At 46.2% G+C, this 72,089-nt stretch overlaps 1 protein-coding gene across 2 annotated transcripts; it reads right to left on the bottom strand.

Moving 5' to 3' along the window:
• Nucleotides 1-19,696: 19,696 nt before the first annotated feature.
• On the bottom strand, nucleotides 19,697-54,452 carry LOC137546728 (gastricsin-like). 2 transcript variants are annotated; one of them, XM_068269504.1, is made up of 9 exons: nucleotides 54,419-54,452; nucleotides 46,961-47,117; nucleotides 46,738-46,855; nucleotides 33,882-34,000; nucleotides 30,682-30,881; nucleotides 25,644-25,751; nucleotides 23,697-23,844; nucleotides 23,037-23,135; nucleotides 19,697-19,941 (listed from the first exon to the last, which is right to left on the bottom strand). In XM_068269504.1, exons 2-9 carry the CDS (start codon nucleotides 47,078-47,080, stop codon nucleotides 19,789-19,791), a joined length of 1,065 nt encoding a protein of 354 aa, XP_068125605.1. In that variant the 5' UTR covers nucleotides 47,081-47,117; nucleotides 54,419-54,452; the 3' UTR covers nucleotides 19,697-19,788. The 2 variants fall into 2 exon arrangements, with proteins under 2 accessions (XP_068125605.1, XP_068125604.1); XM_068269503.1 differs by lacking the exon at nucleotides 54,419-54,452 and adding an exon at nucleotides 50,780-50,847.
• Between the last annotated feature and the right edge of the window lie 17,637 nt (nucleotides 54,453-72,089).

Here is a 72,089-nt window from a genome sequence, read left to right as displayed (position 1 = left end):
AGGCCCGCCACTGCCAAGCGCTGCTGCACTTGGTCAGCCTTGGGAAGACCAAGCTGACGGCAACCCATGTGTTGGCCAAACTCCAGGAGCAGGAGAGGATTTGGCTGACCCCCAGAGGCCTCAGAGTCGGAGAGGTGGTGGCCGACAATGGGGCCAATCTGGTTGCCGCAATAGACAGGGGAAACCTGACCCACATCCCCTGTCTTGCCCACGTGCTGAACCTGGTGGTGCAGAAGTTCTTGCGCACCTACCAGGGGATGGGCGAACTGCTGGAAACGGCAAGGAACGTTGTGCGTCACTTCCGGCGCTCGGCTGCAGCCTGTGCGAGCCTGGAAGACGTGCAAAAGGAGCTGGATCTGCCACGCCATCGGCTGATCCTTGACGTTCCGACTCGCTGGAACTCCACCCTGGCGATGTTGGAGCGTCTGGTTGAACAGAAGCACGCTGTCAACCAGTACCTTGCCCTGGCCACTGTTTCCGCCGCTCAGAGAAGGGACAAGACCAGCAACATCCCGTCCATCGTCCCCGATGATGACTGGAGGCACATGCAGCAGGTGTGCTTAGTGCTGGCTCCCTTTCTGCAGGCCACTAACATGGTGAGCAGGGACCATGCTATGGTCTGCGAGTGGGTGCCCCTGGTTTGTCTGCTGAACAGGGCCCTCGATGCTTTGCTGGAACAGGGAGCGGCAGCCTTGGACCAGCAGGAGCGGCAAGCAGCTGCACAGTCCACCTCTGAGGGGGAGGAGGAGGAGGAGGACTTGGTGGAGGTCCCTGACCTTGCTGGTGATGAGGGGGAGCAGCATAGTGCAGCTGAGTTGGTGCGGGGGTGGAGAGAGGATGAGGCTGACGAGGCAGAGGAGGAGGATGAGGACAGCAGCACTGCCGTCGATGTGCCAGCAGACGTGGCCCGCCTCTTCCCAATGGCAGCGCACATGCTGACGTGCCTGCGCAGAGACCCCAGGGTGATCCAGATGAAGCAGAGGGAGGACATCTGGATCAGCATGATGTTGGACCCACGCCTCAAGGGGAAGTTGAGCCAGTTCCTGCCGCCTGCAGGAGGAGACCCAGCGCAACAAATAAGGAGCTTGCAGCAGGCCCTTGTTGAGCGCTTGGAGGAAGCCTTCCCCCAGCCTTCCACCCCCACTGTCCAGCAGCCAGCACAGAGGCAGCAGCAGGTGCCTGCATCCAGCAGCAAGCGCCCCACAGACCTGCTGTCTCTCAGCCATGAGCTCTACAGGACTGTAGAGGCTCCGGCAGCAGTGACTAGAGAGGAGGTGCATGCAGCAGCATCCTCCACCGGTCACAGCCAGCGCCTGACCCGCATGGTGGCTGACTACATGGGGTCCTACAGCGGGCTTGACAGCGATGCCCCTGTTGATCCCATGGAGTATTGGGTCAAGCGCCTGGAGATCTGGAGCGAGCTGGCGCAGTACGCCCTGGAAGTGCTGTCCTGCCCCCCTTCCAGCGTGCTGTCCGAGCGCTGCTTCAGTGCAGCTGGTGGTGTGGTCACCGAGAAACGCTCACGTCTGTCTCACAAGTCTGTGGACAGACTGACGTTTCTCAAGATGAACCAGGCGTCGGTGGAAGGCGAGTTCCTGGCCCCTGTTGTCGGCGAGAGGGGGACATGAACTGGCTAAGAACCATCGTTAATGTGCCTTACCACCCTTTACCACCTCCTGGCTCCTGCTCACTAAGCCAGCCTGGTTCACTTTGACTATTACGTCGCCTGCAGCCACACATTTTACACCTACAGTGGGCTGCTGTGTACTGCCCTTCTGCTGTCTGTCTGTGTTTCCCACTGCCAGGGTACACAGATTTACCTTCTGCTGCCACTCTGCCACCAGCTATTACGTCAAACAATAGCTATATATCTGTGTAATTTGTTTTACAAACAAAACCAAAAAAACCATTAAAAAAAAAAAGGTTTAATTTTTCTGAGGTGCCCGGGTTGAAAACTGTGTTGTCCCAGTTGTGTATTGGACACAATGTGGGCTGCACGACCGCTGTCTGGGACCTCCTGCCTGCTGTGTTTATTTACAGCCCTGGTATCACCGCTAGGTACCAGGGCTATTATGTCACGCTGCCTGCCTCATTGACTGCCTGCTGCCACACACTCATCCTCCTCCTCCTGCTGCTGAATTTACCTCCTGCTGTCTGTGTGTTTCCACTGCCAGGGAGCACATACAATGGCGCTTCCAACATGCGTGCGCCACCAGCTATTTGTTACGCTCAAAAATAGCTGCATTTCTTTAAAAAAAAAAATTTGAAAAGAGAAATAAGTGAAGAAGAAGACGATATAGAAGAAGATGAAGAAGATGAAGAAGAAGAAGAAGAAGAAGAAGAAGAAGAAGAAGAAGAAGGAGAAGGAGAAGAAGATGAAGAAGAAGATGAAGAAGATGAAGAAGATGAAGAAGATGAAGAAGATGAAGATGAAGAAGATGAAGAAGAAGAAGATGAAGAAGAAGAAGATGAAGATGATGAAGAAGAAGAAGATGAAGAAGATGAAGAAGAAGAAGAAGAAGATGAAGAAGAAGAAGAAGAAGATGAAGATGAAGAAGAAGATGAAGAAGATGAAGAAGATGAAGAAGATGAAGAAGAAGATGAAGAAGATGAAGAAGATGAAGAAAAAGATGAAGAAGATGAAGAAGATGAAGAAGAAGAAGATGAAGAAGAAGAAGAAGATGAAGAAGATGAAGAAGATGAAGAAGATGAAGAAGAAGAAGATGAAGAAGATGAAGAAGAAGATGAAGAAGATGAAGAAGAAGATAATGAAGAAGATGAAGAAGATGAAGAAAAAGAAGATGAAGAAGAAGAAGATGATGATGAAGAAGATGAAGAAGAAGAAGAAGACAATATAAAAGAAGAAGAAGATATAGAAGAAGATATAGAAGAAGAAGATATAGAAGAAGAAGATATAGAAGAAGAAGAAGAAGATATAGAAGATAAAGAAGAAGAAGAAGAAGTATATACAGTACTGAACAAATTTCTGGACACAACTTCTCTTTTCAACTTTTTTTTTTTTAAAGGAACATCCCCACATAATCACTTGCTGTTGTTACTTGGAAAAAAAGAGGTTTCTTGCATCATTCACCCTCAAAACAAGTGTTGGAAGCTATTTAAGGCCATTTCGAATAGTCAGCTCGAATAATGAGCTCGAATACCGACTCGAATAGTGAGCTCGAAGTAGTAAACTAGTAAAAAAATAGTAAAATAGTAAAAATTATTCGACTCGAATATTCGACTGACCTCGAATAATTTACTATTCGAATTCGACCTAACTCGAATTTTGAAAAGGGGTATTTGAGCACCACTGCTCCATAGAGCCAAATTAATCCATGCCATGTACTGATGAGGATCAAACAATCCGAAACAGTCTGTATGCATGTTGGATTATTATGGCTCTGTACAATTTAACAAGCTGAAACATCATTGCAATCCAGCGGTTCTGGAGGTGTGTTTAGCTTCTAAGGGCACAATGGTTAATTTGCATATATTCAGCAGTGGTGCTCTGGGAGACATCTCGAGCTCACTCCAACCTGAATTATCGCAAATTCTTTCTGTTTTAGGAAAGCAAATTTTTGTTTTTCTTAACATCTTAGTAAGGGGGCTTTTAGGACCATTGTAGTCCCTTACACACTCCAATGAGTTCTGGGTCACCATGAGCTTGCTGGTTAGTCTGTACCTCTCGGTTTACAAGCCCTACTCCATAGAGCCAAATTAATCTATGCCATGCACTGATGAGGATCAAACAATCCGAAACAGTCTGTATGCATGTTGGATTATTATGGCTCTGTACAATTTAACAAGCTGACACATCATTGCAATCCAGCGGTTCTGGAGGTGTGTTTAGCTTCTAAGGGCACAATGGTTAATTTGCATATATTCAGCAGTGGTGCTCTGGGAGACATCTCGAGCTCACTCCAACCTGAATTATCGCAAATTCTTTCTGTTTTAGGAAAGCAAATTTTTGTTTTTCTTAACATCTTAGTAAGGGGGCTTTTAGGACCATTGTAGTCCCTTACACACTCCAATGAGTTCTGGGTCACCATGAGCTTGCTGGTTAGTCTGTACCTCTCGGTTTACAAGCCCTACTCCATAGAGCCAAATTAATCCATGCCATGCACTGATGAGGATCAAACAATCCGAAACAGTCTGTATGCATGTTGGATTATTATGGCTCTGTACAATTTAACAAGCTGACACATCATTGCAATCCAGCGGTTCTGGAGGTGTGTTTAGCTTCTAAGGGCACAATGGTTAATTTGCATATATTCAGCAGTGGTGCTCTGGGAGACATCTCGAGCTCACTCCAACCTGAATTATCGCAAATTCTTTCTGTTTTAGGAAAGCAAATTTTTGTTTTTCTTAACATCTTAGTAAGGGGGCTTTTAGGACCATTGTAGTCCCTTACACACTCCAATGAGTTCTGGGTCACCATGAGCTTGCTGGTTAGTCTGTACCTCTCGGTTTACAAGCCCTACTCCATAGAGCCAAATTAATCCATGCCATGCATTGATGAGGATCATACAATCTGAATCAGTCTGTGCATCGCTTCTCGGCCTTTTGGCTAGGACCAAGTGAGTTGGTACTTGCTTGTTTTTGGTCGGAGGGTTTAGGCTGGGGTCTCCTTTTGGGGGCCCCAGGAAAATCAGAGGAGCGAGGGCGGTCTGGTGTGCTGTGAACAATGGCAGACTTTAAGAAGCCGCTGAGGAATTCGATGAGGATTTAGGTCGGGAAGGAACATTTGAAGGTGATCGGAATGAGAGTCGTGGCTGTCGAAGTTTTGAAGGAGATCCTTGGTGTCCAGGTAATGGATATATATGCGATGCAGGATTTTGTGGATATGGGCCAATATGTTGTCTCCTTTTATTCGGAGGAACGCTGTCTGGCTGTCTTTGAAAATTGGAAAATGGTGAAAGCTGAGGGGAGGTATCCTGTTTTGGAGAAGATGGAGGTGGACTTGCTGTTTGATGCGACGGTTAAGTATCTGACAGTACATCTGTTTAACCCTTTCTTAGAGACTCATACTGTTAGATCTTACCTGAAGAGATACTGCTCTGAGATAGGAAACACTGTGAAATTGACTAATTTGTATGGGATGTATCGCAGCAAGTTAAAATTTGAGGTGAAGCTGAAACCAGATCCGGATGGCTATGGTGGCACTGTACACCCCCCGGCAATGTTTACTGTGGCGGGTGAAAAGTGCACCCTAAGCTACCAGGGGCAGCCGAAGTACTGCCGTTACTGTTATATGTATGGGCACATGAGGGAGCATTGTCCTAATAAATTCTACTTGCAGGTTCTGCAGGCAGAAGGGTCATCAGGCTTACGAGTGTTCAGCCCCCCGTGTGTGTGACCTTTGCGGGTTGGCTGAACACTTAGCCAAGGACTGCCCGTTGAATAGGGGGAGGAGTCTCTTCTCCTATGCTGCTGTTGCGAAGGAGGGGAGGAGTTGGTTTGGGAAGTGGGGTGAGCATACTGTAACTGCTGCTGCTGCTACTGTAGTTACTGAGCAGAGGGAGGTGTCTGAACCGGTGGCTGATGAGAGTGTGGGTGTGGATGAGCTGGCTGCGGAGGCTCCTGTGTCGGGTGATAGTGCTGTGGAGAGTGGGGTGACTGCTGGTGCTGTGAGTGATGTGATTGGGGAGGTGAGTGATGTGACTTGTGAAGGGGCGAGTGGCGTTGTGGAGGAAACTGAATTGTTTTCTGCAAGTGGCGAGGATAGGATGGCGCCGGAGGAGACTGGAGATGGCGGGGGGCGTGGCCAAGGGCCGAGTACCTTGCCAAGTGATTCTGTGGCGGTTGTGCGGGAGGAAAAACCTGTGACTGGGGAGGTGATTGGTGCGGATGGGGTGAAGGTTTCCGCTGTGAAGAAGTCTGTACAGGGGAGTATGGAAATCCCTGCAAAGCCGAGCGGAGAAGGTGGGGGGCGTGGTCAAGTGCCAGTGAGTGTCCCGAGTGGAGTGACTGTTGAGAGAACGGAGGAAGTTGTGTCTGCTATGAAGGAGAAGGTGGAGTCTGGTAAGAAGGAGGCTGGGTCTGTGGCTGCAGGAAAGCAGAAGGAAGCGATCGGAGGTGCCGGAGGGCATGGTCAGGGGCCTGCTATGCAGAGCAGTGGGTGTGGCCATGCGCTGGTCCCAAAGATCGCTAAGGAAGGTTCTGCTGTGCGCAAAGAGCCTGTGAAGAGCGGGGTGACTGGTGGTTACAGTGGTGTGACTGTTGTGGAGAAAGGAGGTGCTGTTGCTGGAGGGAAAACACTGGTGAAGGAATCAGAGGGTCGTGATGGGACCAGTAGTTCCTCCAGCAAGGTGGTGACTGGGGGGTTGCAGAGTTCTGGAGAGAAAGTGGCGGAGAGTGACAGCTCTGAGGAGGAGAGTGAGGAGGAAAGTATGGATGAGGTAGATTGGGGGTCGCAAGTGGAGAGATTGGAGGCGCTGCTGGAAAAAGAGAAGGAGGAGGAGATGGACACCAGTGATGCTGGAGGTGGATGGACGCAGGTGGGTAAGAGTCAGCTTACGCCTGCACAGAGGAAGCAGACAGTGGAGAGACAACACAGTGAGTCTGTAAGAGTGGCGAAAAAGTTAAAGCTGGAGGAGGGGAGTGCTCCAGAGGTGCTGCTGTCCCCGAGTCCCTATGAGGTTTTGAGAGGGTTGCCGGATTCAGGAGAAGTTGGGGGGGCCTCTAGTCAGGATGTTACACCACCTTTGAGTCCGTTGGGTCCTCTAAGGAAAGCTGTATCCAGAGAGTATGAGAGGAATGCTAAATGTGAAAACTGCAACAGTGTGGGGCATTTGATGTGTTACTGTCCAGCAGGGCTTAAAAAAGGGATGAAAGTGGAGGGGCGTCCAAATATGAATAGGTGGGGTTCAAACCCAACGGCAAGGGACTTGTATTTTTTTGTGAATCTTGTGGATGAGTGGTATGACTCACTATCAGCTGAGGAATATGCACAAAGGAAGGCTGATGTTTTGCAGATTGTGTTTAAGGTGGACTTCAAGGAAACTGCAAAGTTTAAAACTATGCCAGGTTGGTTATATCAGAGATTGAGAGAGTATTTCATGAAGGATTCTCAGTGGTATGCTAATGCTGAGACAATGCGTATGATCTGTTTTCATATGTTTAATTCATTTTGTTTCTAAAACTCTGTGTTTTTATTAAAAAGTAAAATACCTATGATGCTAACATTCTGGTAAAACATCAGGATTATTCATGATGTAAAATTACTGGTTAAAGTTCAGCTCGCCTTCCCTTTGGGGTTGGAAGGGTTTGGGCTATGCTGAGGTAAAAAAAAAAAAAAAAAAAAATCCGAAACAGTCTGTATGCATGTTGGATTATTATGGCTCTGTACAATTTAACAAGCTGACACATCATTGCAATCCAGCGGTTCTGGAGGTGTGTTTAGCTTCTAAGGGCACAATGGTTAATTTGCATATATTCAGCAGTGGTGCTCTGGGAGACATCGCGAGCTCACTCCAACCTGAATTATCGCAAATTCTTTCTGTTTTAGGAAAGCAAATTTTTGTTTTTCTTAACATCTTAGTAAGGGGGCTTTTAGGACCATTGTAGTCCCTTACACACTCCAATGAGTTCTGGGTCACCATGAGCTTGCTGGTTAGTCTGTACCTCTTGTATGTGTGTAGCCCTTTCACTGCTGGTGCCCTGTTAGCCAATTTAGCTTGTTGCACCAATGGAAGTTTGTTTAAAAGTAAACTTGAAATAAGTAAAAAAAAAAAAGTTTCACTCACCTGGGGCTTCTGCCAGCCCCCTGCAGCCAAGCTGAACGATCCTCCGGTCTAGCACCACAGCTCAGTTTCATAATGGCAACTCAACGGCCACTGCATCTGCGTGGCCCTGCCCGTACGTAACCTTGTTCACCTTCGCCAAACCGGGAGCATCCTGAATGAGAATGTGTGCGACCAGGGCTGCGCAGGTGCAGTGGCTATTGATTTGCAAGTCGGCGAGAAGGAAATGTAGCCACTGCAGGGGACTGGGGGATCGTTCCAGGACAGCGTGGGCACAGGGCGGCAGCAGGGGCCTGGAAGAAGCCCCAGGTAAGTGAAACTCTTGTTTTTTTGTTTTTGTTTTAAGTTATTTTAGTCTTCCTTAAAGTGTACCAGAGACATTTTTAAATAAAAGTTTTATACATACCTGGTGCTTCCTCCATCCTTCTGCAGCTCTGCTACCGTAACTTCCTCCAGTAGTGGCCAGTCTGCGCAAAAGAAGTGCGCCGTCTACGTCTCTCTCCGGCAGCCGCAGACTGGCTGCTACTAGAGGAAGTTACGGGACCTGGTGCCGGCGATAGAGAAGGCTGAGGACGGCGGTGTGGGAGCGATCCGAGCGGATGCGGCTGGAGGAAGCCCCATGTATGTATAAAACTTTAATTTTAAAACGTCTCTGGTTTCCTTTAAGTAAGCTTAACCTTCTACTAGCCCGCTGTAGTACTTCTGGTCTCTCTCTGAAATCCATTCAGCAACTGTTCCCTCCGAAAGCTGCATGTGCCTCCTCAATTGCGCTCCCAAAGCTGGGAGCATTCTGCATTTGCACAGTTTGTAAAAATTGCTACTGCGCATGTGCCAAATATTTCCAACTATGGGAGCGCGATCGGGGAGGCATGTGGCCACGCATGTGTAATAGCGAGTAGCTGACTTAGTCTGGCAGCTTTCAGAGAGGCACAACTGATGAATGGATCAAACTGGAAGCATACATTTGAAATCGGCACTGGTAGACTTGGGCGCAGGATACAGACGGTATATGGCTGATCCTGCTTCTACACAAGTCCCGGCCGCGTTAAAGGGAACCTAAACTGAGAAGGATATGGATTTTTCCTTTTAAAGTAATACCAGTTGCCTGACTCTCCTGCTGATCCTGTGTCTCTAATACTTTTAGCCACTGCCCCTCAACAAGCATGCAGATCAGGTACTCTGACTGAAGTCAGACTGGATTAGCTGCATGCTTGTTTCAGGTGTGTGATTCAGCCACAACGGTAGCCATAGAGATCATCAGGACTGCCGGGCAACTGGCATTGTTTAACAGGAAACATCCATATCCCTCTCAGTTTAGGTTCCCTTTAATTACTGTTCCCCCTCCAGGCCGCCATGGATGGTGGGGAATGATATAATTCGGCTGCCAGAGATTGCTGGAGGCTGAATTATTGTGTTTTAAAGCAACTTGGGCTCCGTCTTCTGACAGCGCCGACGTTACTCACTGAGCGCCACTATAGGACTGATTCCTATAATAGTCTATGGTGGCGCTGGCTGCTCCCAAATCTAGCAGCACTAAAAAAGCACTGCTCTGGACTGGAATGTCAGCAAGGGGCCTGAAGGACTGCAGGGGGCTAGAAGAAGCCCCAGGTAAGTTACACTGGGCACCTTAGATTCACTTACGGTATCCTTTAAAGGGAACCTTAACCGAAGAAAAAAAAAGAGTTTAACTTACCTGGGGCTTCTACCAGCCCCTTGCAGCCACCCTGTGCCTGCCCTGTCACTGAACGATCATCTGGTCCCTAGCAGTGCCCCTCTTCCGGCCACTGCACATGCGCAGCCCTGGCCGCGCTCCCTTCCTTGGAAGTGTTCTGTGGATACATGGTAGAGATAGTAGCTGGATAGTGTACTGGTTAAGGGTCCTGCCTTTGACATGGGAGACCAGGGTTTGAATCTTGGCTAGTAAGGAGTTGAAGGCAAGACTCCCTAACACTGCAGGGTGGCCTCCTAAGCGCGTCCCATTGGCTGCAGCTCTTGAGCACATTGAGTCCGACAGGAGAAAAGCGCTATACAAATGTTTCGATTACTATTATTATTATACATTTCCCATCCACGCACGATCAGGAGGTGCACGGACTGGGGCCGCACATCCAGAAGAAAAAGAAAACGCTGCGGGGGCCCGGAGGATCGGTATGTCCCGGTGCGGGGGCCCAGAGGATCGGTATGTCCCGGTGCGGGGGCCCAGAGGATCGGTATGTCCCGGTGCGGGGGCCCGGAGAATCGGTATGCCCCGGTGCCAGGGTCCGGAGGATCCGTATGTCCCAGTGCAGGGGCCCGGAGGATCGGTATGTCCCGGGGCGGGGGCCCGGAGGATCGGTATGTCCCAGTGTGGGCACAGGGTGGCTGCAGTGGGCTAGTAGAAGCACTAGATAAGTCAAACTTTTTTTTTTTTTGTCTAGGATTTAGATTTACTTTAAAATAAATCTAAAACCAATGCAACACAAGAATTGATACTTCCCTGTGGCTTCCTTTAGCCCCCTGTAGTCCATGGGCTCCTTCGATGTCTATAGTGGTGGGGGTGATGCAGCACCCTATAGGAAAAGACACAGGAGACAAAACGGGAGCCCAGTAGTGCAATATGTATGGTACCACAATGTGAAGAGAAGAGTAAAAAGGCACTACTCACAAAGGAGGGTTGCTGGGAGCAACCAACCACAGGAAGCAGGTGGAGACAATAAACCCGACTCCACTCGGGGTGGTCCTAGCCAGGACCGGACGGTAGGTCGCTCTCTTAGTGAAAAAAGGTTGAGACAACCACTGTGGGACCCCACTAGTGGTGTAACACCACCCCTCGAGCAGGATCTGTTTGAGGGTATACTTAGCACAATAGAGGAAAGAGGCGCCCTGAGGTATTAAAAGCGTTTAAAAACAGCTAAAAACAATCGATATTATGAGGTAGCTTACCTCAATGACGAAATCTCTGTAAAGATTACAAAAGATTTTTATTAGCACAAGCGGCAACGCGTTTCACGGGTCACAGCCCGCTTCATCAGGCCAATTGCAGTGCCTATAACAGCAACAAAGACTCCTTAACTTAACTATGCATTGGAAATCATACCATTACAATCATTGAAATTTCATATTAAATCAGATAAGATTTGGATCTATCACCTATTTCCAGATCTATTTGTACATATATATATACACACATGTGCTCAAGCATAGCAGCTTGATTTTATATTTCATTTGTTCTTTGATTACATAGTGTAAAAAGTTTTTTATATAAAAATAGGTGAGTATACTGCGTAAAAACAGCAATCAATTAATACACCACATAATAATAGTAACTCATCTATCAATAAAAATGTATGAGTTTTTCAAAAATATGCACATATATATATACATATACACACACATATATATATATATTTATATATTTATATATATATATATATATATATATATATATATATATATATATATATATACATATATATATATATATATACACATGAGCCTATGCTCCTAACACACTTGGGGCTATTACAATGCAAATATAAAACATAACTATAAAATAAACTAAAAGGTCGTAATTAATGCTAAATGATACATAATATATGTACTACATAAAAATATATAATAAGATCATAGAGACTTGGCCAGCTATTATGTGTATGCAGGTATAAACAAGCATACACATGCATATGACACAAAGCAGCATTGACTGCTCATTAAAAATAGGCTGGTCACTGATAGAGTAAAAGAATGTTCAATGCTACGTAGTGCTAAGTATAATTATACTATATAGACAGCAGGGGGAGCTTCGGGTGGTCTGTATGCATGTAGAAAGAATGCGAAAAACTTACCAACTGAAAAAATTCCTTCCGCATAGGGAGCCTCTGTAAGGGGCTCTGCAGAACTGCACTATATAACCTTTTAGGCATCTCTAATCGCCGCTATTCGGCGCGCTCGCCAGGGAGAAGGGGAAGGCGTTTCCTTCGATGTCTGTCTGGTACTGTCCATTCTCCCACTGTTAGCCTCAGTAGTTTCGGACTACAGGGGCTAAGCCAGATGTTGGCTACTGCACATGTGCGGCCATGTGCTTCCACAATTACGCTCCTGTAGTGTGGAACATTCGGTGCATGCGCAGTATCAGTTTTTACAAACTGCGCAAGTGCAGTGTTGAGGGATCCCTCACCCTCTCCAGAGGACTTGGGCTGAGCTGCCTCTGTGCTCCATGGCCGCCCCCCCCCCCCCCCCCTTAAGAGTAGTACTCACATGCCCCCAATCCAGCGGCGAATCTCTCTGCTCATACTGGGAGTAACAATGGTGACTGGGGGGACACAGTAGTCACAGGGGTGGACACAGGAGCCACAGTGGAGAGCACAGGTGACACAGTGGGACAAAAGAGATACAGGGGAAACAGGTGACACAGAGGGGGACAAAAGAGGCACAGAAATGACACTGTTCTGACTTAAGAACTGATTCAGGTTAATGAACCTGCATTCCCTATCCCGTTTGTTAATCGGTGACTACCTGTATTTCACTAGCTACTTTATTATGTATGTCTTGCTAGTACTGAGTATGACCTTTTTTACCATCAGAACTGCCCTAATTCTTCGTGAGTCATGACATTCCTCAGACATTTTTGGTCCATATTGACATCATAGCATCATGCAGTTGGCCCCGCCCACATCATTTCATGGTCACGCCCCCAGGGCCTATGGGTTGTGTTTTCCCCCCAGGCCAAAGGTTCCCAGTCCTCCCCTGCCCTCTTGACATACATATTAAAACATTTTTATTCCCTAAACACAGTAGGTGTCATTTTACTATTTGGCCAAAAGATGTCCCCATTGAGCACTTCCTATTTGCGTACAATAAGTACGCTATAGAAAGTAATGTGTTGCTACATTGTAACCCGGGAAGTGACGCAGGCATCAATGGATGGAGGACGCAGGAGATGAATGAATGGGATCTTTGTTTCATAAATCTAATGATCGGTAGTTGTAAGCGGCGGAAATCAGCAAGCGGGAGGCAGCGCGGCACCTCTACTTAAGAATAAACAATGTTTTTGAACAAAAACAGTGTTTATTCTCAGCAGACAACAACGGATTGGCACAGGGGACTTTACAAATGAGTGCCTATGTAAGGCCCATTCACACTGGGGCGATTTGTAGGAGCTTACCGCCAATCTCTAGCGGTCACTAGCACTTTGTAAAGCTAAGGCCCTTTACACATTACAACGCGTTGCGGTGTGACGTCGGGAATCTGCATTAGTGTAATTTAACCCCCTCCCGACCGCCTGACGCCGATTGGCAGTGGGAGGGTGGTAGCTACGCGTCTAGTTAAAAATGGCGCCGGCCAAAAAATGGCGCCCCCTTCTGCCCGATATATGTTTAAAACGATATTTATCGTTTTAAAGGTTAAAATAGTGCAGAACGAAATTTATCGTTTTTTTTTTGGTCCTGCCTGAACGATATTTATCGTTTTAACCCCTGCTTTGCTGCCGTTTGGAAAATATCTGCCCCCCGGCTTTAATGTTTAATAGCAAAGCCCCCTTAAAAGCTAAAAACACCAAATTTGCAGGGAATGTTAAGAAGAATATTGTGAACAAGAGGAAAAAAAATCTTTCAAAAAGACCTTATAGTTTTTGAGAAAATCGATTTTGAATATTCTTCTTCTGACCGTGGGAAAATTAAACGCCCGCCGACTTTAGCGGTTAATAGCAAAGCCCCTTTAAATGCCAGAAACACCAAATGTGTAGGGAATGTTAAGAAAAATAGTGGGAACACGAAGAAAAAAAAATTGTTCAAAAAGACCTTATAGTTTTTGAGAAAATCGATCTTAAATCTTCAAAGGAAATGTAACTATTTAAATCGCGTACTGACATTCCCGTGGAAACTTTTTCCGCCGACTTTAGCAGTTAATAGCAAAGTCCCCTTAAATCCTAGCAACACCAAATTTGCAGGATATGTTAAAAAGATACTGGGAAACAATATTTAAAAAAAAAATTGAAAAATTTTATTTATTTTTTTTTTTAAATTACAATTTTTGGGTTATGTTCAGAGTGTGGGAAAAGTTTTGAAAAAAATGACGTGGGGTCCCCCCTCCCGAGCCTCTGTAACCCCTTGTCTCCCATGCAGGCTGGGATAGCCAGAATGCGGAGCCCCGGCCGACTGGGGCTTCGCACCCTGAGCTACACCAGCCCGCATGGTCCATGGTATGGGGGGGCTTCGGGGGGGAGGGGCGGCCAAGCCTTCCCCTCCCCCCCCGGAGCCCTTGTCCAATCCATGGACAAGGGGCTCTTCCCCACCTCCGGTGCCCGAGGAGGAGGTGGGGGCGACGACTCCCTGGGGGGGGGTTCATGGTGGCATCTGGGAGTCCCCTTTAAGAAGGGGAACCCAGATGCCAGCCCCCCTCCCAGGAGAAATGAGTATAGGGGTGCAGGAGTACCCCTTACCCATTTCCATAAAGGGTTAAATGAAATAAAAACACAACAACGAGAAAAGTCCTTTAATGTTCTAAATTAACCAGAAATACTTACCTGTACCTTTAAGAAAAAAATCCCACGTCAATTAGGTCCCACGACAGTATCCTCTATCTTGCGACCTTCAGTTACATGTTGATTGAAGATCTCCGCCGCCCCGACGCCACACACGCCGCCCCCGCCGCACTCACTGCTCTTAGCTATACTTAGTATAGCTAAGAGCAAAAAGCATCTTTAAATTTTAGCTCCAATGGTCCCCATTGGTTCCTTAACAGACCAATGGGGATCAGGAGGATCCCCATTGGTCGATAAGGAACCAATGGGGAGCCTTGGAGCCAAAATTTAAAGATGCTTTTTGTTCTCAGCTATACTTAGTATAGCTGAGAGTTGCGTCTATGCATCTATACAGACGCATTAGCGCTAGCTGCCGCTGCCCTCCCTGCCTCTCCCCACCTGTCACCCTCACCCATGCTGGCACCCATGGGTGCATTGGGTGCCAGCATGGGTGAGGGTGACAGGTGGGGGGAGGCAGGGAGGGCAGCGGCAGCTAGCGCTAATGCGTCTATATAGACGCATAGACGCAACTCTCAGCTATACTTAGTATAGCTGAGAGCAGTGCGGCGGAGGCGGCGTGTGTGGCGTCGGGGCGGCGGAGATCTTCAATCAACATGTATCAGAAGATCGCAAGATAGAGGATACTGTCGTGGGACCTGATTGGCGTGGGATTTTTTCTTAAAGGTACAGGTAAGTATTTGTGGTTAATTTAGAACATTAAAGGACTTTTTTCGTTGTAGCGTTTTTATTTCATTTAACCCTTTGTGGAAATGGGTAAGGGGTACTCCTGCACCCCTATACTCATTTCTCCTGGGAGGGGGGTGGGCATCTGGGGGTCCCCTTCTTAAAGGGGACTCCCAGATGCCACCATGAACCCCCCCCCCCCAGGGAGTCGTCGCCCCCGCCTCCACCTGGGGCAAGGGAGGCGGGGAAGAGCCCCTTGTCCATGGATTGGACAAGGGGCTCCGGGGGGTAGGGGGAGGCTTGGCCGCCCCTCCCCCCCGGAGCCCCCCCATACCATGGACCATGCGGGCTGGTATAGCTCAGGGTGCGAAGCCCCAGTCGGCCAGGGCTCCGCATTCTGGCTATCCCAGCCTGCATGGGAGACAAGGGGTTACAGAGGCTCGGAAGGGGGGACCCCACGTCATTTTTTTTTTTAAATTTGCTATCAAATTTTTTTTTTAATCTTCTGAGTGTGGGAAATAAATTTAAAAAAAAACGACGTGGGGTCCCCCCCTCCCGAGCCTCTGTAACCCCTTGTCTCCCATGCAGGCTGGGATAGCCAGAATGCGGAGCCCCGGCCGACTGGGGCTTCGCACCCTGAGCTATACCAGCCCGCATGGTCCATGGTATGGGGGGGCTCTGGGGGGGAGGGGCGGCCAAGCCTCCCCCTCCCCCCCGGAGCCCTTGTCCAATCCATGGACAAGGGGCTCTTCCCCACCTCCGGTGCCCCAGGAGGAGGTGGGGGCGACGACTCCCTGGGGGGGGGGGTTCATGGTGGCATCTGGGAGTCCCCTTTAAGAAGGGGACCCCAAGATGCCCACCCCCCTCCCAGGAGAAATGAGTATAGGGCTACTTTGTACCCCTTCCCCATTTCAACAAAGGGTTAAAAGAAATAAAAACACAACCACGAGAAAAGTATTTTAATAATCTTAATTAACCACAAATACTTACCTGTACCTTTAAAAAAATGTTCCCACGCCAATATATCCTCGGAAATGATCCAACGAATAACAATATCCTCTTATCTTGCGATCTTCAATTAACTTGATTGCAGATCTCCCACGCCAATTAAAATACTATACCTTACAATGCGTCCTGCGTAGGGACGCATAGCACGGCTCCCGCTGTCCTCCCCGCCTCCTCACCTGTCACCCTCACCTAGCCTGGCACCTGGTGCACCCATGGGTGCCACCCTAGGTGAGGGTGACAGGTGCAGGCAGACGGGGAGAGACAGCGGAGCTGGCAGCTATACGTCCGCACAGGACGCATCCTAAGGTATAGTAACCGGCTCATAAATGAGCCGGTTCTTTTTGTATTGAATCAAATGAATTGATTCATTTGATTCAATACAAAAAGAACCTGAAAATGAGCCGGTTCTTTTTGTACCCCACGTCGTTTTTTTTAAAAATTTATTTCCCACACTCAGAAGATTAAAAAAAAAAATTTGATAGCAAATTTAAAAAAAAAAAAATGACGTGGGGTCCCCCCTCCCGAGCCTCTGTAACCCCTTGTCTCCCATGCAGGCTGGGATAGCCAGAATGCGGAGCCCCGGCCGACTGGGGCTTCGCACCCTGAGCTATACCAGCCCGCATGGTCCATGGTATGGGGGGGCTCCGGGGGGGAGGGGCGGCCAAGCCTCCCCCTACCCCCCGGAGCCCCTTGTCCAATCCATGGACAAGGGGCTCTTCCCCGCCTCCCTTGCCCCAGGTGGAGGCGGGGACGACGACTCCCTGGGGGGGGGGGGTTCATGGTGGCATCTGGGAGTCCCCTTTAAGAAGGGGACCCCCAGATGCCCACCCCCCTCCCAGGAGAAATGAGTATAGGGGTGCAGGAGTACCCCTTACCCATTTCCACAAAGGGTTGAATGAAATAAAAACGCAACAACGAAAAAAGTCCTTTAATGTTCTAAATTAACCACAAATACTTACCTGTACCTTTAAGAAAAAATCCCACGCCAATCAGGTCCCACGACAGTATCCTCTATCTTGCGATCTTCTGATACATGTTGATTGAAGATCTCCGCCGCCCCGACGCCACACACGCCGCCTCCGCCGCACTGCTCTCAGCTATACTAAGTATAGCTGAGAGTTGCGTCTATGCGTCTATATAGACGCATTAGCGCTAGCTGCCGCTGCCCTCCCTGCCTCCCCCCACCTGTCACCCTCACCCATGCTGGCACCCAATGCACCCATGGGTGCCAGCATGGGTGAGGGTGACAGGTGGGGAGAGGCAGGGAGGGCAGCGGCAGCTAGCGCTAATGCGTCTGTATAGATGCATAGACGCAACTCTCAGCTATACTAAGTATAGCTGAGAACAAAAAGCATCTTTAAATTTTGGCTCCAAGGCTCCCCATTGGTTCCTTATCGACCAATGGGGATCCTCCTGATCCCCATTGGTCTGTTAAGGAACCAATGGGGACCATTGGAGCTAAAATTTAAAGATGCTTTTTGCTCTTAGCTATACTAAGTATAGCTAAGAGCAGTGAGTGCGGCGGGGGCGGCGTGTGTGGCGTCGGGGCGGCGGAGATCTTCAATCAACATGTAACTGAAGGTCGCAAGATAGAGGATACTGTCGTGGGACCTAATTGACGTGGGATTTTTTTCTTAAAGGTACAGGTAAGTATTTCTGGTTAATTTAGAACATTAAAGGACTTTTCTCGTTGTTGTGTTTTTATTTCATTTAACCCTTTATGGAAATGGGTAAGGGGTACTCCTGCACCCCTATACTCATTTCTCCTGGGAGGGGGGCAGGCATCTGGGTTCCCCTTCTTAAAGGGGACTCCCAGATGCCACCATGAACCCCCCCCCAGGGAGTCGTCGCCCCCACCTCCTCCTCGGGCACCGGAGGTGGGGAAGAGCCCCTTGTCCATGGATTGGACAAGGGCTCCGGGGGGGAGGGGAAGGCTTGGCCGCCCCTCCCCCCCGAAGCCCCCCCATACCATGGACCATGCGGGCTGGTGTAGCTCAGGGTGCGAAGCCCCAGTCGGCCGGGGCTCCGCATTCTGGCTATCCCAGCCTGCATGGGAGACAAGGGGTTACAGAGGCTCGGGAGGGGGGACCCCACGTCATTTTTTTCAAAACTTTTCCCACACTCTGAACATAACCCAAAAATTGTAATTTAAAAAAAAAATAAATAAAATTTTTCATTTTTTTTTTTTAAATATTGTTTCCCAGTATCTTTTTAACATATCCTGCAAATTTGGTGTTGCTAGGATTTAAGGGGACTTTGCTATTAACTGCTAAAGTCGGCGGAAAAAGTTTCCACGGGAATGTCAGTACGCGATTTAAATAGTTACATTTCCTTTGAAGATTTAAGATCGATTTTCTCAAAAACTATAAGGTCTTTTTGAACAATTTTTTTTTCTTCGTGTTCCCACTATTTTTCTTAACATTCCCTACACATTTGGTGTTTCTGGCATTTAAAGGGGCTTTGCTATTAACCGCTAAAGTCGGCGGGCGTTTAATTTTCCCACGGTCAGAAGAAGAATATTCAAAATCGATTTTCTCAAAAACTATAAGGTCTTTTTGAAAGATTTTTTTTCCTCTTGTTCACAATATTCTTCTTAACATTCCCTGCAAATTTGGTGTTTTTAGCTTTTAAGGGGGCTTTGCTATTAAACATTAAAGCCGGCGGGCAGATATTTTCCAAACGGCAGCAAAGCAGGGGTTAAAACGATAAATATCGTTTGGGAGCAATACAAATATAAATATAAACGATAAATATCGTTTTTAAAGCCGGCGCCATTTTTTAGCTGTCAAAAACGAAAAATAACTAGTGATAATGGTTCTCTATGGGGCGCCGTTTTTTAACTACGATAAATGGCGCCATTTTTAACGGACCCCGGTAGCTACAGGACTGCCTAACACTGATTGGTGTGAAGTCCTGTAGCTGCAGATTAGCAGGGATCGCGCGCGGATGCGCGTGCATCCCCTGCTTGAGTGACGGAGCTCCGCTCCGTAAACAACCTGCCAGCAGCGATCATTGCTAGCGCAGCGCTATACTGGAGGCAGCCCAGTACTTGGCTGTCCCCTGGAGCAGCTCACTACGCGATCCCCTCTCATAGGCTGATGCCTATGGGAGGTGATCGCCCTGATTGGACCTTGGGGGGAGGGAAAAATTAGAAAGAAATAGACATTTATTTAAAAAAAAGAAAGACAATTAAATTATTAATAATAATAATGAAAAAAAAAGCCTGCAGCTGCGATAAGATGCCACCAACAGAAAGTTCTGTTGGTGGGTAGAAAAGGAGAGAAGATTAATTTTTGTGCTAAGTTGTATGGCCGTGAAGCAAGCTGTTAAAGCTGCAGTGTGCTTAATTGTAAAAAATGGCCTGGTCAATAGGGGGGTGTAAGCCTGTGGTCCTTAAGTGGTTAAAGTATATGGCAGTGATCTCACTGTAGCAATCACCGGCGATTCTCTGTAAATGAAAACGCGGTGTATGCAGAGCTTTTTGGCAATTTTAAAGCGATAGCAATTAAAAACAAAACTGCAAATTGCGATCACAAAATTGTACAGTCAAAAAAACAAAAAATGAAAAAAAATCCCCAACACAAAATTCTAGCGATTTTGCTAGTGTTTTGCGATCCCCAGCATGACTGGCCCCTAAATCTAAGAAAACATTTGTGACTGGAGCCCGGGGCTTTTATTTCAAAAACAAAAACATGTATATCTTCTCCCCTCCTGCAAACAAGGACAGCTGCGCAGAAAAGAAGAAAACTAGAAAACACTTGAGTCAGATTTATGTATTTATTACATTTATTTCAAAGTATTTGAGAGAAAATGACTGTTGGATCAGTAATCCTTTCTCTGAAGACATATGGTTGTTTATGCTGCTTGAGCAAAACCCACTCTGTTGTTGCTCATGTCATAGACGGAATAGTACTGCCTCAGAAACACGTCTCCCAGAATCCACAGAGGCTGACCGTTCTGGGATGGAAGGTAGGTTTCCTCAACACTGACCATGCAATAACCATTATTCTGAAAATGAAAGATAGAAATGATAAATATATAAAAGTGAAAAAAAGTATGAGGCTTGAGTACTTTTGAATGAGAGTGTTTAAAATCTTGTGAGAGTGTTTAAAATCTGGAACATCTTACCTCAGAAAGTAGTTATGGCAAACTTTATATCTGCATTTAAAGAGGGCTTGGATGCTTTCCTTGCATTGAGGGGCATCCACGGCTGTAATCTTTAGGTATTTCCAAGAAAAGTTGATCAAGGGATTTATCTGACTGCCATCTAGAGTCGGGAAGGAATTTTTTCCTTTGAGGCTGCTTTCACAGTGGGACGTTACAGGCGCACGTTAGAGCAGCCTGTAACGCACCCCAACGCACAGCAATGAAAAATCAATAGGCTGTTCACAGTGCCCACGTTGCGTTACATTGTAACGCAGCACGTCTACATAACGTACTGCATGCAGTACTTTACACGCGGCTAAGCGGCGTTAGACTGTTTGCACATGCTCAGTAGGGTTTTTTTTTTCATTTTATGGGCGGAGAGGAGGCGGGGAGAGGCCGCTACGTAGCCAGGCACATGGCTACTTATTATTCACTGCACTTGCAGTGTTTACATCCTGGAGCGGCCGCGGATTGGCTGGCGGGACCACGTGATGCGGAGAGCTCCGCTCACGTGGTCTCCGCAGTGCCTCTGACAGAGCAGGCGCACCAAGAGCTGCTTGTAACGCGGCTCTTGGTAGCATCCTGCTCCAACACCACCAGGCGTTGCGTTAGGGGCACGTTATGTGCCCTATAACGTCCCCTAAACGCAACGTCCTGGTGTGTAAGTAGCCTTAAGGCTAATTGGCCCAGGCCTTGTAAGGTTTTTTGCCTTCCCCTGGATCAACTGGGATGTGTGCAGGTTTAGTATGGTGTTTTATTTTTTATTTATTTATTTATTTTTCTTTCTAACTAGGTAACTATGAATAGAAATATTTTAAAGCTTATGGCTTTTTTTGAATAAAATCTAAATAATATATAATGCTGCCTCAGTGCATATAATAAATAGCATAGCTGCTGATCTGCAAGCAGTGCTCTGGTTTTCGCGAATTATAACACGCAAGTGCAAATTATCGTGGATTTTTGCGCAAAACCGTGATTGCGCGCAATAATTCGCGATATCGCGTGCAAATGTGAAAATGCATGCGAAAACGGCCATGATATGAGATACCATGGTTTAGTGAATCAAGCTCATAGAATGAGTAAACATTAGCCTTCACTACTCCTTTATATGCACTGCTATGCCCTCTCCCTCTGATCAGTAACCAAAGTCTACAGACAGTGGCGTAGCTAAGTACCGTATATACTCGCATATAGGCCGAATTTTACAGCACAAAAAATGTCCTGAAAAGTCACCCCTTCGGCCTATATGTGAGTCACCTGCCTGTGTCGGTGGTGGGGGTGTGCGGACTGACCTTCTGCCAAGTGCAGAGGACCGGAGAATGCAGCGATTATGCAGTGCAGGCTTGGGGTGCCTGCAGCGACATGCTTCCCAGCTGATCGGGGCAGAGGGGAGCGCATAGAGAACAGCTGATGAGAAGGAGCGATTGCATGCCCAGCGGAGATCAGAGCAGCAGCCTCCGGATACCAGGGGAGATCAAAGCAACATCGGTCAAATGTCCGTGGGGAAAGCAGAGAAGGAGTGATTGATGTCCACTCTGATTCACAGCAGGAGCGCTCCTCTGCGTACATAATCTCGCACTTCCTGCTGTCTCCGCATCATGTGAGCCTATTGGCTGGGTAAATAGCCTCAGGAGCTGCTGCATTTCCTACCCTCGGCTTATATGCGAGTCAAACATTTTCCTGGTTTCGGAGGTAAATGTTGGGGGGGTCGGCTTATATGCGAGTCGGCTTATATGCGAGTATATACGGTAGCTTTGGACTGCAGTGCAAGTTTTACATTGGGCCCCCAAGCATTCTATACATGACAATTCACATAGCCCAACAAAACCTGCCAATGACATCAATAGTATGAGTGGTGTAAGCAGAGGAGGGGAATAACTGGTTAATGATAAAAACTATTCACAGCATATATGGCAGTGATCATTACCAGCATAGCACCATTGAAGAGCTAATACTGTGGTTAAAGGAGGGCCCCTAGTGGGCCCCTCGGGTCCAAGGGCCCAAGTGCGGTTGCAACCTTTGCACCCTCTATTGTTATGCCACTGTCTAAAGGCAGTAACCTAGCTTAGGAGAACTAGACCCTGGTGCAAGTTTTATATTAGGCACCCTCAAGCACTTTATACATAATAATTCATATGGAGCACCAAAACCTGCCAAGGACAGCCCCAGTGTCAGAGAGGTGTAGGCTGGGGAGGAGAACAGTCTATTAATGGTTAAAACTAATTAAAGCACATATAGCAGTGATCCTTACCAGCTTAGAACCATTAAAGAGCTAATAAAGCAGTTGAAGGAAGGCCCCTACAGGGCCTCTCTGGTCCAAGGTCCCTGGTGCGATCGCTATCTCTGCATCCCCTATTTATACGCCACTGTCTAAAAGCGCCCATACACTTATCGATTTTTCCCAGCAGATTCAATTATCGTGATTGAGAACTGAGTTCATACATCGTTTTTTATAAACAGAGTTTAGTAAAATGTAGGGGTTTCAACATATGCTTGGTTAGCAAAGAAATTAAGAATGTGGGCTTTAAATTGGATTAATGCAGTATCTTCTCTAATAAATTGAACATTTCCCTGCCTAGGCTTACGCAGTAGTGTAACTACAATTCATAGGGCCCCTCAGCAAAACTTTAATGCCTTCCTTAACAGACTTCCTCTGTTAAGGTAAAAACACAATTTCCTAAGTGCATAAATATATGAATTTAATAAAAAGTAACACGCAATGGCAATGCACCTCTTTGTTTTCCAGTTTTTGTGAACCTTAGTAAATTCATATTTTTGCTAAATGTTAGTGTAAATATAGAAAATGACAATCACAAGGCTGGTGATCTCCAATTTAGTAATAATAAAAAAGACAAAAAAGCATTTTAACCTATTGTTGCCTGAAATACAAATGTTCCAACATAATCTACAAAGATGTACTTACGATCATATTAATGTGTAAAATAGACAGTTATTACCTGGATTATGTAACCAGAGGGTGGGATAGGGAACTGGACTCCATTTATGGTGAAACTGATGGTTGGCAAGTTTTGTAGGTTGTTACAGTTTACTAGGAACTAAAAAATAAAGAAAACATGGCATCACCATCTGATATTATTTTTGACCATTCAAATCCATAATCTGAATCTTACTTGTGATAAATGATGTACTGTTGATTCTTTGGACGGCTATGCTGTTAACAAGTCAACAAGTCTGCTGCAAACTTGGAAAGGGTAGGATGGATGATCCTAAATAGTCTACTTTGGAAAATGTAAATTACTGACCTTAAGGCAATATACTGTACAGTGTATATAATAAATACATAACTGGTAATGAATTACGTTCCCAGCATATTGTCCTTATGAACAGGGCAGACGGTGTTCCTATACTCAGCATTATATATGTAGTACAATATTCAGAACTAAGGGTAGCAGGTTAATGGGCCAAAAAAAGGTCAAACATTAAAAGGAAAAAAATAGAAAGTAGTAGACTTGCATCCTAACAAGAGCAAACCACAAGTAGGCCCATTAAAATATATTTACTCAGTGATAATACTTTTTTTGGGGGGGGTTAGTTTCCCTAATTTAATATGATACAAAAGTTCCCTATTATAAGATTAGTGTAAGATAAAATCTTACCTGCCCATTCTGGCCTTGCTGGGCTCCCATGTATTGCAGGAGAGTGCCCATGTATTGTTGAGGGATAGTCAGAGGAGAGGTTCCAGTATCTACAATAGCTTGGCAACCTTGGCTGCACCATCCTGTAGCTTGTCCATTGACTGAGAACCTGTGTGGCACGTGACAGACATAAAATTATGGCTCAGAGCCGTAATAAAAAAACCTGAAGGAGGAGTAATATGGAATGTGCCATTGCTGACTTTCTACTATCGATCCTCTGTAATATTTTTTTTTAGTATTCAAAGGGGTTTTATTAACAAGTATAAAAGAGCAGTAACAAGTATACAAAAGTATAGTATACAAGTTGTTAACAACAGGGTTATTAACAAATATTATCAGTATAGAAAGCCTTAAGACAAGTGCCATATTAAATACAGTATAACAGTTGATCTCAGAGACCATCAAATCATTGTACATATAAAGCTATAACATATCTATAAAACCCCCAAACTGTTTCCAGGCCAACCCACCCATCCCCCAACCAACCCTTCCAAAATATAGTGCGTCATGGCCGACATGTTGAGACGACATGCTGGCTAAGCGGGCCTGTAGAAAGTAGTCTCCTACCGACTGTTGTGCCAGAGATTCTTGCTGTTTTTTCTTATCAGGCATGCACAACACCATCATCCCGGGGAGAGATTGATTTAGGGTTGATTCTTGAAGGTATGGCCCTGGAGGACACGGATTAGGCTCTCAGCTCTGACGGAGCTACAGAGAGACTCGACTCTCCTCTTCCGCGCCACGCATGCACCCCCTGTAATATTTTTTTTACTGACTTATCCAAAATAAGTATGCAGATTGCAGATACCAGTGTGTCTTAAGCCTCATACACACGCTCAACAAAAGACTTTTAAATGCACAACTATCAAACAACCTTTGTTGTTGAAACAAGTTGAAACAACCCAAAAAAGTTGTTTGCTATTGTTCAAACAACTGATAAGACACAGCTCAAGTCAATCCAACTGTTGGATTGACTTGAGCTGTGTCTTATCAGTTGTTTGAACAATAGCAAACAACTTTTTTTTTGGGTTGTTTCAACAACAAAAGTTGTTTGATAATTGTGCATTTACTTTTGTTGAGTGTGGGTATGAGCCTTTACTCCACGCACTGCAAACTTATCACAGATGTGTGATATTAGAAATACCAACAAAATCAAAGATAGCGGTTTCTTTTTTTTTCTCAGTAAAGCCAATGTTCCATTTAAAGCCCTATTTCAGGCTCAGTTTTTACAATTTTTAAAGTTTGTTACTATTTAAAGCCAATGGGTACCAATTTAAAAATAAAAAAGTCAGATACTCACCTAAGGAGAGGGAAGGCTCGGTCCTAATGAGACTTCCCTCTCCTCTCCCGGTGCCCGGTCTCGCTCAGGATCCCCCGTAGCAGTATTCGACCAGTTTGGTCAAATACTGCTACTTCTGCTGCCGAAGGGAGGTTTCGGAAGTCTTCGGGAGCCCGAGTGCCATACTGCGCATGCGCGAGTGCCCTCTATGATGCACTGGCGCGGGTCTATGACGCACTCGCGCGTGCGCAGTATGGAGCGGCCCGTCTTTGGGAGCACGAGTGCTCCCGAAGACTTCCGAAGTCCCCCACGGCGGGGGATTTGAACGGAGGATCCTGAAGGCACCGGGAGAGGAGAGGGAAGGCTCATTAGGACCAAGCCTTCCCTCTCCTTAGGTGAGTATCTGACTTTTTTATTTTTAAATGCAAGTAATTTTTAAATTAAAAAATATTTCCCTTTTGCAATTTAAAGGTAAAAATTACCTCTTAAATTAAATCACAGAAGCCTATTTCCCCCTTCAAGCGTCATACTAAAGGCTGCTTACTCGCTCCCTCTTCCCAGTATTTGAAATGCTCACTTTACCATTATGAAGGTCACTGGAAAAAGAGGTAGGTGGCTGAGCTACTTACGCATCAATTCCAACCTGCCAGTAAACTTCTTGAGTGACTGGAGCCCACTGAATTTGTCCAGAGTATAAGCTGTTATCAACGCCACCAAAGATGACCTCTCCAGACTGACTAGAAAAGACAAATACACTCTCATTAATGTTCCAGAAGGGATAATAAGAAATAGGAGAGCATATATGTCGATAAACATCTCCAGCCACATGTCCATCGGCTACCTTCGTTTGTACGCGATACACAGCACCTCTTGGGGATCCTTGAGGGTGTACAATTGCCTATGAATACACTCCTGGTGACCCTGGATGTGGAGGCCCTGTACTCAAGCATCCCACAGAAACGGGGAGTTGAATCCGTGAGCCATTTTCTGTCAGAAATGGAGATTGATGAGACCCCACATAACCAATTCCTTTTAGATTTATTAATTTTCATTTTGCAAAATAATGTGTTTACATTTGATGGCGTGTACTACCTCCAGGTGCAGGGGGCGGCGATGGGGACCATGTGTGCCCCGTCGCTGGCCAACCTGTACCTGGGGGATTGGGAGCGGCATCTTTTCGGGGAGGACTCCCTGGTCGAGTACCTGTGCCACATTGTGTCGTGGCACAGGTACATTGACGACGTGGTCCTGTTTTGGACAGGGGGTAGATCCCTACTTGATGAATTCATGTTGATTCTCAATCAAAATGATTGGAACCTAAAGTTCACCATGGACTGCGACTGGCAGTCTATTTCTTTTTTGGATGTAAGAATTGATGCCAGTGTCGATGGATATGTGTCCACTCGATTATTTCGGAAACCCACAGCATCTAATGCATATTTACATGCAGATAGTGCTCATCCAGAACACACAATACGCAGGGCCGGATTTGTACTTTCCAGCGCCCTAGGCCAGCTGTCACCAACCGCTCCCCCCCCCCCCCCCATTCTGTCCAACTCTGACTAGTGATCACTGGTTTACATGGGCTCCTGTCTGTTTGTTTTGCTGCTTTGCCCCCCCCCCCCCCCCCCCGTTCAAAGAAGCAGTGCATGCTCTGTCCACTCCATGTAATTTTGCACTCCAGCCTGGATGCACAGCAGCCGATAGTGTTCTGGGCTTGCATAATTCAGAAATGATGCTCATATATGAGCAGCACTTGTCAAGTACACATACCCATAACACCCCCAGCCTCGGCTGCTGTGCACATCAGTACAGGAGTGCGTAATAACAAGAAGCCCGAGAGGACAGAGCATGCACTGCTTCTTTGTCCTTTGTGCGACTTGCTTCAGTCAGAGTCACAAACAGGTGATGGTGCAGCGCAAAGGAGAGAAACCCATCCAAAGCAGAACAGGTAAGTAGAAGGATCCAACACTACACACGCTGGCATAGATGTCGTGTAATGCTAGGTACACATGATGCAATTCTGAGATTTACTGTCACATCGATTGTTTACAATGTCTGATCTGATTTCCGATCAATTTTTCAATCGATTTTCCGTTCATTTCTATGAAAAAAATCATTCAGAAAATCTATCGGATAGCAGATGGGACATGTTGGAAATAGTCGATCTGACAGTGAATCTGTCAGAAAATTGCATCATGTGTATCTAGCATAAGCTCAGGTGTACTTTACACAGTGACAATTTAGCACTTGGGGCAAGTTAAGACAGATCTTAATCAGTCAGCAGGAAGTTTTTACGTTTTGTAATAGAATGATAATATTTATTGGCTAACCAAAAGAAAATAGTGAGCCTTTGGCTAATGAGTCATCTTCAGACTTTGTTCCTGTATACAAGATGTAAGATGTTGGGGAACCCAGATATATATAAAGTCAGCAGGAGATGCATACATTGTTTTGTAAATATAAATAAATGTAATACAGTTGTCATTCTGTTTCAAAACATCCTGCTTTCACTGATGGCTAAAACAGAACAATGCTTTGCTGCTTCTAAAACATGTCAGGAAAGAGATAAACTGTAGCAGAGAGAATGTTGTTGTCAGGAAAGAAAACAAACCATAAATCTACAGGTCTCAGGTCTTTAACAGCTCTGACCAAGTAATAAAACATCAGTCTGGGGGAGAAGAGAGCTGATAATTCCTGTCCTTGAATGCGTGCTGCATAAAGAAACTAATCTGAACTCAAAAGTTCTACTACTTGAGCCCATATATTTTTCTTCTCACAGCAGCTTGTATGTCCCCACTCATTATACTAAGGACAAGATCCTCAGATGACAACACATGCTGACTGTCATCACACACACTCTGCAGTGAGAGAGATGCAGGGATCTCTGGAATTCAGGCAGAATAGAGCAAAGCAGAAGTGATTTACTTTGACATGTGACCTCTTATCTCTCCAAGTCCAGCGCCCTGCTGAATTTTATCGCCCTAGGCCTTGACCTTTGTGGCCTTTCCAGAAATCCGGCCCTGACAATACGAGGAATACCGACTGGTCAATATCTTAGAGTACGACGGAATTGCACAGAAGATCCCGTCTTTGAAAGGGAGGCGAAATTGCTTCGTTCCCATTTCAGAGAAAGGGGATACAAAGATCGATGGCTTAAGAAAGCGTATAAACGCGCTAAAGCGACGAATCGCACGGAATTGCTCACGAAAAAGAACAGGGAAGTCGGAATTCGTAATACAACACGTCTTATTACTCGTTTCAATAATCAGAGGGACGAAGTGGAACGCATACTCCATCGACACTGGCACATTCTGTCTAACGATAGGACTTTAAAAGACTTTGTAACCTCCACCCCGCAGGTAACCTACAGACGTAGTCAAACCCTGAGAGACATGCTCACCTCCAGCCATTTTTGGGGCAAAACGGGACCTCGTAAACATTGCACTGTCACCGGGACATATACATGTGGGGGATGTGTATACTGCCGTTATCTAGAGGTAGGCAGATCAGTGATGTTGCCGAATGGTCGTAGATGGTGGTTGCGACATTTTGTCAACTGCAACACGATAGGAGTCATCTATTTCTTATACTGCAGATGTGGATGTTTTTACATTGGTAAAATGGCACGTGCATTTAAAGAGAGGATTAAGGACCATATCGGCGACATCACTAACTGCAACTTCAAATCCCCAATAGCTAGACATATACATCTTGAACATAGAGGAAATTCCAGTTTTGTGAAATTTATCGGCCTAGATCGGGTACATTTACACCCCAGGGGTGGTGACATTGATAGAAAACTGCTCCAATTGGAGTCTAAATGGATTTTTGAACTAAAAGCAACAGAATCCAGAGGTCTGAACGATAGTATCAACTATCGAGTCTTTCTGCCTGGCTAGCCTTGGGGTTGCTCGGCTGCTCAGCATTCCTTATTCCATCCCTGTCTCCCTTGTGTATGGGTCCGATGGTCTGCCTCACCTTTTGTTTGATGTTTTTTCACTAGATGTGGTATTTAATATTTTTTGGCCTAGTTATAACTCGGTGTTTTGGTGCATATGTGTATGCACATATATACTTGTGTATGCCTTTTGCGCAATTTGCAACACCGAGCTTCATTATTTATTAATTATTTATTTGAGATGTGTCTCTCCCCTTTATTTTGAATTTAATTCAACTTAATTCAATTTTGGGTTTCTTGCCTGATAGGCTTCACGGGAGCCACTTTGGGTGGAACATGGTTTTATTTTTCCATCCTATGCGTCTTACCGAAAAGTAGGCGCTGCCATGCCTCCCTGCAGTGTCTCCCGTGACTGTTACCCATTCTTGTATAACAATGCTTATATGTACTTTTCTTTTTGGGCCACACCACTTTGGATTCATTCCCATTGCATCCGAATGGGTGTGTTCTTTCTATTTTCAGCATTATTTCTAGCAACATTAGTGTACTGGTTTTTTTTTTGTTCTTTGGTATTGTGTGTGTTTTTTTGGTAATTAAAAGTTCCAAATTTCCCCTGACCACCGCTACGGGCTCGTGCCCGCCCCTCCCCTTGCCTCCGCCTGTCTCTGGGCCGTGTCCGGCGTCCCGCTGTTCGGCCTTACAGTGATGCGATGACTCACTTCCTGTCTTGGCACGAAGGAGCGCATTTGCGCTCCAGCGGGTCGCCGCCCACGCGTCTTTCCGGACGTGAGGTCCGATATGGGCGGAGGTGGACGGGGCGTGCGCGGCCACGGCGGCCTTCAAAAACGCCATGATGGCGTCCAGAGGTGATATCTTCATTTGCTGCCTGCCTTTGAAAAGGCCGCTAGTGCGGCGAAACATGTCAGGCGTTCTGGCAGCTACAGTCTCCTGGGCATAACAAGCGAGCCACCCCTTATCCACGCTCCAGTATCCGGACCCACTTCATATACAACAGGATGGTAATTATGAAGCTTTGTGCGGCCTGTCTGCTATCTGCTGCTTGCTGAAATCTTGCTTATGGCATGAACTGTATCTAGTTTTGGGTTGCTTTACTGCGTTCCTTTCAAATCCATGCAAAAGGTTCTTTATCCCTGCGATTGGGGGACTGTGAGAGCATCACTTGTGTCAACATACACAGATGTATTGTGGCTTTCCAAATTCTCCTTTGCCATTACACTTTGTTTCCATGCATATGGACCTGCATGTTTATGCGGAAATGCTTCATGTTCGCTTTTGCCTGAATGCTACATGTCATGGCATATAAACTACAACACACCCCTTTATGATGTGGGTGTTTGACATGCATCCAGCAACCAGCTTCATTACTATGTGACTGGATCTATTGAGGTCTAGCTTCCATCCTATAAGTGGACTTATACCAGCTATTTACGGTCCGGACAGAAAGTGTCAAATCCTTTCTACACATCATCATTTGTGGATCCAATCTTTGGAGTGGAACTCTTTATCTTGTTAGGTATTGTGAGGACTGCAGCCTCACTATCCTTAATATTTTGCCTGGTGGGACCACTCACTGTTTTTAAGGGGACTCTAGTTAGTATATATTTATATATTTATTTCTGTATCTATATATGTATAAAAATAATAAAGATTGTTTTGTAGTTTCTTATGCACCCAAGAGCCAATTCTCTTTTCTTCTATAGTCTTAGATAATAAGAAATAGGTACACAGCTTGTACATTCAGTTACCTGCTCATATAGACGCTGAAGATGGGATAGTTGAGAAGATTCTGTTGCAACATTCCTTGCATTGCAGTGGTGGCGCCCCCTGCAGACATGGCAGGGTATGCCATTCCAAATATACCATCAAACTTTGAATAGTAAAAACTACTTCCACTCTCTGAGTAAGTCAGTCCAAACTCTTGGTTTGTGAGAGTGAGACTTTGAACCTGTGTGAATAATTTGTAAAAAGCAAAATGTAGAATTATTATCACTATTAGTGAGAACAGAAACGCCCACATAATCTACTTTTTTTTTATAAGCAAATGAATCTACTGACATGACCTACTTCCATGTGTACAAATGAAGCTAAGTACACACTTTAGGTTTTCCTCAGCCAGAACAATCACACTTGATGTTCCCCTGACATTGTTGCCCTCCTTTTTTGCAATATGATAGGACAGATGACCTTACATTATGTAATTTTTTTCCGTATGGGAACTTCAAAGGAAGTTCCTGCTGCATGGTGCAATTTGCTCTTGCTCCTTAGCATAGAGCAGCATATGGAGACATTATTATCTAATTACTAGCTGACAGCTTTTTTTGTGTGCACCCTTTTTTCTGCCCTGGCATCCTTATTTAATAACAGTGGGTGAGAAGCCTCATTCAGGTGCTTCTACAGATTGCTTTGTGTGACAACCTGAGGAGTGTCCCCACTCCCCACTTTTTGTTGCTGGGTCACAAACTCCCTGGGCAAAAACGTTGTCTTAAAACATTGATTTATTTGACCCTACTAACGTATCCCAGTACTTAAAAACTCTTGGTTTCTTAGTCTAAGAAACTTGAAAAATGTTAGGTCCAGTTCACACTGGCACAGATGGGAAACTGACCTTGTAAAAACTGATCCGTGGAACAGATCAGTTATAAAGGCATCGGTTTTCAATCCGTGACCTTTCATTTGATCAGCACTCGGGCAATGCTACGCATACGTCGAGCCGGAAAAATAGCTGCAGACCCAAACTTGCGGGTTCAGTGGGACAGTACAAACAAATCCGTTCAAACGGAGCAATATGAACGAATCATATTGATTAACAAATTATCCGATCACCTCCGTCAGGGTCCGTTCTGGTATGGTAAAATAATTGGACCTTTTTTTGTCCAATGTGAAGGGGGTGCTTAAACTGAACTTGAGAAAACATTTTTCTTCCAAATGCTGCCTTACAGCTCAGTCCCTAGAATGTCACATTCTGACCTTGATCAACCTATGTAAGTGGATCATTCACAGCTTTGCTCTGCTGCACAGAACAAGGACCATTATAGGAATATTTGTCTCCAAAGACTTGTAAACTTTAGTACCTACAAAAGTGAACAACTTTGTTCATACTCCTTTCACAGAAAACAACTACCTAGTTGTCTCGAAGATAACGTGAAACTACTAAGTAATTGCCACTCAGCATTGTTTTCTCCATATTTAACAAAGCTAAGACTTTGGTTGTAAATAATAACACAAACATAAATAACATGGGCAAAAATTATGACCTTAAACTTATTATTTTGTGGAACAACTAACAATCAGGGCAAACAAGTGATTCCTGTAGCAGTCAGTGAGACTTCTGCAGCGATCAGCAGGTAATAAGGCCCACTTTTCATAAAGAAACTGCCCAAGCTGTGTCAGATTTGAAGGGTGGCTTCTCCAAACTGCATGTTTTATTTCATAGATGTTTTATAGGATTCAAATCCAGACTCATGATGAAAGGTTGCCTCAGAATAGCCAACCGTTTTTCTGTTAGCAATTCTTGGATGCTGTTAGTTTTGTATTTTTAATCATTATCCTGTTGGAGGCTCAAGGACTAATAAGAGACAGAACTTTCTAATAATGAACTGTACATCTTGCCTTACAATGACAGTCATCAGATTTCATTGCTCCCTTCACAGATTAAAGGCACTCCTTACCAAAGGCAACAAAGAAGCCTCATTTCAAAACATAACCAGCTTCATTCAGTTTTCATAGTAGACAATGTTATTTTCTAATTGTTTCATTTATTTATTTTTTGTGGGCAAAGAGGTGATGTGACTTGCTAAAGAAATGTAATCTTGTCTTATCTGGCCAGGGAAAATTGTCTCAGAAATGCTTTGCCAATTCCTCAAAATATACAAATGCTTTAGTAGGCCTCCAAACCCCCTGGAATATACACCTTTCAGGGTTTTCAACTTCAGTTCATGTGACTGTACCATCCAGCTGTAGAGTCAAAGTACCTCCAAGCTGCATCTTTTGTTCCTTAGTGCTGTTTAAACTCCTGCCCTTCCCCAGAATCCCCCACAATGCATCCCAAGAACCTCCACATTGTTGTGCAAAATCACAACATCTGCACCTCTCACCCTTTCCATGTAGCCAGGCGTTAAAGTCACTTTAGTGTGTAAGTATGAAATCGTCGCCCAGTCATTTGTGCGCAGGGTGAGTGGAATGACTACCACTACTATCACTAAAATCCAGGCAGTGTTAAATAAAATTCCCCCTTCAAGTCATATCACTGGCTCCCAAATTACATTTCAAATATCATACATAAAGTATAATAATATTAAATCTATGGCGGCACCCAGGTCAGGCACTATGTGGCTCTAAGCGTGCAATGAATAGACCTGTCTTGACTTTAGTTCCTGTCCCTGGGATCTCTATGGAGCTGTGTAGCTTTAGTATGAAATCAGTGGCTAGGCAGAGAGAAAATGGGTGCTGCAGTAAAAACAAGCCAGGGAATCTAACTCTACTTTGCAGAAAATGTAATATGCAAATCATCCTTTGTTGTCCCTGTAAGCTAAACACACCTCCAATGATGTGTCATCTTGTTAATTCTACAGAGCCACAATAATCCAACATGCATACAGATTCAGATTGGTTGATCTTCATCAGTGCATGGATGGATTACTGTGGCTTTATGGGGTAGGGCTTTTGTCTGGGCAGAAAGTGATGGGAATTTCAGAGATGGGCACATATAGGACTGCAATGAAAATGTTGTAGACATTCTTAGCCCTTACCACTACCCAAAACTAAACTTTTTTCCACTGGAATTGGGTTTTAATGAAGAGTCGTAGAAAGCTAAGGAACAGAGAATGTTGCATCTGCTTGGGGTGATTCATGCTGGAGGGTCTAAGAGAACAACATTACAAATATACAATTATTTGTTTAAATAAAGCTCACACTGGGTCGCGCTATTCATTCAGTGAATACTTACGGTCACAGTGTCATAACCAAAGACACCACTGACGCTGCCACTTCCATAGGACATAGTGAATTGCTGGTTATTAGAAGTGTAGGTGGAGGACTGGCTTGGATTAAACATATTATGATTGCCTGCAAATAGATAATTAAATACATGTTATTTTCAGGTGCCTTCACTAAGGCCAATTGTTTTATTACAGTTGCTTTGTTAAGTAAACTGCAAGCTTCCTGAGATCTACTAAAATAGCGATGGTTTCAAGTAAACCTGAGGTTACAAAAAATGTTAAACACTATACTGTACGTACCAGCATAATCTGCAAGATCTCCACACACAGTGCGGACCTTACTGTGCTTGGCCTGCCCTCCATGCTGTCACTATAGCCGCCATTGAGCTCAAGGGCACATGCTCTGTTCATCTGCGCCCACTGTTAGTGCACACTCCCACAGAGCTGGGTGTAGCAGCCAATGTCTTGGGCATGTGTGGTTCTGAATGGTTCCGATATCTGCATGTCTAGGACTCCCCTGACTGATGCTGCTCTGCACAGCTCCTCAAGAGCAGGATTCAAGAGAGCATTCAGAGTGGACAATGCATGAGATCTACTGTATGCTGTGAATGGGGCCTACTACACATGGCTAAGAAGCTGTGGGCCCCAGTGCAAGCTTTGAATTGGACCTCCCCAAGCATGCTATTTTATAACAAATGATACGGCGCACCAAAACCAATCAAGGACAACTACAGTGTAAGAGGTGCAAGAAGGGGATGGGAAACTGTGTGCTAATGATCACTACTATTCCAATCAACTATAGAAGTAAATATTATAAGCACAGGACCAAAAAAGAGCTAATTCTGTGGTGAGAGAGTGGGGCCCGTGATGCCCCTCTAGCCCAAGGGCCCCGATGCGGTCGCTATCTCTGCACCCCCTATTGCTATGCCACTGCTACTACATCCGCAGAATAGACATGGAGGTCAGGCACGATAAGGGGCCCCACAATGTCTGGGGATCTTATAGAGTGCACTGGTGTGTATCATTTTTAATATATATTTTTTTTAATCTTAGGTATACTTTAGTGCACAAACTTATCTATATTACTTTAACCACTTTAGCCCTCAGTCGTGTTTCACTTTATATCCAAGGAATTTTTACCTCCCATTCATTCGCTTATAACTTTATCACTACTTATCACAATGAACTGATCTACAGTATATCTTGTTTTTTCCACAATCAATTAGGCTTTATTTGGGTGGTACATTTTGCTAAGAGCTACTTTACTGTAAATGCATTTTAACAGAGAGAATAAGAAAAAGACAGAAAAAAATCATTATTCCTCAGTTTTTTCGGCCATTATTTAGTTTTAAAATAATACATGCCTCCATAATTAAAACCCACGTATTGTTTTTGCCTAATACTCCCAGGTATTACACCATTTAAATTATGTCCCTATCACAAATGTATGGCGACAATATTTTATTAGGAAATAAAAGTGCATTTTTTCCGTTTTGCATCCATCACTATTTACAAGCTTATAGTAAAAAATAATAATATAGAAATATTTCATCTTTACATGGATATTTAAAAATTTTAGACCTTAGGTAAATATTTAAGTTTTTTATTGTTATGTTTTTTGTTTTGTTTTTTTGTTTTGTTTTTATAAAACATTTTATTTGGGTATTTTTGGGAGGGTGGGATGTAAATAGTAATTTTTTTATGTAATTATGTGTTGTTGTTTTTTTTTCATGTAGATGAAGATTTACTATTTGGCTACAAGATGGCAGCCATGATTTTGTTTACATTACGTCACTTTAAGCGTAACATGTATGCTTAGAGGGACGTAGGAGGGACGTAAGAGGCACAAAGAGCGAGGCTTCCGAGAGAAGCCGTCGCTTTATCTGCCGGGGAAAGGGATCAATGATTGGGCATCATGTCCCGATTCATTCATCATGATTCCCTGGCTAACAAACCGCGGCTCGGGAGCACGCGTGCAGGCGCGCGATCGGCCACGGGAGCTCACATGCGGCCTTTTGGACGTATATTATTATAAGTAGTTAAACCAGAGCTTTTCAAACCTCAAACCAAGATCTACAGCTTCACATGAATTGTTTAATGCTAGCTACACACCATACAATTTTCTGTTAGATTTTCTGTAATGCTGGGAATACACGTTACGTTTTTGGCGTTTGATTCTCCGCGCGATCTATAAATTCCGACATGTCCGATTCTCCGCTCGATTCTGTTCCGCTCGATTTCTCATATAAGTGAATGGAAAGAGATAAGAAAAATGAGCAGAAGATAAGAGAATCGAGCAGGGAATCGAATGGCTAACAGATCCCGCAGAGAATCAAACGCGGAAAACGTAACGTGTATTCCCAGCATTAGATTTACCTGTCAGATAGATAGTTTCCAACATGTTGGAAATTACCTATCTAACCATCTATCTGCCTAGAAATTAAGCATTGTTCTACTCAGCAGGAGATAGCCAGAAGACAATGCACCAGAGATAATGACCAGTCTCTACAGAAAATAATCTAACAGAAAAATCTAACAGAAAATTGTATGGTGAAATCTTACAGAAAATTGTATGATGTGTACTAGGCATAGGCAATCTAATAACCTTGACAAGATATAATTGAAATCCATAAATAAACATAGACATTTAAAGAGCACTAAGCCTAACGCTAGGTACCGTACACACTATGAGATTTTCTGGCAGATAAAAGCTGGCCATACACTAGGCCGATTCCCTGCCGATCGACAGCAGATTCGATCACTGGGATCGAATCTGCTGTCACATCGTTCATGCTACAGGCTAAATTTCGATCTATTTCGTCCCGAAATAGATTGATCCCGCCGATCGCTCTGTGCGGGAAATTACCGTCGATCGCCTGAGGGTAACGTGTATTCCCAGCGGCGTTCGAGTGCCCGACGACCGACGCTATAGAGTGGCAATACATTACCTGCTCCGCCGGCGCAACTCCCCCCGGTCAGCGCTGCTCTGTCTCCGCTCTGGTCTGGTCTCCGGCATGCTTCACTTCTTCCTGCCCGTCAGGAAGTTTAAACAGTAGAGGGCGCTCTACTGTTTAAACTTCCTGCCGGGCAGGAAGAAGTGAAGCATGCCGGACCCGGAGACCAGACCAGAGCGGAGAAGAAGCCGCAGGGACAGAGAGGGACTCGCGCCGGCCGGAGCAGGTAATGTATGCAGGGGCCCAGGGGAAGGCGGCAGCACCACCACAGATTGTGAAAGGTTTCAGGCTGAAATCGGTTCACAATCTGTTTGCAGTAAGGCAGCCATACGATCCCTCTCTGATCAGATACTATCAGAGAGGGATCTATCTGTTGGTCGAATCTGATGGCAAATCGACCAGTGTATGGCTACCTTTACTGTCGGATCGATTATTTCCAACATGTTTGATCTGATTTCCGAGCATTTTCTGATCGATTTCCGACTGTTTTCCGTTCACTTCAATAGGAAATCAATCGGAAAATGCTCAGTAATAGATCGGAAATCAAATCGGACATGTTGGAATTAATCAATCTAACAGTAAATCTGCCAGAAAATCTCATAGTGTGTACCTAGCACACGATGGGAGATTCTAGGTACAAAAATGATGAAATGTATATTTATAATATATGAGAAAGTATCTATGTTAGCTGAGGAGACAGTTGTAGTTGAGCTGCTGCCAGCTCAGTTCAAGCTTACCACTAGGCCTGATCATGCTTTTGATCAATAAACGATAAAACTTTTTTGATCAATACATTTTTAAAACTGATATAAAGTTTATTGATCGGGCTTGTGGACAGGCACGTGCAGAGGGGGGTGCTCTGGGTGCCCAGACACCCCCCCTTTTAAAATCATCAAAAAAGGCCCCTCTGGTCGTGTAAAATAAGCTCCGCCTCTGTCTTGAATAAGCCCCGCCCACCAATGTGAAGCTCCACCCCACAAAACACTTTCAAGTGAAGAGGCCTGGACAGGAATGCTAGTGTGGCATACTGACCTCTCCCTCCACCTAGGACCCATACTGACCTCTACCTCACCCCAGCACCCACAGTGACTTCTCCCTCCACCTAGCACCCACAGTGACCTCTCCATCCACCTAGCATCTACAGTGTCCTCTTCCTCCACCTAACAACCACAGTGACCTCTCCCTCCACCTACGACCCACAGTGACCTCTCCCTCCACCTACGACCCCCAGTGACCTCTCCCTCTACTGCTCTAGCAGTGATCCTACCTACCCCAGCATCCACACTGACCTATCACTCCCCCAGCACCCACAGTGATCTTTCCCTCCCCCAGAGGCTACCCTCCTGTCCCCTGTAGCATCCACAGGGACCTACCATCCCAAAAGCAGCACCTACAGTGACCTCTCCCATCGCCAGTGCCCACAGTGACCCCTCCAAACACACAGCATCCACAACTACTCCCTCCTCCAGTAACCACATTGACCTCTACCTCCTCCAGCAACTACACTGACCTCTACCTCCACTAGCAGTACCCATGCCATTCATAGCAGTACCCACAGTGACCTCCCACTCCTTACACCCACTGCAATCCCACCAATATTCAGCACCCACATTACACTCAACCAGTACCCCCCATTATAGCAAGCACCCAGTACTTGCACCAAGCACCCCTGCACCAAATACTCACATCCAGCCTCCATATGGCACTTAGTACTTGCATCAAACAGCCACATGACGCCTAATACCTGCACCCCTTCACCCTATAGCTGGCACCCAGTACTCACACCCACATCGCACAGTACTTGCACCTAGCCTCCACATGGCACCCACTATCTGCACTCACATAACCAGTGCTAGCACCCATAGTACCTGCACTAAGAATCCACATTACACAATGCCCACCCATAGCTAGCACCGAGTGCAGGCATGGCACCAAGTATTCGCACCTATGTGATACCCAGTACCTGCACCCAACACCCACATGTTTCATCTGCAGTAGTTCCTGTTGCACTAAGCCTCCACTTGGTGCCCAGCACAAACACCAAGCACTCACATTATTATTATTATTATTATTTATTGTATTTATAAAGCGCCAACATATTACGCAGCGCTGAACATTAATTTAGGTTACAGACAATATTTAGGGGTGACATACAGCAATATGACAATACAGGAATACAAGAAAACCAGATCACACAGCACAGTATTACTACAAGGTAATGCTTAGTCACTGGATGAAGCATGGAGATTAGGCAAGTTAGGTTCACTCAAATGCATGGCATGGGTTCACAGTAATGGAGATGCCAGATCAGGTAGGACACAAAAGGAGGAGGACCCTGCCCAAAGGCGAGAGGTAAGAGGGAGAGGTAAGGACACGAATGGTAGGGGACCAGAGTTCAGCTGTAGGTTTAGAGCACTTGTGAGGGGTAGTAGGCCAGAGTGAAAAGGTGAGTTTTGAGGGCTTTCTTGAAGATGTTGAAGGAGGGGGCTGCCCTAATGGGTGGAGGTAGGGAGTTCCATAGTGTTGGAGCAGCTCTTGAGAAGTCCTGGAGGCGTGCATGGGACTGGGTGATGCGGGGGGTGGTTAGGCGAAGTTCATTGGAAGAGCGGAGTGAGCGGCTAGGTGTGTACCTCTGAGTAAGATCGGAAATGTAGGTTGGACAGGTTTTGTGGACAGATTTGTAGGTCAGACACAGTATCTTGAATCTGATTCTGGACTGGATAGGAAGCCAGTGGAGGGATTCTAGGAGGGGATCTGCCGTGGTGGAGCGATGGGAGCAGTGGATAATTCTGGCTGCCGCATTCATGATGGACTGCAGTGGGGCTGTTCGGGTCATAGGGAGACCAGACAGCAGGGCATTGCAGTAGTCAAGGCGGGAAATTATGAGGGCATGGATGAGGAGTTTGGTGGTGGCAGAGGTCAGGAAAGGGCGAATCTTACAGATGTTACGAAGGTGGAAGTTGCAGGACTTTGTGAGGTTTTGGATGTGGGAAGTGAAGGAGAGTGTGGAGTCCAGGGTGACACCCAGACAGCGGGCTTGAGAGGTAGGGCGAATGGTAGTGTGGTTAACAGTGACATGCACATCTGGGAGGTTCGTGGATGGCCGGGGTGGGAAGATCATAAATTCCGTTTTGTCTAGATTTAGTTTCAGGAACCTAGCAGACATCCAGGAGGAGATGGCGGATAGGCAGGAGGAGACCTTGTCCATAGTAGTGGTGGATATGTCAGGGGTGTGGAGGTAGATCTGGGTGTCATCTGCATACAGATGGTAGTTAAAACCCATGGAGGAGATAACCTTGCCAATGGAGGATGTGTATAGGGTGAACAGTAGGAGGCCAAGGACCGAACCTTGGGGGACTCCCACCGAGAGGTGGTTGGGGGTGGACGAGTACTCATTGAATGTGGTCGTGAAGGAGTGGTTGGAGAGGTAGGATGAAAGCCAGGACAGGGCGAGATCGTGAATGCCCAAGTACTGGAGGGACTGGAGGAGTAGGGGATGATCTACTGTGTCAAAAGCTGCTGACAGGTCAAGGAGGAGGAGAATGGAGTATTTACCTTCAGCTTTAGCTAAGGCAAGGTCGTTGACCACTTTGGTGAGAGCAGTTTCGGTTGAGTGGGCAGGCCGAAATCCAGATTGGAGTGGGTCTAGCAGAGAGTTAGCATTGAGGTACTCACATGACATCAAGTGCATGCACCCAGAACTCACAAGGGACTGAGTACCTGCAATCAACACCTACATGATGCTTGATACCCACCCATACAGCCAGAATCCACATGACACCCTGTGCCAGCACCCAGAACCCACATGGCACCCATCATCTGCATTTAGCACCCACATGACAACAAATACCCACTAGCCAGCACCTATCACCCATATGTCAACATGTACTTACTCACAGTACCAACTTGGCACTCAGTATTTGCACTTAAGACCCACATGACACCCTATAACCCCCATAATCAACACCCACATGGCACAATACTCACACGGCACCAAGTTCAAAAGCCATTATATGCACCTAGTACCTGTCCATGGCCAGCACCCAAATAGCACCCAGTATCCACCCTTGGTCCAAACCCATATGAGACTCAGTACTCTCCCATGGCACACATCTAGACCACACATGGCACTTCCTACTCGCTCATGTTCAACACTCACATGGCTCCCTGTACCAATTACCCACTATTGTTTATTACCATATGCTACTCATTAAGCACTCAATACAGCATAGCACCCACTGCAAATAAACACCCAGTACAAACTAGACCTTGGTACCCACAGCAGCTTGACACAGACTGTACTTTGGCATCTTGGCGCTCACTGCAACTTAGCACAAAGTGGACCTTTGCATCTTACCACCCACTGCATCTGGGCACCCACTGCACCTTGGCACTTACTGCAGTTTTGCATCTACTAATGCTACATACACAATTTAGCACGATTGATCGATTAGGGCCCCTTTTTCAAATTTGAGCACCACCCCCTTGAGAATCCTCTGCACAGCCCTGCTTGTGGAGGTCAGTAGCTCATGCACAGTGAGTGGGTAAATGTGTGGCCATACATAGATCACCTTGAAACACTGCCTACAAATCAACAACTGGTTCCTCTATTATGAGTGCTAGGTTTATAGACATACAATAGGATGTAATCCAAAAAAAGAAACTGTCAGGGCTATATTACTGGTATCATAGAAGAATGGTTAGTCACTGGGTGTCAGTACTGGTTCAAATGAAGGTGGATGTGCCTGGCCATATTTCCTCAGGTAGGTACATGGAGGGTTGTGCACAAGGGCGTAGCAATAGCCATAGCAGCCATAGCATCTGCTATGGGGCCCTGGAGCAGAGGGGGCCTAGATGGTACTTAATGTATGCACCATTAACTTTCTTGTGTTCCTCCACCCTCTGCCTTTGTCTCAGTGCCCAGGAACTATGTACAGTGTTGATTGAATGAGAATGTAAATTGCCCAGTTATCTCATATCCATATGGTAGGGGCAGGTGGTATTGCTTATGAGTGCCGCATGAAAGTTTTGCTATGGGGCCCCATAATCTCTAGCTACGCCACTGGTTGTGCATCTGCAAGCGTATGAGACTCTCCATGTGTAAGCATGTTCATTGTTCAGCTGTGCATCATTCTTATGGTGTACATCAGTGTGTGAAAATGTATTGCAGCTATAAGGGCTAGTTCACACTATAGGCTTTATTCACTAAACCATGATAACTGCTATCACGGTCACGCTAGCGTTTTGCGACGTTATAACGTGCGTAATGGTTTGCGTGCGGTAATGTGAATGTTTGCCCGCACACCGCTAATGTTCGCGTGAAAACGGCAGCGGATGTGCGCGCAAAATTCGCAATAGCACGTGAAAAAGTTACGTGCGTTATAATGCGCGCAAAACGCTAGCGCGACTGTGATAGCAATTATCACGTTTTAGTGAATCAAATCGCCGTACTCGTAACGCCGTACTCGCAATAAAAGTTAACACACAAGCGCTAAAACTTTGCACGTGCAACACTGCACGCAAAATGGCTTGCAAGCACATTTGCACATGCAAAGCTTTTAGGCGTGATAACTCAGTAATCACTGTTTTGTGAAGCAAGCCCATTGTATTTATTCATTTTCGAGTACAAGAGTTCACTTCCTGACTGGCGTCAAGAAGTGTCAAAATGAATCGCTCAGCAAAAGCGCTTAGAAAAGCAAAGTGTAGGGAAAAGCTCTTTAAAAAATGCTCAATAAATCGCTCAGCGCTTTGCGATAGCGCTGGCATTTTATAATGTAAACAAGGCCTAAGACCATGCTCCTATATATACATTGCCAAGCAGCACAGGTGGAGAACTAGAGTCTTGAATTATTTACAGTATTTGTGACATTTCCTGCTTTTGAATAAAACTATTTTAGTGCTAAACACAATAAATAAATAGAAAACAAATGTTAGAAAAACAAACAAACTATGCATTCAGTTTAAAGGGGTTCTGTAGGGGCTTTCTGAGGATAAAAACAGCCACTTACCTGGGGCTTCTATCAGCCCTCTGTAGCAGTAATGTCCCACGCCGTCCTCCTCCGATCACCCGTTACCCGCCGCCAGCACCGGGCATTATTCGTCTGTCATAGCCAAATAATGCACGCTGCCGTTCGCACCATCGGAAGCTTACTGCGCAGGCGCAGTATGAAGGTTTCTTGTACTGCGCCTGCGCAGCAAGCCTCTGATGATGCAGGCGTGAGCGAGCCAGCCACGGGCTGCGCAGCCGCAATTGGACGGCGTGCCGTGCTAGACCGGGGCCGGCGGCGGGGAACGGCGGATCGGAGGAGGACGGTGTGGGAAATTACTGCTACAGAGAGCTGATAGAAGCCTCAGGTAAGTGGCGGTTTTTATCCTCAGGAAGCCCCTACAGAATCCCTTTAAGAACAAAGATAGGTATTCTTGGAGGATACGCTGTATATGTTTGTACTGGCACTTTTTGCACTAGCACTTTCAATGGTATGCTTCACTCTGAATACTTTTTCACTTTTTTGGTATTTTTCTATGGTGTTACCTCCCTTCCACCAATATTATGTGATATTTACGAATATTAAAAATATTGCACAGATCTATGTTCATTTTTTCTGCATTTTTAATGTATGCTTCACTGTAATATTTTTTTATTTTTTGCCTTTTTTTGCATTTTTTCTTGAGCGATTGCACATTTTTATACATACTGTTTATGCCATTGATATCCCTAGACTATTGGTACATCTCCTCATTATTATGTTGCATATTAGTCTTCATAATAGGGATTATAGCGCCTTGCCTATTTATTATTAGTCTGCATATAGACTCATGGATGTCATGCAACCATGCCTTGTTTTTAACATTGTTTTCAATCATGCAATTTGATAAAATAAAGATTTTCTGAATGGTGAAGCAGTGATTAATTTTGATTGGTCCTCTATGACCTCAGAGTGGGAATTCTGATTCTTTAGTTGTTTATACATGAATTATTTATTTGTGACATTTCATGCTTCTGATTAAAACTATTTTAGTGCTAAGCACAACAAATAAATAGAAAAAAAATGTTAGAAAAACAAACAAAATATGCATTCCGTTTAAGAACAAAGGTAAAGTACACTGGTATTTGGTCTTCTTTATGGAGGTGAAACTCAAAAATAATTTTTTTGTAACGATCGGTGTCAACACGCAGAGAGAATCTGATTATTGGTGATCTGCAGATTCACCAGTAATGCAGATATACACCAGATTATGAATGATCTGCAGAATCACTAATAATCCAGGTATGTCTAACCTCTGGACACCTGAGATGTGAGTGTACAGTGTAACAGTAGCACTTTGAGAGAGAACCGCCAGAGGAACTGGAGGTAAGAAGAAGAAGGGATTTCACCTCAGACTGTGGGTGAATCCCTATGCCAAAGGCTCCCTAGAAGAGGGGCCTAGGCTAGGTTGCAGGAAGCCCTGCTGCTAATATTAACAGGCTTGCCCTAACTAGGTGTGAGGGCCTATTCTCTATGCCCTGGACCCGGGCTAAGATATAACACAGAAATGACACAGTATCCTAGTCTTGGGTGTGAGGTCCGTAGTCACAACACCCTGGAACTGGTCTAAAGCATAACATAGAACTGACACAGTATCCTAGTCTTGGGTGTGAGGTCCGTAGTCACAACACCCTGGAACTGGTCTAAAGCATAACATAGAACTGACACAGTATCCTAGTCTTGGGTGTGAGGTCCGTAGTCACAACACCCTGAAACTGGTCTAAAGCATAGCATGAGAAAGTATTCTAGCTCAGTGTGGATTCCCAGGTCCTTCCTGGTTCAACCACACCGTTGGATCTGACTGAAGTCTGTGTGCTAACACGTAAGCATTTGCAACGGCAGACGATGTGAGACTGAGGGACGAGTGGTTATATAGTGCAGCGCTGCCCAGTGCCGCCCAGTCCCTTCCAGCCAATCCGCATACAAACTTGGATCAGCTGACCAAGGGAGTCAGCTGATCCCTCTCTGCTTCCCATAAAGCTTCTGTCTTGCCGTGTATTCCTCAGCCTATGTGCACAGGAAGGCTGCACCAGGTCAGACACATGTCGCCGCGCGTAAACCGCCGGACTGGACGCGGAAACGGCCGCCACGCCGTCAGAGTATGCGGCGGCCATTCCGCAATCCTTTACATTTTTGTTCTAAAACATTACTCGAAAAAATATGAACACAAAGAAAAAACTGAAAACACTAAAGATTGATATTATGTCCCTGAATGGCATGTTTAAACTTCACTAAGGGCCCGTTTCCACTATCTCCGAAATGGCAGGTTTTTCGGAGAGTTTCCCGGCAGGCGCATCACGCGGGGAAACTCTCCCATAGGGGAACATTGCGCCGCGGCCGAATCGCTTACATGAGTGATTCGGCCGGTACTGCCGGCAGAATTGGCTGCGGCGGCTGTGAATCCCATAGCCGTGCATGGCATGGCTGATGGGATTTGCCTGCGATCCCGCCCACCCGCTCAGTGGAAACGAGCCCTAAAGCTAACTGATAACATTCCCATATGCAGGACAAAATGTCTGATTGACTTGTAATTAAGTAATTGTTGTGCAAATGAAGTAGAGAAAGTTGTCTGCTTCCTTCCTGGATGCAGCAGATTTTCTGCATTGTGTATGCAGTTTAGTATAACTGAAGACAATCTGAATTTTATACTGGGCATACACGGCTCGATTTTGCAGCTCGATTCTGCACCCGATCATTTTGCTTGCTCGATTCTGCAGGCGATTCTCTTATCTTCCGCTCATTTTTCTTATCTTTTCCCATTGTCCTCCATGCAGAATTGAGTGGCGAATCGATCGGGCCGGAGATCGGACATGTCGGAAATTATCTATCCAGCCATCTAAATGGCTCAGAATCGAGCCGTGTATTCCCAGCATTAGAATGGCAACATAATCTTATCAATTAGCTTATAAGTGAAGTAGAGGGGAGCTAGTCTACTTTAGGGGACCCACCGTAAATCCCCATAGAGAATTTGAGCTGGGCTGAAAACAGAACGAATCTCCGCTTTCAGCTCTTTTAAACCCCCACAAGCCATATATCTATGGAAAGCTGAGAATCTCCTCTACCAAATGATGTTACTTTCGGTGAGCAAAAAGTGAAACTCACCGTGTACAAGCCGCCGAACGGCCGCGATCGCGGCTCCGTCGGCCATCTTACATCTCTACTGCTCCTATTTTTCTCCCTCCTCATTGGAGGGATTGTTAGCTGGGGGGGCGTGCCAGAAACTGCTGTCCCTTCTCCCCGGACAAGGCTCAAACCCACAAGTAGCTACTGACTGTACTTTCCGTCCCTGGAAATATCAGCAACTTCTGAATAAGACTGAATAAGTGCTAGGCATTGCTAGGATTAGAAGACTCACAAGTTACCACCTCTACCGGCCTTCAGGGCTGAGAAAATAATAGTTTGGCCGACTGAAATTAAAACTGTACCGAACAGAAGAAGTTTACATTTCACGTTTTTTTTTTTTCTCTGGCACGCCCCCAGCTAACAATCCCTCCAATGAGGAGGGAGAAAAATAGTAGCAGCAGAGATGTAAGATGGCCGACGGAGCCGCGATCGGCGGCTCGTAGACGGTGAGTTTCACTTTTTACTCACCGAAAGTAACATTATTTGGTAGAGCAGATTCTCAGCTTTCCATAGATATATGGCTTGTGGGGGTTTAAAAGAGCTGAAAGCGGAGATTCGTTCCGTTTTCAGCACAGTTTAAATTCTCTATGGGGATTTACGGTGGGTCCCCTAAAGTAGACTAGCTCCAGTAGAGGTTGAGTATTAACCCTTCCAAATGCTTAAAAAAATGCTTAAAGACCACATATGAAAATTTAACTTCATCCCATTATAATACTTTCATGCTAGATTTCGTTACCATTTTACTTTATCCTCATACTCACTGCAAGCAGCACTTTGGCAGGATGTGGATGGAACCCAGAGGTTAGAGGAGCCTGTGTCAAACAGTACCAGGAAGTTTTGGGGTGGTGTTCCTATGCTGATCTGTCCATAGTAATAGGTCTAGATAAGAATAAGAATAGACTATACTTTTAGTCATGCACATAGTTATATGCACGTATATTAAAGTTAATTTGCTTAATATCCAAGTATATCGAATGAACTTACATCCATGTACATTGGCTCATAAGCTATAGCAAAATCATTTTTCTGATTGAAGTTGTACTTAAGTGCAGGGTCTCTCTTGTGTGTCTTCATATATTCATTCAGGATTCCTTTCTCCCTCATAACATCCCGAGCAGACTGGTATCTTTTCAGAGGGACCCTGAAATAAATGGGTAAAAAACAGGCTATTTATATTTTTGTTCATTTCTCTGTTTCTCAAGATATTGTTGAATTATATCAGTTTACGGTTATATGAAGATACAAGGCTGTAATAAGAGGGTTAATGAACTAAAATCGGAGAACAGTGGGATATTCTGGAGAACCTAATTTGCCCAGTAGAGTATTGTACTGTGTAAGGCCTCCTGCACACTGCAAATTTGATTTGCTATTCTGATTTGCAATTCCGATTTCCCTAGATGCTCGCAAATTGGAATCGCATGTAATGTCCTAGAGTTCTTAGCCATAATTAAAAGCAAATAGTTTTGAATAAGGATGATACCATTTATTAGCTATAAATGGTATCATCCTGATTCAAAACTTCTTGCTTTTACTTGTGGCTAACACAGTACAATACTGCTACTACTATGCTTGAAGATACCACACTGCACTTTCCTGCAACTGAATAGCCAATAAATGGTATCATCCTGATTCAAAACTTCTTAATTTGCCCAGCAAACCTGAACTGTATTTATTTAAAGAAAAAACTATCTAGTAGATATTAATCATTTTCAACCAGTACCTGAGTGATATTAGATCACCGTGGAGCTGCTGAAATAGCTGAGCTAATGTGTGGGTTACAGGTAGTGGGCAACAAGTGGCCTACAAATGCAGTTGAAGTCAGCAATTTATATATCTACTTTGCTCTTGGCGAAAATACTGTGAAGATGCTCTTGCATTACTTCATTTTTTTCAATGAAAGCTTAAGCAATCAACTTTAAAGGACAATCAAAAACAGTGTGGTTGATCAAAAGTAAATCGTGGTCAGTGGCCAAAACACTGCTAGCAAGATCCTGATGATTCTCCTTCACTAATCAATCGGAACAATGTTGTGTCTCCATCAGGGTCAGGCCGAGGCAGAAGCGAGAGAGGCTCCACCCTCAGGGCGCAGTGTAGGAGGGGGCGCACAACTCACTCAGCTATCATTCCCCTACTGTATTTGAAGCAGAGAGAAATAAGAAAAGGGGTACATGGCAGTGACTGCAAGCCAGATAACTAGAGATAACTAGAGATTAAGGTGTTGGGGGCTTTGGGGCACCTTTTAGCTTAATAGCCATCAGTGTGTGACGGCTGGGGTGGGAGGGATGGGGGTGTGCACTTTGATGTCTTAGCCTTGGGTGCTGGAGGACCTTGTCCTGGCTCTGGTCTCCATGCTCTGAAACTAAAAATCACTTCTGTGTTGATCAAAATCATGTGCTTATTAGCCAATTCTTTTACGATCGACTGACATTTTCCATCATGCTTGATAGATAAGGGAGAGGGGTGCCTAATACTGGGGGTTCATTTGGCTACCTATACTGGGAGGAGCCTGCGTAATATTAGGGTGCACATTTGACTACCTATACTGGGAGGTGTGTACGTAATACTGGGGCACACCTGGCTACCTATACTGAAGGGGGGGAACTACTTAATACTGGGGCCAAATCTACTATCTACACTGTTGCGGGCACAACTTGTACAGGGGAAGGGGCACACTTCGGAATCTCCACTCTGCTGACAGATACCCAAGGTGACTCTTAGCCACGTATAATGTACTTTACATGACAATTCTTTCTGGGTAAGAGTTCACAAGTTGTATCAAATCAGAATAATTCTGCTTGTGTGAAGGAGTTTTGTGAAATATGGAGTAACAATACTAGCTACCAATGGTAAAGCTACCGATAAAAAGTGTGCAACCTTTAAAAGACACCTGAACAAAGAGGGATATGGAGGCTGCCATATTTATTTCCTTTTAAACAATACCATTTGCCTGGCATACTGCTGATGTCTTTAGCTACAATAGCATCTGGATCCCACACCTGTAACAAGCTTATGGCTAATTCAGTCAGACTTCAGTCAGAAACTCCTGATCTGCAGACTTGTTCACGGTCTATGGCTAAAGAGTATTAGAGGATAAGCAGGAAACCAGGCAACTAGTATTGTTTAAAAGGAAATAAATATGGCAGCCTCCATATCACTCTTAGTTCAGGTGTGCTTTAACGAGCCTGTACATTGTAAACTAAACATTCAACACTGATTGAGGACTGGAGGGAAAAAAACACAGGGACAACAGAAGCCCAATCTGGTGAAGAAGATTGTGTCAATTTATACTACAGACAATTACACAGTAATTTAATACCCACAAAGGTGGGTTGCCAAGTAGGCATCGACGGCAAGGAAGTACCGTCCCCACTCGGCCTTTGGGTGTCGGGTCTGGTCATAGCTCTCCAAAAATTGAATTTTAATTCTTGAAAAGTTAAAATTATAACCCGATGGGGTAATGACAAGTAAAAGGAAAACTTTGGTTTAGACAATCAAAGTTTTGTTGCTACTACAGTTTCTGCATGGGTTACTGACCCGATGAAGTGGCTGTTGGCCGTGAAACACGTTGTCAATTTTTGCGCTGAATAAAAGTCTAATTCTTGTGATCAATGAATTTTTCAAGGTAAGCTAAGACTTACTTATTTTATTATTATATTTTTATTGGATTCCATCCTGCGATCTAGACCTCTTTATTTCTGGTCTCTCTCGGCTTTTCCTTTCTAAGCATTCAATGGATAGTCTACTCATATAAAGTTATAATTACCTGCCGGGTCTTTTTCTTCTGAATCACTCCCGGAGCTCCATGTCCACCGACTTCAAGAGCATATCGCAGCCCCCTTACTGCAAAACACCATGATGTTCTCGCTACTCAAGATAGAAAAAGAGCTGAGGCACTTTGCTACAAGGGGGCGGGGCTATGCACCAGAAGCTGGTGGACCTGGGGCTTGGGGAGAGATATCTGAAGTAAAAGACCCTGCAAGTAACAATAACTATGAGAAGACCATCCATTGAATATTTCGTTTAGACTGAGTAGACTCTTTAAATATTACTCAATTTGTCTACAATTTTGCATATATACATATATATATATATATATATATATATATATATATATATATATATATATATATTAGGGAATTTTAATTTTTCATATATTGAGTGGTCATAATTAGGGAAAATACATTAAGATACATCAGAATGGCTTTTCTTTAAATCACTGGTGAAGAATAGAGCTCCAGTATTAAGAGCAAAAAAATACAGTATTGGCAGATGTATTCTCTCAGTGTCAATCATTGGCATCTCCACATCCAGTTCAGTGAAATCAGTGCACAGCAGGTGGACAGTGCAAAGACTGTTCACTGCTTTAATAATTGAAACCAATGACAAAAATCAGTGAAGAAGCAAATCTAGTATAGAGGTATTATCATGTGTCTTGTCCTGATTATCACCTTTTTAAATTAGTAACAGAAAAATAGCAATAAAATGATGAAAAATTATTTATTTATTTTTTGCTTTTTATTCTATCGCTAGTTTATGTCTGTCACAAAAGTCACAGACTATTCTTGCGAGGAAAACAAAGGTTTCCTGCAGGTGCTGCGGCTTTCTCCCACAACTCAAAGACCCAAAGACTAGCAAGCTACATGCCCCCACAAAGAGTGCAGTATAGAAAATAGATGGTGAGTCCCTTTGAGGGATAGTGAGCGATCTTAATTGTTGATTGTAGTGTGTAGAACACTACAGACAGTTTGTCAGTGCCAAAAGAGACGTATGACATGCAAGCACTAAAACATGGAAGGGACTCACCTTACCAGGCCCTCTGCCAGCTGCAGGCTTATAAATATGAACACCACCCACTTCATGATTTTCCTCCTCTTCACTTTTGGGAAGATGTGGCTCAAACCATCAAAAATATTTCTTTTTATATAGTACGACTGTCATCCATTCTCTTTGCTTCCTTACTCCGACCAATCAAAATCTTTATTTGAAAATGAAATGTTTCCATATTAATTCACATGTGATAAGAGAGTTTAACTTGGTAGGGATGGCAGAACAATATTTGGATGCCATTCACTAGCTGCCTTTCACCTTGAAGTGTTTTCGGTACAATTTCTTTCCTTAGAGGGTTGAAACATCCTAAAGCAGACTAGAGAATAGATCTGTGTAATGTAATATGACATTTGTTCTTGATTCCTTAATACTGTAGTGTTGTTTTAGGGCCCTTTTACACTTAATGCGTTGGTATGCGTTAGTACATTTTCATATGCGTTTTTTCCATAGCAGTGCATTGTTAAGTTAAAACACATATAGTGGGAACTGTGCCATAGGGAAACATGGGCCTTACTCTGAAAATCCGTTTACAAAAGTAAGGCAACCGATTAAAGGGCCCTTAAAGGGGCACTATGGTGAAAAATGTAAAATATGTGCAAACAAAGACAAATAAAAAGCAAGAAGTTTTAAATCAGGATGATTCCATTTATTGGCTAACTAAAAAGAATAAGAATAAGTAAGCTTTCAGCCTTGCAGCCTTCCTCGGGCTAACATCCTGTTTGTTTGCAGGCTGATGGTACAGACAGCTAAATACATGCAACATCAAAAGGGAAAAACAGATTTTTTTCAAGCATAAATACATGTCATTAAGATGCCTTAAGTGAAACAGAACATCTACATGGGGTGAGAGGTTGTTAGCTGAGATAAGGATCCATGTTTACCCCATGCTTCCAGACCTGGGAGTTGGACTGACACAGAGGTATCGTAAATTCTGAGTTCACAAGTTTAGCTATACAGGCTGAGAAAGAGTTTAAATATCATCAGCCTCATACCAATATAAAAAGTTTTTGTCTTTATTCAAGCCCTTGTCCACTGCTTTGAACCAATTTATAAATTTTGTTTCTGCTATTAATCGATCATTTGTCGTTTTGAAGCCACCCTTCATAGACAAATAAGAAGTACATGTTTTTCCAGAGTAAAATGAGCCAAAAATTACTTTTCTCCTATGTTGCTGTCACTTACAGTAGGTAGTAGAATCTGACAGAAGCAACAGGTTTTGGACTAGTCCATTTCTTCATAGGGGATTCTCAGCAAGGCGTTTATTCTTTATAAAGATATTCCCTAAAAAGGATTTAAACAATGATGCTGGCCAGCTTCTCTGCTCGCTACACAGTTAGACAGAGCAACTGCCATTCACTAAGTGCTTTTGAAAATAAATAAATCCTTAAGAATCCCCCATGAAGAGATGGACTAGTCCAAAACCTGTCGCTTCTGTCAGATTTCTACTACTATATTTCTTTCTATTTCTGTTAGATTTTTACTAAAAGTAATTTATGGCTCATTTTACTCTGGAAAATATGTACTACTTATTTGTATTTTTTGCACATATTTGAAATTTTACATTTTTTCGCCATAGTGGGCCATTTATCTTCATTTATCAGCACAACTGCATGAAGCTAGATACTGTTTAATAAATAAATGGTGCAGCAGTGCCTTTTCAAATCAGAAATTATTTATAGGTCTGACTTCCATGAGAAATCTAAAAAAAGGATTTAACCATGTCCTTGTAAAGTATAGCGGAGATGCCGCCACAGTAGTGAGCGGCATGGCGGCTGTCTCCGTGTCTCAGCTGGCGGCCTTCGCCGCATTGTTACATGATGGAGTTTTGCCTGGTCCTTCAGTCGCACATAGACTGAGGACTACGCGTGCGCACAGACAGGACCGTTATGCAAGTAGAAGGGGAGTCAGCTGATTGGCCGGTCAGCTGACTCCAACACTGTTCCTGATTGGCTGAGTGACTGGGGAGGCACTATGGAGCGCTCCCAGTATATATAGGACATGCCTGTCAGTAGTTCCTCCTCTGCTGTTGCATATGTTACATGTTAGCACTCAGACCTTAGTTCAGATCCCAAAGTGTGCCTAGAACCAGCAGGAGCTGGGGATCCACACTTAGTCAGTTTCTGTTGATAGCTAAAGTACTAATTGAATTGTATTATTTGTTATGACCTTCTGCTAGCCTTGACTACTCTTCTGCTTACTGATTCTGTGCTTCTGCCTATCTGATCCTGTTGCCGACTTAGCCTGAATACCACTCTGATTTAGCCTTCTGTCTTTGTACCTTATCTGTCCGTGGTTTGCCGAAACTGCCTGTCTGACTCTTCTACCCTCACTAGAGTGCCTAGTCTCTGGTGAGGGATTTCCTGTACAGATAGTCACCTGCTCCTCAGGTGACTAATAGCTGCAGTACAGTCTGAATCACCTGCTCCTCAGGTGACCAGTAGTTGCAGTACAGTCTGAATCACCTGCTCCTCAGGTGATCAGTAGCTACACTACACCTTTTGTCACCTGCTCCTCAGGTGACCAGTAGCTGCAGTACTGTCTGAATCAGTTGCTACAGTACACTCTGCTCCACTCATATTAGGAGCTACAGTATAGTGTTAATCACCTGCTCCTCAGGTGATCATTGGCTGCAGTGCAGTCTGAATCACCCGCTCCTCGGGTGATCAGTATTCCTTGTATTACTGTTGCACCAAACACCTAATCTTACATCTTGTTATCCTGTGTCTCGCTATACTTGCATTATTGGTGATTCTGCAGATCACTACATAATCAGGTATAACATCTGTATTATTGGTGATACTGCAGATCACCAATAATCAGAAAATCTGTTCTTGCTGACACCGATCGTTACAGTCCTGCATTGCTTCTCACTCCCCCCACTAGTATTTTCCATAGGTACTGGGCTGTGTGACCTCCTCCCTCTGTCACCAGCCATCACTGTCTTCAGGCTGGCACTACATCATGACTACCTAGCTTCAACATTCTGGCTCACATAAAATAATGGTTGATGGAGCTCATGCACATGCATATATACTGTAGAAGCTTAAACCAGGACTGCTGGAACTACATAGCAATGATCAATACCTGCCCCGAAGTCAGTGTTGGATGCCTGGCAGGAGTAGGAAGCCGCACACCCCAGTAACCAAAGAAAGTAGTAGTGAAGTATGGTAATAAAGCAGGGTGGTGGTGAACTAGTCAACATAAGCATTGTTGTGTGTTATTTAACCTTTCGGGACCGGACAACTGTGGCCATTTAAGGACCACAGGTGTCCTTTCCCTATTGCACTCTGTGATTACTGTAATTGGTTCATAGTAATCACAGGCACAGAAGCCAATGAAATTGGCTCCTGACCGACATGCGGAAGCTCTGCTGTCGCTGAGACAGCAGAGTGAGCGGGCGCAGCGATGGAACAGCAGCGCAAACAACGAGGACGGCATGGGTGCGCGGCAGTGTTTAGTTGGACTCTATGTTCTTTTAGAGCTACACAGCCACCTGCAGGACGTAGATTCCAACCACTTTAGTCCGGAAGTACACCTGAAGTCTTGAATTGTAAAAAAAAAAAATTAAAGTACACCTGTAGTGTGCCAAGAACTTAGGGGTGCCAGGGTACTTACTGTTGAATCTTTTCCACTTTTTCGTTGTCCTTAGAGTCCCCACCAGAAGTTGAACTAGCAATTCTTATCTTGGCAACTACAAGTTCTTAACCATGCACAAGCGCTTTCCTTTACTGGGCATGCACAATTCAGAACTCGGCATGCCCAGTTTAAAATGCCCAGTTCAAAATGAGCTCATCCACAGCCACAGTCGCTTCCTGAAGCATATTCGACTGACTGGCCAGTTGGTTATTAAAAAGATTGGCAATGGTAGGGACCCTGACTACAATGAGCATCAAGAACAGTTAAAACAAAAAATAGGTATTTAACCATCATCTGGTGAATTCTAATTTTATATTTTGCTTCAGGTGTACTTTAAATGTAGATAAAGATGGGCTTTAAGCATACAAAGACATGGTATCCAACTTGCATTATGCTGTTTAGGGTTGCTTGACTCTAATCAGTACAAGGTATGAACATTCATAAATCTATTGTTGTATGGCAGCTGTGCTGGTCTATGTGGCTGCAGTAGTGTCTGAATCACACCAGAAACAAGCATGCAGTTAATCTTGTTAGATTTGACAATAATTTTAGAAACCCCTGATACGCTGCATGCTTTATCAGGGTCTCTAGCTGGTATTGTTTAAAAGGAAATAAATATGGCAGCCTCCATATCCCTCTCGTTACAGTTGTCCTTTAAAACCAGATCCCTTGGTGCGGGGGAGGGGGGGGGGTGCAGTAAGTAAGGAAAGCTCTTCCTAGCAGAGATCCACACAATAGAAACAGCCTAGCAGAAGTTCCAAGTCCTTACACCTGTGAGTAAAATAACACAAATATTTGGCTAGAATTTGATTACAAAATAAATAGGAAGGTTTAATCATTAGTGTGGTCTTTTTTTTCCACGAGATGTAAATATTACAGCTGAACTTTGAAGTGAGGTGGGGCAGAGGCTATTGATACTTCAATTAAAACATGGCGTAATTCCATTTTATCACTGACCAAACAATTACAGCAGGTCACCTTTGGCTAAACAAATGGATACAACAAAACTTGTCAAGTTTTGCATTCGGGGAAATCGACGAACAATTTTTAGCATGTTTCATTTCATGTCTATAAACAGGTATACTTCATAGTTTTTTTCCCCCTAAAATTCTAACAAGCATTTTGCCTGAAGCTTCTTTGTTCTATATAACATCAACTTCATTGTTATATATAACATAAAATACATTTCCAATGTTAAATATAACAGGGTAGAAATAGCAGAGCAGACAAGTGACTGGAGTACAGAAACAAAGATTCTGTGCAGTCCATTGGATATAAACAATAGAAAGTACTGCATTGCCCTAGCCAGTTTTAAAGCTCTGTACATGCTTGACTGCCGCTGCCCAAAGAATTATAAACAGCAGAGAATCACTTAACTATAGAATCTCATATAACATACTCCACTTATGTGGGCAAAGCAAGTTAACCTTGCAGAGATTTGAAAACTGTCCCCTGCCACTGCCCACTCCTTAACCATTTAGAAGGCTTTCAGATTTCAACATAAAATGCAGTCAGCCTTCAGTCTTATGTCGGTGCTCTTTGGTAGCCCAGACTTCCCTTCTGGCCACAGCAAAGCCTCCTTCTCTTGGTGTCTAATCATGGACTCACTACTGTAGGACACTTTCTGAGGGCTTTCAGAATCGTTCATTGAGATCGTCATGGCAAAGGAGATCAACTTGCCTTTTGTAGAACTCTTTCATGCTCACCAAATGTTTCACTACCTATACACTACAGTTGACACCAAATGTACATCTGAGCTATCTATCCTTTGAGATATAATGCAAATATTATGCTTTACATAAAGGCCTAGTATCTTACATCTTTGCTATACTGACAGACCCTAGCTCTGGTTGTAAATTGAGTTTTCAGATAAAATGGGAATCGGATACTGGATCTACTATCACTACTGAGAGATGGGCACATTGCTGGAAAATGCTCAACAAAAATATCATACAATACTCTACTATTGAGACTTCTTTGAAGTTGTTGCATAGATGCTACTATACTCCTGTGCAGATGCATTAATCACTTTCTAATTTTTCTTTTCATGGATGCTATATGGTGGGCACTTTGTGGCATGTTTGGTGGGAATGCCCTAGAGTTAAGACCTTCTGGAATGCAATTTGGCACGCAATATGTATGGTTACATCCCTTAAGATTCCAGTTGACCCTTCTGTGATGCTACTAGGGAGTAAGCCCTCTGGGTTTACTTACCCACCCCACCGATTTGTTCAGCATGTGGCAATGTCTTCACTAACTTAAACAAGGTTATACGTTATGACCACATTTTGGCAAAAATTAAGAACACCTTGGCCAGCTTTTATAAAACATAGACCGCTTGGATAGATTGGCAGGATAATGAAGGTCTATCATATGTCCTGCACTTTTTAACATAATCCCCTAGTTGTTGTACTTTTTTTTAGAATTTTTATGACTTTCATGAGCTGCCTTTGGAGAGTCAGACGTGTGTACCTAATGTCCTACTGAAGCAAGTAGACTACTTTCCCTGCTTTCCTTTGATATCCCAGTGTATTACACAATTGAGCCTAATCTACATACCATTACCCCTGTTGCAAATATTATGTTTTCTTTACAGTGTTGTCTTTTGCATTTTCTTATTAATATATTTTGTAAGAATGCAATAGTATATTGGGTAATGTTGACATTGTAAGTAGTGTTGGGCGAACATCTAGATGTTCGGGTTCGGGCCGAACAGGCCGAACATGGCCGCGATGTTCGGGTGTTCGACCCGAACTCCGAACATAATGGAAGTCAATGGGGACCCGAACTTTTGTGGTTTGTAAAGCCTCCTTACATGCTACATACCCCAAATTTACAGGGTATGTGCACCTTGGGAGTGGGTACAAGAGGAAAAAAAAATTTAGCAAAAAGAGCTTATAGTTTTTGAGAAAATCGATTTTAAAGTTTCAAAGGGAAAACTGTCTTTTAAATGCGGGAAATGTCTGTTTTCTTTGCACAGGTAACATGTTTTTTGTCGGCATGCAGTCATAAATGTAATACATATAAGAGGTTCCAGGAAAAGGGACCGGTAACGCTAACCCAGCAGCAGCACACGTGATGGAACAGGAGGAGGGTGGCGCAGGAGGAGAAGAAGGCCACGCTTTGTGAGACACAACAACCCCGGCCTTGCATGAGGGCAAGAAGCGTGCGGATAGCAGGCTTTGTACCGCCATGCAGTCATAAATGTAATAAAGATAAGTGGTTCAATAAACAGGGACCACGCGGCAACGCTAACCCAGCAGCAGCAGACGTGATGGAACAGGAGGAGGCGCAGGAGGAGAAGGCCACGCTTTGTGAGACACAACAACCCAGGCCTTGCATGAGGGCAAGAAGCGTGCGGATAGCATGCTTTGTACCGCCATGCAGTCATAAATGTAATAAAGATAAGTGGTTCAATAAACAGGGACCACGCGGCAACGCTAACCCAGCAGCAGCACACGTGATGGAACAGGAGGAGGGTGGCGCAGGAGGAGAAGAAGGCCACGCTTTGTGAGACACAACAACCCCGGCCTTGCATGAGGGCAAGAAGCGTGCGGATAGCAGGCTTTGTACCGCCATGCAGTCATAAATGTAATAAAGATAAGTGGTTCAATAAACAGGGACCACGCGGCAACGCTAACCCAGCAGCAGCAGACGTGATGGAACAGGAGGAGGCGCAGGAGGAGAAGGCCACGCTTTGTGAGACACAACAACCCAGGCCTTGCATGAGGGCAAGAAGCGTGCGGATAGCATGCTTTGTACCGCCATGCAGTCATAAATGTAATAAAGATAAGTGGTTCAATAAACAGGGACCACGCGGCAACGCTAACCCAGCAGCAGCAGACGTGATGGAACAGGAGCAGGCGCAGGAGGAGAAGGCCACGCTTTGTGAGACACAACAACCCAGGCCTTGCATGAGGGCAAGAAGCGTGCGGATAGCATGCTTTGTACCGCCATGCAGTCATAAATGTAATAAAGATAAGTGGTTCAATAAACAGGGACCACGCGGCAACGCTAACCCAGCAGCAGCAGACGTGATGGAACAGGAGCAGGCGCAGGAGGAGAAGGCCACGCTTTGTGAGACACAACAACCCAGGCCTTGCATGTGGACAAAAAGCGTGCGGATATAGCAGCAAAGCTTTTTGCCGCCATGCAGTCATAAATGTAATACAGATGAGAGGTTCAATAAACAGGGCCCGGAAACGCAACACCATCCCAGATGTTCATTGGTCATGTTACTTGGTTGGGGTCCTGGAGTGTTGCGTAGTCATTTCCAATCCAGGATTGATTCATTTTAATTTGAGTCAGACGGTCTGCATTTTCTGTAGAGAGGCGGATACGCCGATCTGTGACGATGCCTCCGGCAGCACTGAAACAGCGTTCCGACATAACGCTGGCTGCCGGGCAAGCCAGCACCTCTATTGCGTACATTGCCAGTTCGTGCCAGGTGTCTAGCTTCGATACCCAATAGTTGAAGGGTGCAGATGGATGGTTCGACACAGCTACGCCATCTGACATGTAGTCCTTGACCATCTTCTCCAGGCGATCGGTGTTGGAGGTGGATCTGCACGCTTGCTGTTCAGTGGGCTGCGGCTGCATGGGTGTCAGAAAATTTTCCCACTCCAAGGACACTGCCGATACCATTCCCTTTTGGGTACTAGCTGCGGCTTGCGTTGTTTGCTGCCCTCCTGGTCGTCCTGGGTTTGCGGAAGTCAGTCTGTCTGCGTACAACTGGCTAGAGGAGGGGGAGGATGTCAATCTCCTCTCTAAAGTCTCCACAAGGGCCTGCTGGTATTCTTCCATTTTGACCTGTCTGACTCTTTCTTCAAGCAGTTTTGGAACATTGTGTTTGTACCGTGGATCCAGAAGGGTATAAACCCAGTAATTGGTGTTGTCCAGAATGCGCACAATGCGTGGGTCACGTTCAATGCAGTCTAGCATGAATTGAGCCATGTGTGCCAGAGTCCTACCAGAATCCTCATCATCCTCTTGTGAGCGTTGTGATAGTTGTTGTGATGCATCATAGTCGTCACCTTCCTCCTGGTCTGCTTCTGCTGACCATTCGCGTTGAATTGTGGAAGTCCAACGTGCACCGCTCTGGCCCTCGTCAGTGGTGGCATGAAATTCCTGCTCCAACTCCAGCTGTTCCTCCTCCTCTTCTTCGTCATAGCTGCTGGGGCCAGCGTTCCCTGAGGCGGATGGCCTGATGTTGGTACCATCACGCTGATCGTTTTCTCCTTCAGATTCCCCCAGTTGCATCATGACAGCTGTTTCCTTGATTTTTAACATCGACCTCTTCAGTAAACACAGCAGTGGTATGGTAATGCTGACTGAAGAGTTGTCACTGCTCACAAGCAACGTGGATTGCTCAAAATTTTGGAGGACTTGGCAGAGGTCCAACATGTTGGCCCAATCGGATCCACAGAAGCTTGGCAGCTGGCCGGATGCGCCTCGGTACTGCGCCGTCATGTACTGGACCACTGCACTCTTCTGCTCGCAAAAGCGGGCTAGCATGTGCAGCGTAGAATTCCAGCGCGTAGGGACATCACACAGCAAGCGATGGTGGGGGAGATTGAAGCGCTCCTGCATCTTGGCGAGTGCCCCCGAAGCAGTACTGGAATTTCTACAATGTTTGGACACTCGACGCACCTTCAACAGCAGATCGGGCACGCCTGGGTATGTCCTCAGGAACCGCTGAACTACTAGGTTCATCACGTGCGCCAGGCAAGGGATGTGTGTCAGCTTAGCCAACCTTAAAGCGCGAATGAGATTACTCCCATTATCACACACAACCATGCCCGGTTTCAGGTCCAGCGGTGCCAGCCACAAATCCGTCTGTTCCTTTATTCCCCTCCAAATTTCCTCCCCTGTGTGCTGCTTATCCCCAAGGCAGATTAGCTTCAGCAACGCTTGCTGACGCATGCCAACAGCTGTGCTGCACTGCTTCCACGATCCTACTGCTGCTGGGTTAGCGTTTCCGGATGAGGTACAGCTTTGAGATGCGTTGGAGGAGAAGGAGTCAGAGAGGTAGGTGCTGCTGTTGTTATCCAGTGGGAGGGACGGCGGTGCAGCTGTTTGTGGCGTGGGCAACACCCGTGCCGTAGCAGGTGAGGAATCGCTGCCAGGCTCCACAAGGTTCACCCAGTGCGCGGTAAGGGAGATGTATCGACCCTGGCCGAACGCACTCGTCCAGGTGTCAGTGGTGAGGTGAACCTTGCAGGCAACGGCATTCTTCAAGCTTCGGGTTATTTTGCTGACCACGTGCTCATGCAACTCAGGCACTGCAGAGCGTGCAAAGTGGTAGCGGCTGGGAACCACGTAACGTGGGATGGCCACTGACATCATGCCCTTGAAGCTGTTTGTCTCCACCAATCGATATGGCAGCATTTCGCAGGCCAGAAGCTTGGCTATGCTGGCTGTTACTGCCACGGCCCGGGGGTCATTTGCTGGCAATTTCCTCTTGCGCTCAAACATCTCCGACACAGACAACTGAACCGTAGCGCTGCACACGGAAGGGCTGTTGGTTGTTGTGTTTGATGAACACTGGGAGACCTCAAGAGCACTACTCCGGAAAGTGACAGTGTCAGCGTCGTCTGATGTTTGTGAATGTTGTGAACCACGCAATGGCTGGGCTACTGCTGCTGCTGAGGCGGGTCTGGTGAACCCAAGGGAGGCAGTGTTGTTTCTGGTACCCTGTCCTGACGCGTTTGCCCAAAGAGTGGGATGTTTGGATAGCATGTGACGGCTCATGCTGGTGGTGGAGAGGTTGTTAATATTTTTCCCCCTGCTCAGGCGGGTCTTGCACACCTTGCAAATCGCCATGGTAACATCCTCAGTGCAGTCTTCAAAGAAAGCCCAGACTTTGGAGCACCTGCCTCCTTGCTGGCGATTTCTGTTTGCTCCTCTTTTGCCTCTCACTTGAACTTCCACGCTTGTGGTGCCTGAAATTGCGCGCCGCCTACCTTGTGGCACAAGGCGAACTCGTGCAGCAGTGTGTTCTTCAACAGACTCATCTGTGCTGCTGCTACGACGGCGATGTTCTCGTTCACAAACAAAATCTGGGTCTCTGTCCACATTGTCCATACCCTCCTCTTCCATCTCCTCAAACTCGTCATATGTCATTGTGGGCCACCGCCGTGGAGTAGAGCTCCCCACAACAACCTCTGCGCAGCACACTCCAACGTCGTCTTCCAGATCTTGTCGGCCGACCTCCTGCAATTGCAACCCCTCCTGCCCAAATTGCTCTGGGATTTGGGTTTCCGAGTCCTCTTCGGACTCGCCTTGTATTTCAGTGCGCGGTGCATTTCCCACAGTTAACGGTTGTGAATCCAGGCACAACATTTCTGGCTGTTCCTCCATTGACCTTTGAAAGGTGGAAGTTTGTTGGGCTGGGAATAGCTCCTGCGAATACCCCATTGTGTCCTGAGGTAATTCATCGGACTGGTTATCTGGCAGTTGTGTGCGTGGTGTCGCTGCCGGTTGTGTCAGCTTTGTGCCCACTGGCTCCTTGTAACTGGCTGAGGACTCGGACCTCGTGCGTGATGTGCTGGTGCTGCTTAACCCACTGCTGGACGCTTGAGAGGTCATCCAAGTAATTATCTGGTCCTGTTCTTTTGGATTTGTGAGGGTTGTTGTCCTGGACAACATGGGCGGTATTGAGTGGGTTTTCTTGGGTGCTCCCCTGTGGCCTGTACGTGAACCGTCAGGGGAAACACCTCTTCCCTTGCCCCTCCCTCTTTCACCGGATTTCTTCCTCATTTCACTTATCCTTACAGTACACGCTGACTGGCAGCAGTACAGTGGCAGTACAGAAATGCTATACAGTACCACTATTCCCAGCAGCGACACAGAGCACAATGCTATACAGTGACGGGTGAGCGGTGTACCACTATTCCCAGCAGACACAGAACAGTACACAGAATGCTATATAGTGTGGCTGAACGAGCGGTGTACCACTATTCCCAGCAGACACAGAACAGTACACAGAATGCTATATAGTGTGGCTGAACGAGCGGTGTACTACTGTTCCCAGCAGACACAGAACAGTACACAGAATGCTATATAGTGTGGCTGAACGAGCGGTGTACTACTGTTCCCAGCAGACACAGAACAGTACACAGAATGCTATATAGTGTGGCTGAACGAGCGGTGTACCACTATTCCCAGCAGACACAGAACAGTACACAGAATGCTATATAGTGTGGCTGAACGAGCGGTGTACTACTGTTCCCAGCAGACACAGAACAGTACACAGAATGCTATATAGTGTGGCTGAACGAGCGGTGTACTACTGTTCCCAGCAGACACAGAACAGTACACAGAATGCTATATAGTGTGGCTGAACGAGCGGTGTACTACTGTTCCCAGCAGACACAGAACAGTACACAGAATGCTATATAGTGTGGCTGAACGAGCGGTGTACTACTGTTCCCAGCAGACACAGAACAGTACACAGAATGCTATATAGTGTGGCTGAACGAGCGGTGTACCACTATTCCCAGCAGACACAGAACAGTACACAGAATGCTATATAGTGTGGCTGAACGAGCGGTGTACTACTGTTCCCAGCAGACACAGAACAGTACACAGAATGCTATATAGTGTGGCTGAACGAGCGGTGTACCACTATTCCCAGCAGACACAGAACAGTACACAGAATGCTATATAGTGTGGCTGAACGAGCGGTGTACTACTGTTCCCAGCAGACACAGAACAGTACACAGAATGCTATATAGTGTGGCTGAACGAGCGGTGTACCACTGTTCCCAGCAGACACAGAACAGTACACAGAATGCTATATAGTGTGGCTGAACGAGCGGTGTATTACTGTTCCCAGCAGACACAGAACAGTACACAGAATGCTATATAGTGTGGCTGAACGAGCGGTGTACTACTGTTCCCAGCAGACACAGAACAGTACACAGAATGCTATATAGTGTGGCTGAACGAGCGGTGTACTACTGTTCCCAGCAGACACAGAACAGTACACAGAATGCTATATAGTGTGGCTGAACGAGCGGTGTACTACTGTTCCCAGCAGACACAGAACAGTACACAGAATGCTATATAGTGTGGCTGAACGAGCGGTGTACTACTGTTCCCAGCAGACACAGAACAGTACACAGAATGCTATATAGTGTGGCTGAACGAGCGGTGTACTACTGTTCCCAGCAGACACAGAACAGTACACAGAATGCTATATAGTGTGGCTGAACGAGCGGTGTACTACTGTTCCCAGCAGACACAGAACAGTACACAGAATGCTATATAGTGTGGCTGAACGAGCGGTGTACTACTGTTCCCAGCAGACACAGAACAGTACACAGAATGCTATATAGTGTGGCTGAACGAGCGGTGTACTACTGTTCCCAGCAGACACAGAACAGTACACAGAATGCTATATAGTGTGGCTGAACGAGCGGTGTACTACTGTTCCCAGCAGACACAGAACAGTACACAGAATGCTATATAGTGTGGCTGAACGAGCGGTGTACTACTGTTCCCAGCAGACACAGAACAGTACACAGAATGCTATATAGTGTGGCTGAACGAGCGGTGTACTACTGTTCCCAGCAGACACAGAACAGTACACAGAATGCTATATAGTGTGGCTGAACGAGCGGTGTACTACTGTTCCCAGCAGACACAGAACAGTACACAGAATGCTATATAGTGTGGCTGAACGAGCGGTGTACTACTGTTCCCAGCAGCGACACACAATGACTGGGGGGGACCCTGGCTAGCGTGGCTGGAGCGCGAACTACCCTGCCTGCCTACCCAAAGCTAAACCCACAGACAAATGGCGGAGATATGACGTGGTTCGGGTATTTATTTACCCGAACCACGTGACAGTTCGGCCAATCAGAGCGCGTTCGGGTCCGAACCACGTGACCCGTTCGGCCAATCACAGCGCTAGCCGAACGTTCGGGGAACGTTCGGCCATGCGCTCTTAGTTCGGCCATATGGCCGAACGGTTTGGCCGAGCACCGTCAGGTGTTCGGCCGAACTCGAACATCACCCGAACAGGGTGATGTTCTGCAGAACCCGAACAGTGGCGAACACTGTTCGCCCAACACTAATTGTAAGTAGAATATATTTAAAGGTATGAGTTTAAGCCCCAGAATCAAAGTCAAGGCCAATTTCATTATGAAGTCCTTACACTACTGTGTGTGAATGTGTGTGATAGTGTGCTTTTACTGTATGTGTATGGTTTTTAAAGCTTGATTGTATTATTTATTGAAATGAAAGAATCTCTTTAGAAATATTTTTAGTTCTGCATTTTCTGTTAATACTGAAATGAATATTATTAGGGTGCCCTACTCACAATACAGCTACATAAAGTTTAGACACGTGTTGTGCTTACATCTGTGCCAACTGTCTTCAGAGTTTGTCCCTGAGCTTTGTTTATGTTGCTGTTCATGTTTTGAAGCCTGTTCCTCTGCAGCTCTCTGTATCTGTTCTGCTGTGGGGTTGAATGGTCAGCATGGTGGTTACTTCAGAAACCCCCTCGAGAGCAGGTGGAGCTGGGCGACAAAGGGGGCATGACCTGGTTGGGGGCTGGTGACCTCACTGCTGGACAGGATAGGGCAGGGGGGTCAAGGTGACAAATTAGGGAGGGCAGGGGAACAACAAAAGAAGAGGAGAGGAAGCTGTACTTCCTCTTGTGATCCAGCAACAGAAGAACAACACATCGCCCAGGGAGCTGCTCACCTTCAGGCCAAATAGTCAGGCTGACTGCACGCACGCACGCATCTTTACGGTAGGCACACAGGGGTTTTTTAATATAGGCATCAGCTATGCTCCAGGAGGCACTGCGTGCCCTCATGGAGAAGGTCAGGGTGGGGGCAGAATCAGGGGGCTTAGAGTGGGTACAGGCTCAAATGGCTCACCTGGGCAGTAGTCCTATCGGGGCGCAGCCACAGACCAGCCACCGCCAGCACAAAGCTCCCGCAAGGTCCTCTCCTGAGGATCCTGGGACCCTGGCAGCCACGTGGTCCCGGCCAGCCTCCCGGCCTAAGAAGCCGCGCGCGGTCCCACAGAGCGGGGCCTCTCCTTCCCCATCAGCCGGCCCACCTCGCGGCGAGGCGCACAGTAATTGCCCGCCCTCTACAACAAAGACTCCGGCCGCCGGGAAACCCAGGGGCCGGAGCGGCAAGGCCAAGTCTGCGCATAAGCGCAGAGGTCGCAAGCTCTGCCCACCGCACGGCGCTCACGTTTCTCCTGGGCTCCAGCAAGATGGCGGCGACCCGGAAGCGGAAGTGATAGCACTACCCCCGGGTGCTGGCCACTGGGAAGATGGCGGCCGCCAGGATGAGGGAGAAAGCTGGGCCGCACAAGCCACTCCGGCAGCGGCAGAGTCTGAACGGAGGGCTGGGGGACACTTCGCGGGGGGGAATGGTGCGGGAGCCCCTACCTCGGAGACAGCACGGCGCGACGGCACGGCCTTAAGGGGAGACGGCTAGATACCACCAGGCACCGCCGCGCAGGAGGCAGGGCCGGCGCACAGCCCCAGGGACAGTAACCTCAGGTACTGGGGGACACCCGTGGGCAGGTGGCACACAGGGGGGGGCCAGGACGCGGGCAGCTGGGGAGGGAGGCCAGGTAGTAGCAGGGGCAGGCAGGAACCGGGGTGGGAATGGGGGCAGGGGGCAGGACCACAAGGTGCCCCCAGGGCCAGTCAGGAACCGGGATGGGAATGGGGTGAGGGGTCAGGACCACAAGGTGCCCCCGCGGCCTGGAGGCCGCCGCAACAATACGGGCCAGGCACCTGGGGAACAAGGGATGAGGATCAGCTGCAGAGAGGTGTGGGGCCACAGGGTGCCTGGGCCCAGGACGGACAGCAGGGGAGGGCAGGGCAAATCGAAGCTCGTGCTACCTGGGTCCCCAATCGAGGTAAATCGGCAGGGCACGGGTCCCGTGCACCATGGCCGGGGACCCAGCAACAATCACCCCCTCTAACAGTGGCTGCTCACACTTCAGGGCGAGCTGAGGGGGTGGCATCGTTACTTCTACCCCCTGCATCAACGGACAGCAGCAATCCGGACAGTTCACCAGGGACGGCAGATTCGGGACAAGTGGCGCCTTTGGCGGCAGAATCAGGTGAGACCTCAGGAACTCTGAGTGGCGCAGGCGCAGCACCAGCGCGAACACATACAACCAATACAGAGCAGGGTGAGTTGATGGGAGCGTTGAGGGATATGCTGAACTTAATGCAGAGCAAGGCGCAGGAGCTTAGTGGGCCAGCACAGCTGCAGGCATGGCTGAGTACACAGGACACGCCCCAGGCAGAGCGCCAAGCTAGATCGCGCAGCACATCAATATCCAGCAGCGCAAGCACAACAGATAGCAACTCATCGGTGGAATCTAAAGGTTCCAAGCGAAAAACGCCCATAGCACACTCAGCAAAAGGCAATGCCTATTTGACTTACGAGGGCCCCTTGGGAACCCACTTAAAGCTGGAGTTAAAAGAGAGGGTATGGAATAAAGAGTATATCGACATCTTTACCCTCTTACCGCTAGATCGCTTTAACTTAGAGAAATGGGAAAAAGGAAAGGAGCATCGCAAGGAGGAGGTAAATGAGAGGAGGTTGTACAGACTTATCCCTCGGTCATTCCATAATTGGTTGCAGGCATTCACCATACTAGGGAGCATAATAGGAGAGAAATCGCCTGAATTATGCACCCCCCTGTTTTGTTACCAGGAAACAATTTTTGAGGCTTATTGCACTTATGGAGGGACGGCCTGGCTGCGCTACGATGAAGAATATCAGCAGCGCATGGCAGCAAGACCTGAAATAGGTTGGGACCATAAGGACCTTACCTTATGGATGCGGCTCATGACCGCCCCAAAATCCGGGGGGGGGGGGGGGCGCCTCGCCGGCGGCAACCGCCTCGGTCCATAACCATAATTCTTTTCAGCAGCTGGCCAGCTGGACATCCGATGGACCGCTGGCCCTGCATAAGAAAGGAGTGTGTTGGACATTTAGCAATGGGGCCTGCAAGTGGGGAGCCAGCTGCAGATTCAAACACGAATGTGCAGCCTGTGGCGGAACTAACCACTCTTGGGCAAAATGCTATAAGCGAGGAAGGATGGCGGGCAACCGAGCCCGGTACAAAAGGGGGAAACGCCGTTGAGCATCGACAAGATGCTACCCTGGCTAGATAAGTACCCAAACAGGGAACACGCGGATTTACTGAGGCACGGGTTTGCGGAAGGCTTTTGCATACCTTCAAAATCCAGCGTGATACACAATCAGTGCCGGAATCTCAAAACTGCAATCGAATTTTCTCACATAGTCAGCAAAAAACTGGACGACGAGGTAAGGCTAGGCAGGATGGCGGGTCCCTTCAGAACACCGCCTCTCCCCTTCCTTTCGGTTTCACCATTGGGCGTGGTCCCCAAAAAGGAGCCTGGTAAGTATCGGATGATACATTATCTATCCCACCCCAAAGGGACTTCAGTGAACGACGGTATCAACCCTGATCTCACGTCAGTGGCATACACGTCATTCGACGAAGCGGCCAAAATGGTGAGAAGAATGGGCAAGGGAGAACTCCTGGGAAAGGTGGACATAGAGTCAGCCTTTAGACTCCTCCCGGTACACCAGGATAGCTTGCACTTACTGGGCTGCAAGTGGGAGGGCAACTATTATGTAGATCGTTGCCTCCCGATGGGTTGCGCAATATCCTGCGCTTACTTTGAAACGTTCAGTACGTTCCTGGAATGGGTGGTCAAAAAGGAAGCCAGGCAGCAAGGGGTGGTCCACTATTTGGACGACTTCCTGTGCGCAGGGCCAGCAGGGACGGATGTGTGCCACACAGTCATGGACACGCTGATCAGCGTCTTCAGGCACTTCGGAGTACCATTAGCCATGGAAAAAACAGAGGGACCACAGGAAATAATTCGATTTCTGGGGATCGAGATTGACACAACAAAAATGGAATTTCGACTACCGCGGGACAAACTGGACGGCCTGGAACATGAGTTAACGGCGGCATTAGGGACAAGCAAATTGACGTTGAGGGGGACCCAATCACTGTTAGGTAAGTTGAACTTTGCATGTAGGGTGATGCCCATGGGCAGGATCTTTTGCCGCAGACTTGCGTTCCTGACGGCAGGGGTTGCGCGGCCACACCACTTCATACGTATAACCGCCGAGACAAGAGCGGATATACGGATGTGGTTATCCTTCCTTGAAGAGTACAATGGGAGGACACTGTGGTTAGAGGAGCCACAGACCAGCGACGAACTGCAGCTGTTTACGGATGCAGCTGGCAGTGCAGGTTTTGGAGCCTTTTTCCAGGGCCAGTGGTGTCACCACACCTGGCCGGAATCTTGGGCGGCTCTGCCGCTCATCAGGAACCTGGCGCTACTGGAATTCTTCCCGCTGGTAGTGGCAGCCGAATTGTGGGGAAGCGAATTGGCCAACAGATCTGTAGTGTTCAACTCGGATAACATGGCTGTCGTCAATATTGTCAACAGCCTGACCACCAGCTCGCCCCCAATAGTCAATCTGGTCAGGTATTTCGTCTTACAATGCTTGCGCCACAAAATTAAGTTTAGAGCATGCCACATACCAGGAACAGCTAATGGTATAGCGGATGCTTTGTCTCGTTTCCAGCTGGAACGTTTCCGGGAGCTGGCGCCACGTGCGAACACGGAGCCAATGCAGATACCGCCGCACGTATGGACTCTAGTGTTACCGTGATGGCAGACTGGATTGAGCATTCGCTGGCGAGAGGCACTTGGAATGCGTACAAGGCAGAGTGGGCCAGATGGTCGGCCTTTGAAGGTAGGGAACGGACACTCAGGCCCAGGCAGTCAAACCAGGACGTCTTCCTGGCATTTTTGGGAAAAATGCTCAGTGAGGGACACTCACCTGGAAAGGTCAACAAGGCTATCTCGGCCCTGGCCTTTCTATTCAAGCTAAAGGGTTGGCCCGACTTCACGAAGGGATTTATAGTTCGTCAAGCATTAAAAGGGTTCCGGAGGAGACCCAAACGGCCAGACCCGAGAAGCCCCATAACCATCCCCCTCCTGTTGAGGTTAATGCACAGCACCAGTGAGATTTGCAGAAGCAACCATGAAACACTCCTGTTCAAACTGGCTTTCTCGCTGGCATTCTACGGGGCTTTGCGGATAGGGGAATTGGTCAGTGATCGAACGAGCACGCCAGGGGGCATACAGGCCTCCGACGTGTATCTCGTGAGGAATGTGTTACATATAATCATACCGAAGTCAAAAACCGACCAATTAGGGAAGGGAGCTCTAATACAGCTCCAGGAGATACCGGGTTGCCCTTCATGTTCGATAGGGTGCTATACGAGATTCAGGCAAACAAAGGCGAGCAAATCAAGGGGATTGTTAGTGCATGAGAATGGATCAGCGCTGTCACGGTTCCAGTTCATGGCGGTGCTGAAACAGTGCTTAACGAGGATAGGCTGCAAAGCCAGTGAGCATGGATCGCATTCCTTTCGCATAGGGGCAGCAACGGAAGCGGATAAAGGGGGCCTCAGTAAGGAAACAATTATGAGGATAGGGAGATGGAAGTCGAGGAGGTTCAAAACTTATATCCGCCCACACCTCACGGAATACTAAAACATGAATGGGGGGGGGGGGGGGGGGAAGGGGAGGGAAACACAAAAAGCGCGTAGATAGCAACCAAAGAACATGTATCTTCCCAGAATTATAATGCTTTATTCTCTATCCCGCAGGAGAGATCGGGAGAAGGCTGGAAGTATGGGTTATGGGTCATTCCTATGTGGTATGGGCCGAGAGGAGAGCAACCGAGAGCCACAGGGGGAGGAACCTGGGCCAGAGCAGCGATAGAGTGGAGACACACTGGTATGGGGCCCCGGGTCTCACCTTAGACAGATGCATCAAAAAATTTTACAGACTCGCCCGTTTATGGGGCCCCCCAGACATACTGATCCTGCACATAGGGGGAAACGACCTGGGCTGGGAACCTATGGATTTACTGATCATTGATATAAAAGCCTTTATATTAAGAGCGGGCAGTTTGTTCCCAGGCCTAGTGGTCATTTGGTCTGAGATAATCCCGAGGCTGCGCTGGCCCAATCCCTTACACAAAAATCAACAGGGCAAGATGGAAGGTGAATAAAGCGGTTGCAAAAGTGGTATGCGGAGGAGGCGGTATTTCCGTCCGGCATAAACTGCTAGAGAAGGACGCATCCTTTTTCCGGGAAGACGGAGTGCACCTCAATGAGGTGGGCAATAACGTCTTCCTGTTTGGCCTAAGGGAAGCCCTGGAGGCGGCTTTGGCCAGGTGGCGGGGCATTCGGGGTTGAGGCAACCCCCGAAGTGCTGTGGCGGGGCCCCTGACAAGGCCCATGTGGATGTTTTTAAGTTGAGCCGGCGGTAGTGTGTACCCATCGAGCTCTTATAACTGTGGCTGGTGGCTGGTATGGGTGCGCTGCGGCTCGTTTTATTGGCCGGCCTTTTGTCAGGGGACTCCGATGTTTTCCTTATTAATGTGTGTGAAATTATTATGTAGAAGAAATAGAAGTTTGATTTATATTGCAAATTAAAAAACTTGTTGCCTCAGATGATATATGTGAGGGTAATAAAAGCTGTGGCCAATTTTAAAATCCAAAGGGTTGTCGCAGTCTTTTATTTACCGAAGCAAGGGGAGGTCACAGATTGCCCCCCTATCCAGGTCAAGAAACCCCCTCGAGAGCAGGCGGAGCTGGGCGACAAAGGGGGCATGACCTGGTTGGGGGCTGGTGACCTCACTGCTGGACAGGATAGGGCAGGGGGTCAAGGTGACAAATTAGGGAGGGCAAGGGAACAACAAAAGAAGAGGAGAGGAAGCTGTACTTCCTTTTGTGATCCAGCAACAGAAGAACAACCCTCCCCCCCCCCCCTGAAGTGGACATCATCAGTAGGAATCACTGCATATGTCGATTGTCACAGCATAACGGCGGGGCCCCTGACAAGGCCCATGTGGATGTCTTTAAGTTGAGCCGGCGGTAGTGTGTACCCATCGAGCTCTTATAACTGTGGCTGGTGGCTGGTACGGGTGCGCTGCGGCTCGTTTTATTGGGCGGCCTTTTGTCAGGGGACTCCGATGTTTTCCTTATTAATGAGTGTGAAATTATTATGTAGAAGAAATAGAAGTTTGATTTATATTGCAAATTAAAAAACTTGTTGCCTCAGATGATATATGTGAGGGTAATAAAAGCTGTGGCCAATTTTAAAATCCAAAGGGTTGTCGCAGTCTTTTATTTACCGAAGCAAGGGGAGGTCACAGATTGCCCCCCTATCCAGGTCATGCAATGGTCAAGAGACAGTGATCTACTACTTCCCTTCGATGCCTCTCAGGTCTTGGGAAACAACGCTGTTTGCTTCTGCAACTGACATGTTGAAAAGCTTATGACGCTTTTAGCTCTCTCATAGCACCTACAAGTTATGTGGACAGCACTGTGCTGTTTGTAGAATTAACTTTGCGGTGTTCAGTTGTGTGTGGTTCAACCATCAGTGTCTTTTATTTTAGTAAGGTGTATATACAACTGTCACTCGTAATCATAACAATTGTGCATCCTTTTTTAGAGCAATTTCAGAGCATGAGCACACACACAAACTACGTGGCTATACAGTTCAGTTCAGTTCAGTGGAGGATGTGCAGTGCAC

The sequence above is a fragment of the Hyperolius riggenbachi genome, chromosome 2, assembly GCF_040937935.1.
Source record: "Hyperolius riggenbachi isolate aHypRig1 chromosome 2, aHypRig1.pri, whole genome shotgun sequence".
Lineage (NCBI taxonomy): Eukaryota > Metazoa > Chordata > Amphibia > Anura > Hyperoliidae > Hyperolius > Hyperolius riggenbachi.
This window is presented reverse-complemented; position numbering and strand designations above follow the sequence as displayed.

Excerpts from the sequence above, each read along its gene's own strand:
- LOC137546728 (XM_068269503.1), bottom strand. The coding sequence starts at position 50,835 with ATGAAGTGGGTGGTGTTCATATTTATAAGCCTGCAGCTGGCAGAGGGC. Across the intron at positions 47,118-50,779 it reads CTGGCAGAGGGCCTGGTAAG|GGTCCCTCTGAAAAGATACC; the intron begins GTGAGTCCCTTC and ends CATTTATTTCAG. Across the intron at positions 46,856-46,960 it reads ATGAGCCAATGTACATGGAT|ACCTATTACTATGGACAGAT; the intron begins GTAAGTTCATTC and ends ATTCTTATCTAG.